General features: G+C 36.3%; 3 protein-coding genes across 6 annotated transcripts; 1 reads left to right on the forward strand and 2 right to left on the reverse strand.

The window, feature by feature from the left end:
- Positions 1 to 21,171: 21,171 nt before the first annotated feature.
- LOC105178766 (cytochrome b561 and DOMON domain-containing protein At5g35735-like) lies at positions 21,172 to 23,188 on the reverse strand. Its single transcript, XM_011102311.2, has 2 exons — positions 22,316 to 23,188; positions 21,172 to 21,999 (listed from the first exon to the last, which is right to left on the reverse strand). The coding sequence occupies exons 1-2, from the start codon at positions 22,928 to 22,930 to the stop codon at positions 21,433 to 21,435; spliced, it is 1,182 nt and encodes a 393-aa protein (XP_011100613.1). The 5' UTR covers positions 22,931 to 23,188; the 3' UTR covers positions 21,172 to 21,432.
- Positions 23,189 to 35,502: 12,314 nt separating this feature from the next.
- Positions 35,503 to 36,397, forward strand: LOC105178769 (cytochrome b561 and DOMON domain-containing protein At5g47530-like). Its single transcript, XM_011102315.2, has one exon. The coding sequence runs from the start codon at positions 35,534 to 35,536 to the stop codon at positions 36,107 to 36,109; it is 576 nt and encodes a 191-aa protein (XP_011100617.1). The 5' UTR covers positions 35,503 to 35,533; the 3' UTR covers positions 36,110 to 36,397.
- On the reverse strand, positions 35,606 to 52,496 carry LOC105178767 (N-acetyltransferase 9-like protein). 4 transcript variants are annotated; one of them, XR_002288443.1, is made up of 9 exons: positions 52,358 to 52,496; positions 51,740 to 51,928; positions 51,501 to 51,572; positions 50,917 to 51,004; positions 49,990 to 50,122; positions 44,617 to 44,655; positions 36,693 to 36,817; positions 36,042 to 36,483; positions 35,606 to 35,849 (listed from the first exon to the last, which is right to left on the reverse strand). XR_002288443.1 is itself a non-coding variant. In XM_020699438.1 (7 exons), exons 2-7 carry the CDS (start codon positions 51,912 to 51,914, stop codon positions 36,737 to 36,739), a joined length of 588 nt encoding a protein of 195 aa, XP_020555097.1. In that variant the 5' UTR covers positions 51,915 to 51,931; positions 52,358 to 52,493; the 3' UTR covers positions 36,715 to 36,736. The 4 variants fall into 4 exon arrangements, 3 of the variants coding, with proteins under 3 accessions (XP_020555097.1, XP_020555099.1, XP_020555098.1); XM_020699438.1 differs by lacking the exons at positions 35,606 to 35,849; positions 36,042 to 36,483 and having other exon boundaries at positions 36,715 to 36,817; positions 51,740 to 51,931; positions 52,358 to 52,493; XM_020699439.1 differs by lacking the exons at positions 35,606 to 35,849; positions 36,042 to 36,483; positions 36,693 to 36,817 and adding an exon at positions 41,207 to 43,040.
- Positions 52,497 to 72,089: the final 19,593 nt, after the last annotated feature.

Below are 72,089 nucleotides of genomic sequence, written 5' to 3' on the forward strand. Positions count from 1 at the left end.
ATCGCTCTAGAGAGCAATTGGTTAAGCCATTGTTGCGTTGCCCTGGCGAAGGTAGTCACGAAAACTCGACACTTGACCCCGTCTATATACCTATGCAACAAGGCAGCGTTCTCAAAAAGCGAAAGGAATTCCTGGGGGTCAGTTAACCCATCATATTCAGCTTTAGTGGGGGTACGGCAATTTGCAGGGAGATCGTCCGTCATCACAGCGTCTGTGAAGGGGACACTCTGTTGTTCTTCTCTTGGAATCCCCACTAGCTAGAGCTACACGTCTTGGAGGCCTTTTTGAAGACACTCCAAATGAGCCAGCCACTGTTGGGGGACCTCTAGTGAATTTGCTAGAGGGAACCCTTGTACCCCGATAGGGGGGGGCCCTATCACAGCGAAACCTTCACTTGGGGAAGTTTCTTTCGTTCCTCCTTGACAGGTGTCTACTTCCAGCACGGAGGCTGGACGACCAGGGACTAGTATCACCATCTGCTCTCGTACGGCCGCTGCAACTACTTGTTTGATCGGGCCTAGTAGGGTTGGGGAAAGTTCGCCTGATATAGTGTCGGAGGAGGTGCTTCACCTTGGACGATCAGCCAATGGCTCCGTCACTGTGGGAGACAGCATCGAAGTTGGGAAGGTTGGAGTGGACCCTCCTACTAGTGCTAGGAGGCCCTTGCAACAACCTGCTAACGCTGATTATTGCGAGGTACCTCCATGATTTTTTGCTTGTTAGCGGGATTGCTGGGGGGCTGTCCATGGTATCTCACGCTTTTAATTCAATTTCCCACAGACAGTGCCACTTGATGTGTGCGATTTTAGCATGGGTCAAAAGTTCTTAGATCTTGTCTTCGAATTTGGGCTAATTGAGTGAAAGTCTTGAAAAAGAGGACCTGCAAAACAAAAAGTTAGCACTATGATGCTTAAGTTAGTCCCAAATTTAAGAATAGATAAATGTAAAAATAAATCATGATGAGAAATTATGATAAAAGTGAAAATTCTGTATGCAAGAGCATGAATTAGAATAGCAAAGTAGCAGTAAGTGAAGTTCTCGAGTGTGGAAGGACAGAAATTGCCTGCCGAGGGGTACCTCCCCTATTTGTAGAGAAGGAGTTCCTCTGTAATATGAATTCTGCTAAGGGGGATTCGGATGTCTAGCGAGGAAGGCGGGATTCATTGATTAGGTTCCTCCTTATCCGTTCCTTAAGAAGCAAGTCTTTGGATGACGGGGGACTCTTTCTTCACATAGACTCTTACCTTGGAGAGTCCTCTCAGGTTGAAGAGTCCAACTCCTTGAGGGCACCTTCCCTCCTTCGGGCTAGTTTTGAAGCCTCCAAACTTGGCTTTCTTCTTACATCAAGCTTGATATAGTGGGTTTCATCCTCGAACTAACTTTGGCGTGGGGGGGCGCCTACTTGAGCTGAGCTTAGTGGGCCTCCCATTTGGGCCGAACCAAATTGTAGGGTGCCCCCTTCTTGGGTCAAGCTTGGCAACCTGGGCGGGCTGACTCTCTCTTGGGATGGCGGACTTGTGTTTGGGCCTAATATTTCTTCTTGCGGCAATCCCTTTGGGGTAATACCCATCAATTTCATATTTTTTTGATTAATTAAATTCATAAGTTTAATTAATTAAATTTATTATTTATTAAAATATATAAATTAAATAATTTATTAAAAAAATTAAATAAATAAATTAAATTATTAACATAAATTTTATTATTAAATAAAAAATTTAGAACAATTTTAGTAATTATAAAGATAATGTTACAAATCTAAAAAAAGAAACCATTCCTAAAACAAATCCAAAAACAGTTCTAAAGATGTTTTCCTAAATATACTTGACCCTTCCTATATTTCTTGCAACATAAATTAATTCAAATACAACATTGTGTTCCAGAAAAGATTCCCAAAACAGTTGCAAGAGATTGTTCCAAACCAAAAGAAAATCGTGCCCAAGAGAATTTTAAATTTAGATCACAATACAATTCTAAATACTGTTACTAAATACATCATTAGGACAAATACATACCATTCCAAAAATCAGGCGTAAGTATTTTTTTTTTCGGTAAAGGTGAATTTCATAAGACAAGAAGTACACGAGTACAGAACAATCATAAGTCATTGTGTGGCTTCACCCTGAGCAGGCCAAGGATCCGCCATAAGAGATAAAGACCACATGAGCTAACTATTAAATGGTGGTTCAGCACTAATAATCTTCTGTCGAATATCATCAAGAATAGTACTAGCAAGAGTACGTGCATCGTGGCGCACATTCTCGAACTAACATCTATTGCGCTCCATCCAAATGTGATAGACCAGAGAAGCAGGTAATACTCTATAGGTTGCATTAACGACGTGTCTCCCTCTCTATTGTGTCGAAGCCCATGTAATTTCAGTAGACCAAGAATGGTTAGGCCAAGGAACCCGCATACAACGTCAAATCTCGACCAGGCAGTGCCAGGAATAGCGGCATTTGAAAAGTATATTATGCGTCTCTAGAGAGTTATCATCGTACAAGATACAGGAGTTGCCCAAGTAAGAAAGTCACGACATGTCCAATGTGGACAGCCTGTCGAGAATAGCAAACCAAAGTACGAAAGTGTGTCCTGGAATTTTGAAGTGTTCCAAAAGTAGTGAAAACCAGCCTACCTTGGGCACTGGCGGGGATAATAGGGGACTCAATGCAGCTACAGTTGGCACGCCAGCGCCAGCACGCCACAGAATCTGATCGGAGCTAACATGCACCATTGGTAAGTGATGAAGAATCTCTAGAATCTCCATGCCCCACTTGGATGTAATGGTGACCGGCCAACACCATTGTCCATCCATGATTACTGAGTTGAGAGAAGCGCTAGGCAGCGTATTAGTAAGACTAGGCCCCTTGGGGAATAAAAGAATAAGTGGACCCAGGCTATGCCATGGATCATGAAATAGGGAAAGTGCAGCACCATCACCAATCTGATACTCAAAAAGAAGCCGTAGGAAAGGACGAAGGCGAAGAAGCTTCCTCCAATCCCATGAGCCCCTAGGTTCAGCAACTATCTATATGGAATTCTGACGTAGCCGAACATGACGAATCCACTCCACTCATATGGAAGTCCTATCACATCGAATAAGATCGCACAATCATTTGCACATTAATGCACGATTAAGAGTGGCAATATCGCGAAGCCCTTGCCCCCCTTCAATAACCGACTAACATTCATCCACCCAAGCAACTTTAGCATATCCACTAGTAGTCATTCCCTTCCATAAAAAACCCTCGACCCGTTTCTCAATTTCCCGTATGACGCCCTTTGGAAGTATGAATGCAGAAGCCCAATAAACACTCAACATCATAAGAACAGATTTGATGATCTAGAAGCGCCCGGCATATGACAACACTATGCCCTCCCAACCCTTGATACATTTCTCAATTTTCATAATCAGAGGGTAACAGTCGGCAATCGTCAAGCATGATGCTAGGAGCAGTACCCCTAAGTATTTCATCGGTAGATGCCCTTCTTGGAATGCAAGTTCCTCGAGTAGCTGATCTCAATACCCTTGCACCAAGCGGGAAATAATTAAGTGACTCTTTTGCTCACTAACTCAAAGGCCAGACAACGTGGCAAATTAGTCCAATCCTTGCTTAAATACACCAACAGAGGCCACATCCTCTTTACAAAATAATAAATGGTCATCACCAAAGCCCAACTAAAATAATCGTAAGGATTCACATTTCCAATGAAATGTAAATCTCATGTCCTACTCAAATTAGTTGGTGAAGGAGCAAATTGAGCACCTCCATGACCAATACGAATAAATAAAGGGATAGTGGATCACCCTGATGCAAGCCCCTTGCTTCTGTGAAGAACCCGTGTTGTTGACCATTAAGTACCAAACAAAAAGTTATGGTGGTGAGACACTCATCAATCCATTGAATAAAGAGGGGAGGAAACCGAACATCCGCAGCACAGCTAATAAAAAATCCCATTTAATAGTGTCGTATGCCTTACGTAGATCCACCTCCAGTGCACACCTTGGTGGAATCCGCTACTGATTATAGCCAGTGAAAAGTTCCTAGGCTATCAGAATCTCTTCACTGGCTATCAGAATATTGTCCCCAATAGAACGGCCAGGAACAAAAGCACTCTGGGAGGGGCTAATGATCTTATCCAACACCCTATTTAGTAACTGCACAAGAATTTTTGTGATAGCCTTGTAGAGAACATTACAGTACGAAATTGGGCGAAAATCAACAACTTCCTTGCCCACAGTGGGGTTGTGTAATTTGGGGATGAGGGCAAGAACCGTAGCATTCACTTGCTTCAAGAGTTTTCCCGTGGCAAAGAACTGAAGAATCGCCTGAATAACTTCCTTGCCCACAACAGACCATGCCACTTTGAAAAAACTTGAGGAATAACCATCTGGATCTAGCGCCTTATCCTCATCAATATCAAACATAGCCATTTTAACTTCATCAGGAGTCACCGGCTTGGTGAGCTTGCGACCATTCTCCTCAGTAACCAAATATTTTGTCCACCGATGGAGATAACCGAGATCCATGTGTCGTATATCCCGTTCCCCTCCTAGGAGAGTCGTGTAATAGGAGACAAATTCCTGAACCACTCCTCTTGGTTCATATATGTATGCCCATGTGCATCTTTGATCTGAAAAATACGCCTGGCGACACGGCGTTAGGCTTTCTTGCAAAAGAAAACCCGGGAACATCAATCCTCTCCTTTGAGCCATTAAAGTTTAGCTCGCTGCTGCAGCATGACTTGCTCTTGTAAAGTTGCTTTTGCTAGGACCATCGTGCAACAGTGTTCAAGCAACAATAAGTGGCTATTATGTCTAGCCATGCTAACCAACCTCTGAGCAGTAGCAACGAACTCCTTTGCAAGCTTGACATTAAGTGACAAGTCCCCCTTATTACTCCTTTGTTGGCGAAAGATAGGCTTAAACTGCTTTCAGCTGTCGCGTGACTGCAAACATAGGTACACCAACAATATTATGCCGCCAGACACTTTGTACACTAGGAAAAAAATCTAGTCAGAGCGTAGGGCAATTATCAAATCGGAACATACCTCCAAAGGCTGTTGAGTATCTCCTCTCACAACTAGAGGTGAATGATCAGATGTCCAAGGAGACAGGCTATAGTAGAATGATTGTGGCCATCGCTCAATCCACTTATCATTCACGAGCATTCGGTCTGGGCGCTTCCATAAACCCCGTGCATCGGTATAGCAATTATGCCAGGTAAACCACTCCCCCTGCATAGGAAGGGAGAGAAGGCCTGTATTCGTGATGCACTCATTATATTCCTCCATGACCAAGTGAATATCCCTAGAAACACCGCAAACCTCACTTAGGTCACGTACCGTATTAAAGTTCCCGCCCACAAGCTGACATTCATCAACACAGTGCGCAGCTAGTAGGCACAACACTTGCCATAACTCACGTCGGGTGCTAATGTCGTTAGCACCATATGCCACAGTGACATAAATAGTCTCCAACAACGAACGTATAAGCACTCGACAATGGATATATTGAACTCCCACATCCACAATAGAAACCTGCAGGAAAATTCTCATCCCAAGAAATCCAAATGCGATTGCTTGAGCTTGCATTATCCACAAACCACTTCCATCTAGGTAACAAAGATAATTGGATACATGCAGTATTATTAATTTGAACATGTGTTTGTATGAGACCCAATAGATGTAACCTGAACTCTGCAACTAGATCCGTAACCGCTAGTTGATGGTCCCGTCTATTTAGGCCACGTACACTCCAAAGCGCCATATCACGTCACCAAGTTATGGGAGCTGCATGGCTTAGGGCCCCGTGTGGAACACTCTTCATCATCAATGTCAGTGCATAGGAGATCAAAAGAGTTAAACAGGACCAACTCCTTACCCTTATCCTTCGATAGCCATGGCAGTGTGGCCTCCCATTGAGGTTGAGGTGGATCAGCAGTAGTAACTGCCGTAGAGCGCTTGGGTTCCTCTGCCTTGCGTTGTACATACACCGCAACATGTGGTTTAGTGGGTGGTTTTGAACTTGGACACGCCGTTGTTTTGTGACCTAAGCTATGCATGTATTGCACTTGGGCGAAACCCATTCATATTCCACATCTACACGACAAGGTTGCTCACCACCTCTCGTAGGCATCATTAGAACAATATGATCAGGTAGGCAAGAAGAGATATCGAGCATGACACATACACGAGCGAAATCTAGTCTTATGCATGCTTTTGTAATAGCATCCTGGTATAGCGGCCTGCCAATGCCACTGGCTACCACACTAAGCCCCTCGGTCGTCCAAAACTCCACTAGTAAATGTCGAAACTTGATCCAAATCGGCACCTACGTATGTTTGTGCTTACATAACGCCATTCCAGGTTCGCAGTGCTGTAGAACAATCGGCTGCCCATGGAATAGCCACAGACCACTTTCTATTACTTCTTCCATCGCTGCTTCCGTCTTAAAGCAAAACAAAATAGAACCTATTGGATATGGTGATCACCTCACGAACCGCCGCCCACACCGAACTAACATAAGCTTCAAGGTGATGAAAGTAAGGTTTCCTACCAAGAAAATATCCAACCACAGTCGCCTTCCAACAACGGCAAACATCATTAGTTATGTCCAACGAAGGATGGACAATAATTTTACCATTTTGTGTTTTCGGGACAACATATGATAGTGTTTTTCGAGTAGAATTAAGGAATCCATCAACAAATTTATCATCTGGAGCAAACGTAGTAGTAGTCGTTAGAAGAATGTTACCAATAAACAGTCCCATAGGAGCTCTTTGCACAGAAACAGGATCCAAGGGTGTTATCTGCGTTGGCCGGCTAGCAAAGCTCATGGGATTCATGATGCCGAGCGTCAACCTCGGCGACTGCCCCTCCACCCATGAGTGTGTTCGTGGTTCGGGGCTAGGGTTTGGAGAAACCATAGCCATGGGCGATGGCTCCACCTCCATCACCGCCACCAGTAATGCCAGCTGAAGTTCGCCATTTACATGCGTCTCTTCCAACGCACCATCCTACCCCGTCGCCACTTGGAACCCCATCGTCGAGCATGCACCATCACCAGCCACCTCTGTGACGACGATAGAATCAGAATCGTCCTTACTGTTGTCTACCAACGACCGGCACCAAGAACGTAACCGCCTTCGTTCTTAGCTCAGCGCGGGTCGTATGCGAACCGGCATGGCTAGTCCCGATAACCATTGGCGCCACGGAAAAGGCTCGTCCAAAGACGCACCATCTCCAAATTTTTGTATCCAATGAGTTTTGAGTTCCAATAGTGCATCCATGGAGGCACGGTCTCCTTCATCAATGACTTTCATTGCTAGATCAAAAAATTATGTTAGATTGAAATTCGATTGGATATAAGCTTGTAGTTCATCCTCCCCAACCATCCGTTCACGTCCATATCAAGCGATGGGTTTCCCTCTCCCCAACGATCGCCAATGTCCGTTGCGTCATCACCATCTTCCGTTGCGGCCTCCATGAATCTGCCACCTATTCCGCCATGGGGAGAGTCCTCACGGGTTGAAGTGTGTGATATGGGAGGTGTAGTAGTGTGTGTAGGAGACTCCATCTTTTCGGTAGTTTTGCCTCTCTCTATTGTTGCTCAATCTCCCTCTCTTTCTCTCTCTGTTGTCGGTTGTGCTCTCTTCATGAGCTATAGGAGCAAGATTTATAAATAACTTAAGTATTACCATTACCATTTCAAATATACCCTGAATTAAAAAATATATCTTCTTACATTCGATTTCAGAAATAGGAACTGTCATTATCAATGTTTTACAATATTCGTTCCAATTGGGAACAGTCCTTCACCAACCGTTCCTAAAATTTTGTAATGATGTCCATAACGACAGATCGTCCACTGTTCCAAAATTCAATTCAAAATAATTTTTTTAATTTATGACCGTGCCAAAATCCAAAAAAGTCATTCCTGCACCCGCCCTAAATCTCATATTTTTTTGTAGTGATTTAATTAAAAATATATATAATTGAATTTGAAAATATATATATATATATATGTAAATATATCTAGAAATATATATATGTATGTATGCTTATGTAATAATATATATATATTTAAATATATTCAAAATATTTATATATGTATATATATATATATAGAGAGAGAGAGAGAAGGAAAGATGGTGCTGGCGGGAGGAGGGGAACAACAGCGGTGGGTTGGGGGGAAGGCGAAGGGGCAGCGGGGTTAGGGAGGAGGGAAGATCTGGGCGGCAAGACTAGGGAAGGGGGCGGATTTGGGCGTGGGGAGGGGCAAGGGGCGAATCTGGGTACGCAGCGTGAGCGAGGCTGGGGCTGGATGTGTGGGCAGCGTGAGGGCCTGGGGAGTGGAGAAAGTGATGCGGCTGGCGGTGGAGTAAGATGAAGAAGAAGAAGGTGGTTATATGTATATATACATATATTATTTTTATAGATAATATGCATATTAATATATATAAAATCTAGAAAATAATATTGATTGACTAAAAATTATCCCCAAACTTGGGGAGGCGTGTGTTGATCTGAAGGCAGAAATTACAGATCTGAAGAGAAATCAAAGGAGAACGGTGAGTCATCAAAATCCAGACAAGAGCGAATCAGGGACGCCCTTGAAATAGTACCTCTTCTACACCAGAAGGGGAAGGCCACGAAGATTCCAAAGCTGAAATCCAGAGAAGATATGATCATCGCATCTATCAGATCTATAAAATAATGGAGGTAACAAGAGCGGATTTATTAGATCTACAAGAATTGGCGAAATTCTTTTCCCAACATGGAATTGTGGATTTATTCAATATCCTAACAAATGAAATCACTACAACACTACCACCGTCGGAGGGAAGTATATGTTCTAATGATTCTCCATAGGATCAACTGATGAGAGAAAGGGCAAATTTTCACACTAATGTCACTCCAACGTTTGTGAGAACCAGGCTAAAGGAGAATCCAGAAAGAAATTCAAAAAGAGTGCCTGAAAATACACATTGGTCAATGACCATGCTCCAGCCCTTGCATCCATATGGCGCTATACTGAATAGGATATAATCATTTTTTGAAATACCAAAAAATTGATAGACGAATGGGTTGCAGCCATCAAGATAGCAGCAACCACCCTAGAGCTCGACAAGGAAAACTTCATAAAACTTGTGAAGTTGAGCTTGATGGATCTGTGAAGATCGGATGAGATAATACACCAGAAGATACCAAAGCTAGCATCCGTGCCGAAGATTCAAAATACGCAATTGCAAACCAGCTAGGAAGACTTATCAAGATACACTTCATTAAAGATGGATACTTTGAAAGAAGTAGAGCAGAAAAGGCTAGAGAATATGCACAAACTCTCTTCGGTCTTTAACTAAGAAGTATTTGCGCAATAGATAAATATATCTATTGGTTTCACAAGTATTTCTTCCAGAGTGGAGTAGCAACAGTGGTAGCAGCTCCAATGTTCTTCGCAAAGATATGCAGTCCATGTAGGAGGGAAATATTAATCCAGTCATACAAAGTACCCGAAGGACAGCTAGATTTAGTTGCAAAGAGAATGTCTTTCCTTAAAGACAAAGTGAAGGTTTGGTGTTATCAAGCATCCATCCAAATGAACATGAAAAGACTGGAGGTAAAATCGAACGAACTCTTCTCTGTTGTGATAACAATGATTTTCGAACTATTATAAGAGAATCAAGCAAGTCAAGGAAAAGGATGAAGCAAAATACTGACTCCTACCCTAGGAGTTCCAGGAGAACCTTTCCCCGACGAAAATCATGATGGTCCAAGTCAAAGGCCAGATCGTACAAATCTTGGCAAAAAACAGGACCAACAACTGCTTCATCCAAAGGATCTAGACGAACAGATGCAAGATCCATTGGAAGAACCCCTACAAGAAGAACTTTCAGACGGGCCCATACCCGAACCAATGAAAGTTTTCAAAACTGCAATTGCTGGACCTGCAGAGCAAGAGGACATATATCTCCGACTGCCCACAAAAACATGGTGAATTATGAAAATGTGACATACGCTGGATTTCAAAATTGGAGGAATTGGGAAAGTCCTGAACCAGATAGGATTGAACCAAAGAAAGCATCATATAATCTACAAAGTAAGTTCAGGTGAGTTTGCTATACCTATAGAACTTACTGGTCATGTGATGGAGATGCAGTTAATTCATAAAGAGGAGATTTTTGAAGAATTAAGTAAGCTTAGAGAAGAAGTAGTTGTTACTATGAAATGGATCCACATAGGAACTATTGAAGTAGTAATAAAACTAACTTTTAAAGAATAAATTGATTAAGAAATACATTTATCTATAATGGATAGAAGAATTAATAACCTAAAAGATGGTTGTCTTGGAAAAATGATAGTTAATTTGTATGTAGAAAAACTAATGTTTGACATTCATCCTCGGATTGCATAAAACCTAGCAGACCAAGATTTCAGTAGAGTCTTAACCCTTCATCAAGATTTTAAAAGAAAAGATCTAATGAAAGAAGGAAATAGACCGTATTATATAACTTATAGAATTGCATATGCCCTTTCAAATATACATCATTCAGATTTGTTTCTTAAGAAAGAGTATATTGATATTCTCATAATTTTCAAGGAATTTGCCAAGGTAATGACACCAGATCCTATTAGGATACCCAGAATAGGTGGTGTTGCTATCATCATAAAAGATTACCCAGTTTTAGATAGAACACTTAGCTCTAGAATTGAGTTTGGTAGTCGAATGTCCTTTTCGAAAGATAGGATTGCAGGAAAGGAGAAAGAGTTATTAAACACTTTAACTCCTCAGAGAGATTAGGATAGATAACGTAAAACATAGATGCCCTGAAGGATGAAAGGAACTACAAGTAATATTTGACATCATCAAGAAAGAAATTGTTTTCCCTTGTGATGACTTATATCATTTGCAGCAATCTGTTGTTAGAAAATATGAAGGCATGTTAGAAATAGCTGGCTATGAAATTCTAGTTGCAGGTGTTGCAGGACGAGAAAATGGGTGTATGACTTTGGGGTTAAGTTTCCTCGAAGATCATAAACCATGGGGAAGAAAAGGTAACAGAAAAGATCATAAACCATAAGGATTGAATGACGAGTTCCTTTTCTATATACATATCTGTTGCTATGTTGTATGATCAATATAAGATAGAATACTTTGCAGCTTATATTGATTCAAGATCAGGAATTTGCACGGCAAAACCTGGAGCTTTTCCTAAGGAAGCAAGGGAAACCTTACCCGTTATTGCAGGAAAGGATTTTTCACAAAAAATCCTGATACTCAGTAAGGGAATAAGAGAAGCCAAGATCATGATCGGAGCATTCGGATCGCCCTGGTTTAGGATAAAAACACCTCCTATTTACTTTCATGATACAGGTGACGATATCTTGCTAGATAATAATTTCATTCAAACATTTGCAAGATATATACAAGATAATCAAAGGAATCTGTTAATCTTTACTACTAAGTGTGGTAGTGAGATACAGGTGCTGCAAAGAGAAAAGGCATTTAACAGAATAATGCCAATAAATTTTCGCAGCAAATGTGGTGATTTTGATGCCAGATTAACTCATGCAAAAATGCAGGATAAGAGGAAATTTGGCAAGGTCCTTTTGTCTTTCAGGCAACATGAACTCACAGACAGCGATAGCGTCTATAAGGAATCCGTGGAGGAAATTATGAATCTTAGAGAAGCAATACTGGAAATGAAATCGCTAGATATCAGCGAGAAAAACAGACTTTCTCTTGAGAATATCAAAAGGCTCATCCAGAGGAATTCTAGTGAAAACGCTCTGGCATGGTGGGATAGAAACAAGATCGAAGCTACTCCAAAGCTCAAAAAAGAATGAAAGTATGAGAATGTTCGATACAAACCTATCCAGATGAACATGGAAGATAAGAAAGATATGTAGATGATTATCAAAGAGCATATCAGTCTTGGACTCATCAAGTCTGGAATCTGTACCTACAGCAGCCTTGGATTTCTGGTAAGAAATCATGGTTGGATTAAGAGATATAAACCCAAGTTGGTAATTAACTATCAAGGCATTACTAAAATATTAGAGTTTGATGGTTATTACATTCCAAGTAGAGAACACTTAATTGATTGCATTAAAGGAGCAAAAGTGTTTTCTAAATTTGATTGCAAATCTGGATTTTATCATATTAAGATGGAGACTAAATAAAAAGAAATTTACTGCATTTTCCACACCATAGGGACAATATGTTTGGAATGTGCTTCCAATGGGTTTAGCTAATACATCCCATATATTTCAAAGAAAAATGGATAATCTTTTCAAAGATTATTTTTGAATTCACGTTTGTCTATATTGCATCTAAAAATATGAAAGAACATATTAAACATCTTGAAATATTTTCTGATTCATGCCATAAAGAAGGTATAGTATTTTCTGAGAAGAAAGCTACTATTGTTGTCAACTGAAATTTATCAGTATGGCTCGGGAACGAGGTGGAAGCGAAAAATTATTTAAAACAGTTCAAAAGGATGTTCCCTTTAAAATTTTCGGGCGTTCGGTGTTGCTAGACAAGTGGCTAGAGGATGAAACAAAAACATAGAACTCTAGGAGAGCACCGGTCGCTTGGAAGGAAATTTGCCATCTCAAGGAAGAAGACGGTCTCGGTATTTGGCACATTCAATCTTGGAATGTTGCGCTCCTTGCATGCATCTTATGGAACATCCACCACAAGGCAGACACATTGTCGGTGCAATGGGTCAACGGTATCTACCTTAGAGGTGCCTCAATTTGGGACTGGCAACCAAAGAAAGGAGATTCTCTACTCCTTCAACGGCTTGCTAAAATTCGCAATAGGGTAGTCACCGCTTTTGGATCACCAAAGGCAGCAATTGAACATATGAAGGGATGGGCTACCATTAAGGGTCTCCAAACATCGAAAGCATATGAGCTACAAGGGACAGACTTGGGTTCCTCCATGAGGAGGATTTGTGCTCACTTTGCATCAACACCAAGGAATCGGCTAAGCATCTTTTCTTCGAGTGTTCGTTCAGTAACTTCGTTTGGTCACATATCCACCAATGGCTTGGCATTAGCCGAAGTATGTCCACCCTGCACAGTGCGGTGAAGTGGCTCAAGAAGGAGAAAACTGGTTCCTCTGTTCAGAACAAAGCGCGACTTGGCATGCACGGTCTACACCCTTTGGAGGCATCGCAATAAAGTTATCTTTGAGGGTGCAAAACCCTGTCCCGGGCTTATTGTTTCAGTCAAGATCACATTGTATACGATCCTTTCGAAACTTTTTCCACACGGTTTGGCTATTCCTTAAACTTTGGCGTGGGTTTTTTGTATCTCTCCAGGTATGCCCGGAGTACACTATAAATATTACTGGATGAATAGAAAACTTATATTTCACCTAAAAGAAAAAAATAATAATAACCACTCCATTATTTTCATCATGGTGAGGAGTTTCAACTCCTCCTTAACTTACTCCAACCACCCTCAAATAGGCTTGGACTTCAAATATGCACCGGGCTCGATTTAATCAAATTAAATCAAGCCCAACCAAAGTTTATTGGTCAATAATTAATTAAATTAATTTTGGCCCAACTAAGTCCAAAGATTTATTTAATCCAATTAAATAAATCTAAGTCCAAACTCTAATTAATTGATCCAATCAATTAATTAAGCAAAATTAATTAAATTAATCTAATTAATTTAAAGGTGTTAAGCATAAAATTAATTAATCTAATTAATTAATTCTTGATCCATCATCAAATGAATTACTAAATAAATGATCCAATCATTTATATGTATTCTCCTTGAATTAATTTATCCAATTAAATTCATTCGTTTCTTCTCGAATTAATTCCAAATTAACTCCATCAATTCCATAGTGATTTGTGTGTGACTCTGTAGGGTCACTCTCAACTTGACTTGGGCATTATATCCAACACAAATAATTAATTAAATCTAATTCAATCAATTAAATTAACTATTAACCGAAACGCCCGTCACCATGGGTGGCCGTCTAGCAATGGTCCATGACACTAGAGACTAGGTGAATGTTGGAATTAATATTTAGGCTCTCGAGTTCCATACAGGTACAATCCTTCCGTCGACCATCTCCCGGCCTTAGTCTAAGGCATGGAATTGGGCGTCGGTTCCCATCCTGGACCAAGCAACTATGCTTAATACTTGAGATGTGTTTACTCTATTGATCGACAAAGAAAACCATTTTCTATTTGACCAATCGCTATGGCCATAGACTTAGAGAGTCTGAACCATCTCAAAGCGCATAGGAGATATATCCATCATATACTGATAGGGGACAGATTCTATATTCAAATCCACCGTCCTTAATACATAATCCGAATACACTGGAAAAGTCTTATAATGACCACATCAAAGACACAGTCATCTCTCGCCAGATCCAAAATATAGCATCATATGCATGTGACTGCCATGATTCCTCAAGTCCAAGGACTAATCTTGTACTTTCGGAGCTGGGAATTGAAGTCATACCAGCCAAGCCTCTAAGGCTTCCATATGACAACTCTCGCGAGTCAGTTCAATCAGCTAACAACCTTGTCAACTAATCCACTAAAATTGCATAGACATCCCATCTCTGTGTCCGATGAAATACAACACTCATCCAATAAATGCAATACTTAGTGTAGGTCTCTATAGGACTCTCGATGCCCAGTCTCGAGGTCCTCGACTTGAAACATTTCAGACCAACCCTCAGAAGTTGGTTTCAATAGCTATCATCCAATGCGCACCCCAACTACATGGGTTATTTAATTGGTCTCTGGGCATTTGTTAAACACCGTTCAACGTAAATAGTAAGCACAACAAATATACGGTGCCACAGATGAATGCTTACTACATTCATCAAAATAATATCATATTCATAAAGATTGCTAAATGGTTTTCAAAACCATTAATTCAATTGGCTTTTTGGTCACCATACTCAAGGACAAGAAGCACTTGCAGAGCTTCTTGGAAGTTGTTAATTTTGCAGGAATCTTCATTAAGGACCTTGCAAGATATAGGAAGAATTTCCGACCACTTCTAAAGAAATAGAAAGTTCAAAGTGGAAATGGGAAGAAATCCATATAAAAAGGGTTCGTGAGTTGAAACAAGTTTGCAGTAACCTGCCAAAGCTTGCTATACCACAAGACGGGGATGAATTGGTAGTCTACATAGACGCCAATGACTACAAATAGGCAGCAGTGCTCATGAAGAAGACAACTACAGGGGAAGAACCTAGTATCTACAGGAGGGTTGTTCTCAGAACAACAAGCCAAAGTTTGACATATTAACGAGAAAGAATTCTTTGTGCTTTGGAAGGCTTTTAAGAAATGACCTTTATTTTTACTTGCTAAAGAATTTACTTTAAAGGTTGATAATACTAATGTCAAGGCTTTCTTAAAAAATAAATTAGAATCGAAAATAGAGAAAGCTTGTATTATCAGATGACAAGCTGAATACCAATATTATTGTTAAAATATTGTCGTTATAAAATCTCATGAAAATATTCTTGCAGATTTCCTGACAAGAGATGGAGGCATCTGAAGCAAACTCCATCATGTTGAGACTCAAGCACCTCCAGAAAAACCTCGAGGAGCTTGACAGAAAGTTCGGACAGCTAGCGATGAATGCCTAAGTTGCCGGACAAATCCAAAGAGCTGATCTAGACACAATCTAGGTCGCAATAAGAAGTTCCTTATTAGCATCCACATCGCTATGGAGCGACTTACAAGAACCAATTCTGAAGGCATCACCTTCAGGAATGACTCACGAGTTGAGAGAGCATGACCCTAAACATGCCTTTAGAGTACATGGCTCTAGACCTGTAGCATCGGATTCAAGTAGTGATTGCGCATGGCCATCACCAGACTCTAGTGAAACGGCAACAATTGAGTCACAGGAAGTGCAAACTCCTGTTGATTCAAGTCAACCCAGCACCTCTAGGGTCAAAGAGGGAGAGATTAGCCTTAGGCCAATGACATGCACTTGTAAAGTTAATACTAATGAATTGATATCTTCTTCTGCTTGACAGGACTATCAACGCTTGTGGGAAAATTAATTTCTCGCAAAGGACTGAACCTAGGCAAGACCATTATCAAAACATCTAGAAAATATAACAGGGTCTGGATGTTAGAAAGGTCGAAACCAAAAGATGTCCGAGAATGGTATGATTTTTGAGTTCTTCAGTTAATACTTTGTCACCAAGTTTTCCAAAACTTCCGAAATGAATTAGTGGGGCGGTCTTTGATTCATGGCAAAACAACCACCACCTAAAAAGAGGCGATATTCTGGAGATAAAATTCGTATCAGTTGCTCCAGAAACGGCAGGAAAGGGGGCTCATCCAGCATTTCATTTCATGAAATTGCATAGGCCAGACATGGTAGCTTTCAATAAAATCAAAGTTGCCTCAAGAGAGGTTCCCCTGGTATCAACCATCAGCGAAGATAGTATCTCTACCAGGAGAGCTTGAGGATTATGGGTCTGTCTCACTGCGATATATAAAGTTAAGTATCCATTCAAAATCTTCTCCAACAAAGTGAATGGATCGTTCCTGTTAAATTCCATGATAAGAAAAAGCACTGAGTTCGCAGAAGACTTATTTGAGAAGAAGAGAATATTAATGTGGGAGAATAAGCTGACAGCGACCGAAGCTACAAGGATGAAGACGTGCAACATGTTGTATGTCGGGTAATGGCATAACCATTTATGGCCTTGCTGTGCAAAATAAGAGAAGCCCCTGTTCGGGATAAAAATTGAGGTCACACAAAATAAACCCGAACCAGACTAGGACAAAGGAAAAAGAAAAACTTTTACAAAAAAGAAGTGAAAATTAGAAAATATAAAAAAGCAAGGATAAGACTGACAGCAGAAAACGACAAAGGCCAATAGTCAGCAAAGCAAGAAAGCCAGCTAGAAATTACATAACAGACAAGCCATCATGACCAACAGCTGAAAAGGAGGAGGCAATGACGAACGCAATGACGTCATTCAAAAGAGACAAGATGATAATGAATGCAATGACGTCATCAAAAAACAAGTTTGGAGTCTGAAGTTGAAGTCCTCGAACGCCTATAAATAAAGATGCAATGAAGCAGAAGGGGATTATCAGAAAACTTCTCCTACTCTTCGAAGCATTAGTATTCTGAGTCTTTTTAATCCTTTGTAACGTTTTAATCTTTCAGTTTATAGGGTTTCCCAAATGAGTTAAGTCCTCTAATATAAGAGGCTAAATAGTTGTCTCCTCCAACGGAGGAATAATATCTATGTAATATTCTCTATATTTCTTCAATAAAAGTTAGGCTTCTGTTCAACCTGTTTGTCCAAAATTCTATTAAGTCCCTGTATTGGAGTTCTTTTTACGCCCTAAGGTAGGAAATGAAATAGGGTTGTGTTGTTTTCTTACTGAATGAGTCAGGTACCTGTGAACCATCTGCTGCGGTAGTGTGGTTGGAAGAAGTTTGTAAAATCGAGGGCTTGGAATACCCGAAAACAGAGCGATCAAAGCAAGGTATGAATTTATGGGGTCTTAATTCGAAAGCATGTTGGGCTGTTTTAAGAGCATGAAAATGAATTATTAAGCTATTTCCTTTAAAAGGATAAAATGGTGATAAAAATAGGCTGAAGGACCAGATTTACGCCAAATTGTAAATAAAGGACTAATATCAATATTGTCAAAGTTAGAGGAGCAAAATTAATCCGTGACAAAGATAAAGGACTAAAGCTTTCTTTATCCCTTTAATATTAGTGTTTAGAACGTTTTTTCCTAATATATTTGGGCCTTTTTGCTAAGCTAGCATTCGACTATATTGAATGTTATTTAATTTTTGACATTATTTTGCAATCTTTTTCTACTGATTTCTTTGCCAGTATATTGTCAATAGTAAGGTCTCTAAATAAATTTTATCTTATCTTGTTCATTTCTATATTGAGTTTATACATGTATCACAATTGTTAAAATTTTAGGGTTAAAGTTCACTACAAAACAATAACATCCATCAAATTAACTTTTCATAACACTTAACAATTTGTTAGGTCCAGTTAAATATCACATATGCCGTATATGTGAAAAGTATCACATAACCTTTAAATATCACATATATACTCAATGTAATGTTTTTCTTTTTTATAAAAGATTTGATGGAAAAATAGTTATAAATAACAAAGTGCAAAATTTCGTAAAGTTGAGATGGTAAGTTCATATCAAAAAAATTTATATACTAAAGTATAAAAATAATTATAGTTCGGATGGCAAAATATAATTAACCCTAAATATAATTATGTATAAATATACACCCCTATTAGTATTTTCTTACAATACTTGTAGGTATAACATTTTCTCCGCCCTATGGTGGACTATCATATCAGAGACGGTATGAGATTCTACTTGTGGTAGGACCCGTGGCACTATCTTGGCCCTCTTAGTGAGACATTTCAATTGGGACCGAGGCTACTCGGATTGGAGGAGTCAGCTAAACTCAGCAGGGTGATTAGTGGAGGAGAGTGGCAGTGGCCTCCTATCACAGATTTCGAGTGTTTGGAGATCACACATGTATTACCCACAATTCATGGAGGGGGGGACCGCATTGTTTGGCGATTTGATCATGGACAACCTACAGCTCAGGCTCTTTACAGGCTATTTGATCCGCCAGGATCGAAAGTAGGCTGGTCTTCACTACTTTCGGGATCAGTTAAGATTCCACGTCTTTTATTCATCCTATGGCTTGCTATTCTTGGCAAGTTGGCTACGACGGACAAACCATGGCTAGCCCACCTTGGCCCTTGTATTCTGTGTAATGAGAGAGCGACGGAGACACATGGCCACTTATTCTTTCAGTGCAGATTTAGTCGACAGTGTCTCGTAGCAATTCGGAGAATGGTACGATTTTCTTGGCCCAATAGAGAATGCATAACAAACATTGCATGGGCTTCCTAGAGATGGAGGGGTAAGCACATTGTTAACATATCTTATCGAGCACTATTAGCATCATGTGTTTACCACATTTGGAGGGAGAGAAACTTGAGACGATTCGAGCACACCGAGATGACACCAAGCACCATGGCTTTATTGATAGTTGAGGATATCAGGCAGCGAATCCATAGCATTACTTTACCCAAATCAGTCAGTACATGAGCTTTATTTAGACTATGGCATATCCCTTGGCCTGTCGAGGAGAAACCAACTGATGATCACATTGTTGTATTGTACTACTATTTTACTTAATGAAACTTACATTTACCCAAAAAAAATATTTTCTATTCTCATAATATTTATATTTATAAAATTTAAAAGTATAGTTTGTAGCTTGGTGGTATGTAGATAGACCATATGTAATTCATTTGAAAAGAAGCATAAGAAAAGAAAAGAGACATTGAGAGAATAATTATTGTTATTATTATTCTCATATAAATTAAGAGTAATAAGTCAATAAACTTAATTTTTTTTTAAATTTATAACTAGCACTTTCAAAAAACATAAAAAACTAATTTATAGCAAATAATAAAAGACAAAAATAAAAAAGTTGACTCTATAATCTTTGAAACTAAGTTAAAATTCTTGGAAAAAAGGAAAAGAAAAAAACCGAAGTTAGAAATAGGAAAAGTTTACATTTATCGTCCCTCAAGTTTGATACTCAGAACAGAAAACAAAGTATATACTACAAATAATATTGCAACAACAAAAATAATTTTATTACTAATGGGATGGACTAACAATGGATATTCCATAGCAAATTATGTATTATTTAAACTATCAAAAAAATGAGGTATGTAGGCAACAAAATGGCTATATATGTCATAATAATGTAGCTAAGGAGATGGGCTAACAATGGATATTTTCGAAGCAAATTATGTAATAAGAATATCCAGAAAAAATTAGGTAAATAGGTAACGAAATCACTACAAACATTGCAACAAAGTGTACACTAGTTGAATATTTATTGCTTACACTATTGGTTCAATCTCTATTGCTAGTACAACGACTTAGCTACAAAGTTTTGCATAAAAAATAAATTTAAAATAACATTATAGAATATTTTATTTACAAGGTGAACTACGGAATTATCGTAGTTTTGGAAACAAAACTTGCTATTTATTTGCAATGGAAACAAGAATGGCTATGAATTTTCCGTCACTATAGCAAGGAATACAGATTTGAAATGTCTATCTCTATAATGACAACATTGCTACAGAATTTTAGTAGAAAAATTGCTACAAAATTTTCACTTCCTTTGCAATAATAATGGCTACAGATTTTCAATTACTACGTGTGATACCTCGTTCCACATAAATTATGAACTAATAAGATAAACAATATATAAGCATTGGCCAAATAACTCAAGTGCATCCATCGAATATCCCTTTTTAACAAGTTGTTTATAATTGAATGTTAGGACCCATTCAAATGGGTTTAGAAGCAATTCTCTCGTCATTAGGCTTGCAAGCCCAAGACATGAAAAATGGTATCAAAATCGATGATCAAACATATTCAGGAACTAAGTGTTATGCGGGATAAAGTGCTACTTGTGTGGAAGCGGGCCTGAGCGTGGCACTATGAGTACAATAGTAGAAATTCAGTAATTAAGATTATAAAAATTATTAAATATTTGCGAAGAATGTTTCGTTATTACTACAACAAAAGTAACTACAAAACCTATTATTTAACGCGCTCCTCACGTCCCTGAAATTGGCAGAAATTGGGGGGGAAAAGGACTGATTGTGGCGTCAATTCAGAAGCAAATAATCGAAATAGGGCCAAAATAGTTGCCAATTGCTAGTAATAATGGTGAATAAATGTGGGCTGGGACGCGGTTTTGCCATCGCATTCTGCATAATTTGACTCGTAAATTAATATTCCCCACTTGCACAAGACAAAAACACGCCTACTCCATACTCAAAACCAAAGCGCTATATATACTAGTAAAAGTTTCACATTTTATATATGTGCATTAGAATATTTAAAATAAAATATTTTCTTAAATTATATTTTTTACTTTATATCAAATTAAAATTACCTAAAATATATATATATACACAATAAAAATAAATGAGTAAAAATTGAGAAGATAGAGAATAAGAAGTCATAGAAAAATGAAAATTAATAGAATAACCAAAACAAAAAAAAAAAGAAAAATTGACGGATCATAAAAAAAGTGAGACACTAAAAGAGTAATTGATAATAATAAGGTATAGATAGATAAATAATGGATATACAGAGAAGAAAAATTACAAGACATCCGTGTCTAAACACACCAATCTATATATCTACCCTTTCTAAGATGGATCACAAATGAATCATAGTGTGTGTACTAAGATCAAATATAAGGAAAGAAAAAGACTAAGAGCATAGTAAAATCTGCTGCCTCAAAAAAAAGAAAAATCAAATGATCATCATCGATCTCCTCAGCAATAAACAAGAAAAGAAGTGATTAAGCTCCATATCCATTCACCCCATTCATCCCATTTGTAGCATGCGGGTACTTATCCGACCCGGACTCCCTTTTCCTCTTCAATACAACGAACCATGTGAAGGCTTCTAGCAGAAGTGCATTGACTCCCAAGAATATGAGCACGCCGATGTAGGCTTGTTTCCACTTCTTTTCAGGGTCCAATATATCGAACCCCTCGAATATGTTGGCAATGCTCAGACTGATTACGGCGTAGCCGATCGCATGGTGGTATATGTTCCAGTAAAATCTGTATTTGTGATCCGGCTTTGGCCTCAGAAGCAGGGCGAATACCTGAAGTGTTCCGAGGGCAAAGAGGGTGATGCCAATGTTCCTGTGAGTCGTTCGCTCGACTCCTGGAGAATCGCTGCCGAGTTTTAGGCCTGTGCCCCAGCCGGCCACACCCACGATGTAGGCCGAAGCTTGGCAGGTGACGTGCAGGTAAAACCATGCTGGATTGGCTGCCTTGAACACTTTCAAATACCTTGCTGCCATCGCCCCAAGAGGCATCAATATTCCCCAACTCACCACATTCAAAACCCCATGAACCTGGAGAAAAGAACAAGGAAAACAGGATCAGTAACCACATCATAAAGCTGACGACAAATTAAGCATAATACGCGATGATCTTTGTTGGAGTGTAAACTCTGATCCCGTATATATAATTTTCTCATCAGATTCTTTTGCTATTTTTACCATACTCTACAGGAATCCTACCTAAATAGTGTGATTGTTCATTACCAGTAATTTACAACACTACTTAAGCACCCACTGATATGCCGTTCGAAGAAGCAAAATTCAACTGTTGCTACAGTTAATATTTTTTGCTTTATTGTTGAAATCTAATTATATAGAAGTAACTCACATTTCTTTTCCGTTGTCGTGATCCTTCGCCAGTGGCGCCGGTGTCGGCCGTTCTTCCAGTCGCAAAATCAATGGCCCCGTAGGAACTAAGATGTTCTCCGGTAAAGGGGTGAGCCTGAGGAGCGTCCCCGGAGAGGTCGCCGTGTTGCCATACATGAGTGAAGCTCGTCCTTCCCGGCGGGAGCTCTATGGTGGCGTATAGGATCATCTGGTTGTCAACGAATTCAGCGCGGACACTCGGGACCCGGAAGCTCAAAGTCCCCGGCCGCATCGTCGGCGAATAGCCCGTAATCGGGGAGGTGTAAGCGTAGACGAGGCCAGTCGAGTTGCGGAAAGCGATCAGGCTCTGGGCTCCGTCCATGCGACCTGTGCCGGGATTGAGCGCCCAGGCTACCCAATTGGAGGTTGTGACCCCTGTGTGCCTGTAAGCTATGTCAATTGAGTTGTTGGCTTGGTGGTAGTTCCAGTGGATGAAGGAGCTGAGAGCAGGAAGCCTGTTGCAGGCCGTGTAAACATTGTTGGAGAAGGTGTAGGCTGAGCAATCCTGGGCCTGAGATGGAGCAAAGAGCAAAAAAGATGAGATCAAGACGAGGAAAAGCTTGGAAAAGTTGTCCATTCTTGATTCTTCCCCGATGATTGATGATACGATGATCAAGAACTCTACAGCTGGTTTCAGAATTTTAGATGATGATGGGATTGAGTATTCCCTAAGGATTACTTTTCCCTTTTGTTGATTTAATGATTTTGAGGAGTTTTATAGGGAACAGGATTGTGAAGACAGAGTTCGGGAAGAAAAGTAGACGTTTCGGAAAGTTGTAGGTGAAAGACTGGAGGGATTTGTTGACTATTTCTTCTACGTAGTATGTGTTGTGTGTGCGTGTTGTGTGTGGAATGGATCTTTGGAGAAAATACTTTTTATGGAAAAATCCCAAAAGTCGAGTTCAGACAGGGAGGAGGATTGAACATGGAAGCAGCCCGGAAAGTCTGAATCTTGTTTTTTCCTTCCCTTTCCTTTTTAATGTTCATTCCTTTGTTCTCTTTACCTTTTCTTTTGTTACAAAAAATGGGAACGCGCTAATGACTTCCCACAAAAAATTTAAACAGCAGACTCAGGTTTATATAATTAAATTACAGGAAAAATACAAGCAACCCTTGTGTGATATCGTAAATGAACAAACTATCCTTTATGAAAAAATAAATAGCGATTTACCACTCTTTACTTTTTAAAATACAACAATCTATCCCCTTATGATTTTTAAAATGAAACAATTTACCTCCTTGTATAAAGAGGTAAATTGCTTCATTTTAAAAAATATAGGGGGATAAATTGCTATATTTTTTTCATAGGTGAGTAATGTGCTCATTTTCAATATTACAAGGGGATAAATTACTATTGACTTATTAATTTACTATCTCAAAAGTTTAACCAACCGAACAAATTTAAAAAATTTTAAGCAGCCAATTAGAGTTCTTATAACTGACCTACCACTATAAAGAATGAAGGTATAATCAAGTGGAATACGTTTTCGAACACATAATGAAACGTTTAAGATTTGAAACTCATATTATGAGTGTGGCAGTGTTTAAACTTTATTTGCATTAATTAATACTACTATTTATTTATTTTTTATGTACAAGTGTGTATTTGACTATTATTACTCCCTTTACTGCTTTTCTTTTCTTTGAATGAGTTGTGGGGTCTGCTGATTGGTCGGGGTCCCAACCACCTCTCCTGCTCTAAGACAAAAAGTTTGAAAGTACTCTTGGTCATAAAGGGAAGCTTACACCAGCTAAAGTATTTTGATTTGGCTTTAAGTGTACGGAGAAGAAGAGGAAGAAACACTAAAGAAATGGCTCGTCAATAAATTGTATTATATTTTGGTTGTTCAACTATTAATAAATCATGATTAATCCGTGTCATTAATAACCTTTTATTATATCAAACACAACGTAGTTTGTACGGTTTAATATTTTAGTAGGCTATATGTATAAAAGTTTTTTGTGGAAAAAATAGAAATTATTTGTATAAGGCTATCGCTATTATATTATGGTTAGAAACCACGGAGCCGGCCATAACCATAAATGGGTCGATTCAAAGCAAAGGTTTCGACTCAAATCCTCGACAATTTTGTAGTTTATATGAATTAATGCAGTTACGTGATCATCTTTTGTGTTAATTAGGGTGCGAATGAGTTAACTCAATGAAAATTTTAAAACTCAAATTCAAATTTATTTTAAAAATATCGAGTTCTAGTTGAACTAAGATATCCAAATATATGAATTAAGTATTAAATTATTATGAATACTATAATTGTTTCAATTATTTAAATATTATTATTTTATTATAATATACATGATAAATAAAAATAAAACTATATTTTAAACGAGCAAAAAAAATGGTGTTCAAATTCAATTGAAGTAAGTGAGTCGCTCGCATGGGTGTGATAGTCTCCCGAACTCTCATCGTATCTCGTCTTCCATAACCTATTCATCCGTCTTTCATATCTCCCTCCAACATTTTCTGAATCATTCCTTTGTTTTATCTTCTTCTTCTTATGCTTCAATTGCTTGTTAGTTTTCTTTTAACGAGTTCTTTGTCTTGTTCTCTCTTCTTCTTTACAGTAAAATCTCGAGAGGATTGTTGGTCACTAGGTACCTCAGTTTGGACTATTTTAATTTGCTTTGACAGGGACAGGATTCATGATGAATCATGGTATGGATCTGGGTTGCACTTATCCCTGACGGTGGCGGAGGAGGATGGAATTGTTGGGAATTTATCCCCACAGCGAGTTCAATGAAATACAATTAATACGTGGAACACAAATCAATATAACAACGGTTACAGATTAATAGGAACAGTGAGAAAAAACAGATATGATAAATAATTTCAGCTTAGGGGGCCAGATTTGATGGGGAAGCCCACAGCCACTAAGGCCAGCAACCCAACCACTGGTTGCTCAAACCCACCAAGGGATGATAGCCACTAAAGGCAAACCCACGCCACCAAGGCACACACACGGCTACCAAGGCACCATTTAACCACTCAGGTTCACTTATCTCTTTTATTTTTTCCGCACTTGTTTCTCTCTTCTTTTTCTTCCTGATGGTAGTGTATAAATAGGGAGAAGCCATTGATGATGGCGCAAAAAATCAAGAAAGATGGAAGAATACGAGGAGGTTTAATAAATTCGACCAAGAGAAAAGAATAAGAATGCAAAAGGTTTTCATTATTTAAAAATGGGAATTGGGTCGGATAATGGGTGGATTGGGTCAGACCTTCCAGGTGGTGGGTTGGGGTGGTGGGCTTGGGCCCACCGAAATTGATCCTGGGCCAATTTTCCAACAGGAATCGTGATTTCAAGCAAGACCTGGGCGCAGAAAAGTAAGGGCTCCGTAAATGAACTAATGCTTGTGGGCAAACTGCTTTCTCACAAAAGCTTTAATTTTGAGGTCCTAGAAAACATGTTGTCATCACTACTATAACCAGTAAAAGGTATGTCCATGTGGAGAATCTCGGCGAGAAGGTTTTGCATCCGTTTTAACCATAAACTTGACATGCAACATACACTAAAGGGAAGGCTATAGTCTTTTAGTAAAAATCTACTCATCCTTGAACCGGCTAGAGAACGCCAAAATCTAATAGACATATCATTGGACCGGTGCCCTTTTATGATCTTTGCTCATGACATCCTTCTGAGCCTCCAAATGAAGGAGATGGAAACATTCATAGGAAATAAACTTAGCAAATTCCTGGATACCGAAAATTAACGTAACATAGTTGGATGGTTTGCTGCATGGGAGCTAAGGTGTCTCTGAATGTCTTGACCTCACTCAAAAAGGCTTTGGGACTAAAAACAGTTTTAGGTGACGAACAACTTATCATGTTTATGTATGATTAGTTACCTAATTTTTGCTATCTATGCCGAGTTCTTGGACATATTGTGAAGTTCTGCCCCCTCCAATATGTGGATAACTTTGTTGATCTAGGATAAGTAATGCCATATAGTCTGTGGCTGCGTGCTAGTAACCAGTTCAAATATAATAACATGATCTTAGGTAGTCAGCGAAAGACTCAACAAGCAAGAGCTAGACCATATTTCAGCAAACTGAAGAACTCGTCGGAATCAGAAAGGGTCATTAACCGGTGTTGAGGTCCAAGAAGTTTCGAATATTTTGGCCCCTCTAACCTTGGTAACAAATCACCTGTCAATAGCGAAGGGAGACAATGAGTTGACTTTCTCGATTTAGATTATATCCCCTGCGGATAATTTAGATCAAGATTGTGGTGTCCTAACAACCAATTAACAAGAATATTCTCGCCCATATGACAAGATGGCTACAACATGCTTCACTACCCACCTGGTCCAAACCAAAACCTTGACCCCAGCCCTCCACCAAAATACACTTTTTTTTATTACCACCCCATCGAATCCTTATACTCATGATAATTCCTCAACTGGACCTGCATGAGAATAATATTGATCCCCTAGCTAACAATTGTGCATGCATGTATATAAACCTCTTCCCTTTAAACACTACTCTCCCAACCCTACACTCAACTTACCCTATCACCTAATAGCCCTACCTACAAATCAAAGACGATCTTACCAATCTGCTAAACGATCTCGCCATGCAGTTCCACCTAGCGTTATGAATTGTCAAACATGGAATGGTCAAGGCCTGGGGGGTCCTTGGATGACACCTTCAAGAGCTTATCCGAAAATTCAATCCCCTGATGGTCTTCTTGATGGAGACGAAATGTGACATAAAATTAGATCAAGTAAAGAAAAGTTTGGGTATGTATAGTTTCTGGGTGGAATCGAAAGGTAAAAGTGGTGGTCTTACTCTTTTGTGGGATGAACGAATACTTGTCGATCTAATCAGTTACTCCTCTAATCACATTGACGCCAGTATTATTTCAAACGAAAGTAGGGCAAATGGAGATTTACAGGTTTCTATGGAGAGCTGGACGTGAGTAAGAGAGCTACCTCATGGTCACTTTTGCGGAACCTTAGCTCAGTTTCTAAAATATCGTGGCTTTGCACTGGGGACTTCAATGCCATTACATCAAAATCAGACAGGGAGGGACTTAATCGCAGCACCACAATGGCAGTGTGAGCATTTAGAGAGGCAGTTAGGGACAATGACCTCTTCAAACTAAACTTTGTTGGCTACCCATTTACTTGGACCAATAATCGGGAGTTTCCTCTCACTGTTAGGAAACGACTAGATAGAGCTTACTCGAATACTGCCTGGAAAATTAGTTGCCAAATTCTCAGGTATCCTATTTGTAGAGACTATATTCAGATCATGCACCAATCTTGATTAGTAGAGATCATCCGAGTAAGAAAGGGGTCAATCGTGGGAATCGTCCGATTCGTCTTGAAGCCCTCTAGATGAAATCAGACCAATGTGAAACGATCGTATCAAATTGCAGTTTGGACTCGTCAAGTGCTGAATCTAATGTAAATCTATGTGAAAATCTCTAATAGTGCCGTGTTGGATTGCTTCAGTGGAGTAAAGTGGAATTTGATATCTTCGAGGAACAAAGAGCTGGAGAAAGAAATCAGCAAGGTACAATCTCTGACTATGATAGGTGAGATACCTTGAATGTCTAATATCAGTGGAGAATTCAAATGCAAGCAATGGGGTAAAGAGGTTTGGCTAACAGAAGGAGATCGGAATACGATTTTCTTTCATGGCAAGGCCTCGCAGTGTCTGAAGACAAAACCAAATTGACAGAATTAGAGATGAGTTGGGGGAATACTCGATGAACCAAAATTGATTCAATGGGTTTCTCAATACAATTTCCATAATATGTTTCCGTCTGCAAAGCCTACCAATGACGAGATTGAGGAAGTGATTAAAACAGTCCCAACTCGAGTCACTCATGAGATGAACCAACAACGTCTGGAGAGGTATACTGGAGAGGAAGTAAAACAGTCCATTACCTACATGTTCCCCTTCAAATCCCCAGGTCCTGACAGTATGCCCCCCATATTCTTTCAACGCTTTTGGCATATTATAGAGACTGAAACTAATAGATGTGCTCTTAATGTTCTTAATAATCATGACCTTGCTCTTCCTCTCAATTTTATTCATATTGTCCTTATACCTAAGTGCACCAAGCCCGAGAATATGACTCAATTTCGACCAATTAGCTAGTGTAATGTTGTTTACAAAATCATTTCCCAAAGTATTGCAAATCAGTTGAAGCCTTTCCTTGATTTAATTGTCTCTGAAAACCAATCGACATTCGTTCCAATGAGGCTTATCATTGATAATGTGTTAGTGGCTTTCGAATTGAATCACCTTTTGAAATCAAAGAGAGGGGGTCGTGAGGCCAGGTGTCGATTAATTAGATATGAGTAAAGCATATGATACGATAGAGTGGTCATTTCTTGAGATATGTTAAGTAGGTTGGGTTTTCATAGTAGAGTCGTGTCTCTGATTATGCGGTGTGTGTAAACAGTGTCCTATTTTTTTATGCTTAATGGTGCGCAATTTGGTTCACTTATATTGGGAAGAGGAAACCGTCAAGGAGACCCTCTCTCCCTTATATTTCTACATTGTGTGCTGAGGCTTTTAGTTGTTTACTTCAACATAAAGAATTGTAAGGGCTGTTAGACGGGGTAGCTATTGCACGTAATAATCCAAGGGTACCCAACCTATTTTTCACTAATGATACATTAATCTTTTGTGCAGCGTCAAAGGGGGCCATGCATTGTATTAGAGGCATGCTTGATGCATATGGGAGGGCGTCCTACCAGCTCATAAACATGCATAAATCTTCAATGGTCTTCAATCAACACCACATTGATGAAAGGAAAGCCATGGTGGATATTTTAGGTGTTCAAATAGACTCATCCCATGACAAGTTGTTAGACTCCTGAATATTGTTGGGAAGAGGAAGAAAGATGTTTTCAGCAACCTGCAAGAAAGGGTTGGGAAGAGGGCAAGTGCTTGGAAGAAGAGGTTGTTGTCACAAGCTGGAAGGGAAATCCTTATCAAATTCATTATCCAAGCCATTCCTTCCTATGGTATGATCTTCTTTAAACTCCCAGAAGGTTTAGCCGTCAGATCGAAAGTATATCTACTAATATCTTCTGGGATAGCTCGAATAAACACAGAATTCATTGGATAGCTTGGGAGAAAATGTGTTGCAGTAAGAAAGAAGGGGAATCGGCTTTCGTAGTCTCCAAGCTTTCAATCAAGCACTACTAGCGAAGCAAGGTTGGGAGAATTATGAGAAACTCGAACCTCCTACTTAGTCGCATCCTTAAAGAACGATATTTCAAGGATTGCGATTTTCTCCAGGCCAAACAGGGGTAGAAACCTTCCTTCACGTGGAGCTATCTCTTTGGGGCTAGACAAATCATTGAAGAAGGGATTAGGTGGAAAATTGGTGATGGAAAGAGGGTCAAAATATGGGGTGACAAATGAATCCCACGTCCGACTACCCTTAAACGAATTAAGCCAAATCTCAACTGGCATCGCAACACTTTGGTTCGTGAGCTCTTTAATCGGGACAGAGGAATTGGAATTGTGAGTTGATTGACAGGGAGTTCTAGGATAAGGACATAACTATAATTAAAAACATTCCCCTGAGCATATTTGACCATGAGGATTCCAAAGTGTGGCACTATACTAAGCATGATTTTTTACTATTAAATCGGCTTATTATGTTGCATGTAGAATATAGGGAAAAATCAGAGGTGTAGGAGACAATCAAGGAAGCTATCGAAGAATGAACTGGAATCTTGTTTGGAAGCCAAAAGTTCCAAACAAGGTGAAGGTCTAGAAAGGATGCTATTCCCACGACGGTAAATTTGATTCGAAGAATGTGTGAGATTGGACCTGGCTGCTTAACCTGCAAGGAGCTACACGAGGACTCAAAACATCTTTTTCTTGGGTGCTTTTTTGCTCGTGAAACATGGGCGCTTTCTCAACTTCTGTGGAAATTTCTTGAAAGATGGAATGAGGACTCGGCAGACTGGATTCAAGGTGTGAGGGGCTGGATCATGAACAGTTTAAATTCTTTTACTATGATTTGCTATTTGTTGTGAAGAAGACGCAACAAGTTCGTGATGGAAAACATAAACAGTGCGCCTATGATATGGTTATGTCGGTTTGGAATCTACTTAGGAATTCCAACACTAGAGCAGGAGCATCAAAGTTAGGAACAAGCTTTGCTTAGCAAGTGGGAGCCTCCACTAGAGTGCTCCATCAAAGTGAATTTTGATGCCGCAGTTTCGTTGGCGTCTAAAGGAATTGTGGCTGGGGTGATCGCTCGGGACTGGAAGGGAAGATGTATAGCATGGCGGACAGAGGGCCTCAATGTAGTCAAGGATGCAGAGCATGGAATCGGCAGTGGAGCTTTGCCTTCAGATTGGGTTGGGGAAAGTACATTATTTAAGGGATTTTCTCTCAGTTATTCAATGACTTAAGTCGAATGAGGAACTTTTCGGTATTGGTTTAATCATATTAGAAACTAAAAGGCTTCTGAAAAATACCAGAGTAGTTAGTTTCACATTTGTCAGTAAAGCTGCAAATGAAACAGCTCATCGTTTAGCTCAATCTATTTGTGCAATCGCAGAGGGTGTGGAGCCTCCAAACTCTTTGTGTGACATTATTTTGGTGAAAACCAATACTTAATCAATGATATTTGTTTTCCCTTGCAAAAAAGGAGGGGGGGAGGGTCCAATTGAAGTAGAAAGTAGTGAAACAAACTGCTAGAAATTAAAAGAGTGGAAATGAATGAAATCGAGAATTTTTATTCTTGGTTTTTGTTTATAAGGGAGAGATTAACATTCAAGGAAAACTCTCAGTAGGAAACTAAAGTTGTTCTTACGCTAGAATTGTAGCATAAAGGTAAAACTTGTACTATCAAGCTCTAGTTGTCTTCTCCCACTGGGAGAGCTTTCAATTTATAGGCAACCATCAATGAGTTAGAGAAGATCGAATTTTTCTTTTACAAATTTGATTGAAAGTTATCTCCCAGCGATTATGGGATCTACCATCCTCGGGGGCGGTTGGAACCCGCTGTGGATGCGGGCACCTTGGGAAATAAGGATTTTTTTCGAATTTCAGTGAGATTGTTGAGAAGATGCCTTCCCCCAACTGTAGTCCAATATTTTAGGGTTTAAGGGTTACTTTCAGTTGGGGATGCAACATGTCCCTTAGGAGACAATTGGTCCTTATGTGATTCTTTGGGTGCCTTCAGTGGTCCTACTATGTAGATGTCACCTAAGCTACCCATGCACAACAAGTGATACGGGCATTGACTTCGATTGGGGTTATCTAAGTCACTGAGCTTCCTTGTTGGCCTCTAAGGCCCTCTTAGATTTGGCCCTTTCTGAATTTGGGTCGATTGAGCTTCTTTTGACCAATTTGTTTTCTAGGAGCACCTCTGGCCAAACTACTCTAGCCAAACTATTTGGGGTTTTTATACTAAAACTGGGTTTCCTAGGGCAGCCTGAGCCGTTATCCTAACTAGACTCTTGGGGGGTATCTTAGACCTTGCATTTTTTTAGACTCTTGAAATCTCTATTTGGACCTCTTTGGGCCAACATTTTTATGGGCGTTAATATTTACTATATTATATGATTATTAAATTAAAATATAATTTTTTTCTAATAATTTCATATTATAATCTTCACCAATATTGCTATTATCACTGTCACTATATTGTTAATAGGATTTTCTTTTGTTATAATGTTACATTATAAATAAAATGAAAATCATACTTAATAATATTTATTACAATGGCATGGCATGGCATGGCATGGTGTAGTGATTAAATGTTAATGAAACTAAAAATACTAATGATACCTAGAGTATCCTTTTTGTAACCACATAGGAAAATTCCAGCCTAATTAATTTGAGTGGAAACTTAATTGAGGCAAAATCAATAGGCCACAGTACGTGAAGCTCATTGTGCCACATACCACTTCTAGTCCAGCTAAAACCAGCTAGCGAAACTGATAGCTATGCCAGGGTCAATTCCAATCAGTTAATAGCACAACTAGCTGAGCTGACTCGCCAGCAGCATTCCACACCTCAAATGACACGTAGTAATGATAAGCTAACCAGCTGGATCAACAAGTGGTTACTTCTATTAGAATAGGTGATCAAGAAGCCAACTGAATTTGCATCTATTCATCAATCTTTACCAAAAAAATATAATGATGAAAAAAGTAAGTATTTGTCAATGGCTCATATGCTTGTTGTGCTTACCACTTATATTGAACGGCATTTCAATGTCACAACAAATACCAACAGTCTGAAAGGTTACACTTGTAGAATTAGACTGCATATAGGTTGGCAGAAATAAAACCATCTTCTAAAGTTCGGTCTGAAATGTTTCAAGTTGAGGATCTTGAGATAGGACATTGAGAATCTTATAGAGACTTATGCTAAGTATTACAGTGCGATGTTTCATCGGCATAGTAGGTCATTTACATAATTTAGTAAGTTAGTTGGCAAGGTAGGTGACTAACTGAGCTGACACAGGAATCGCTATATGAAAACCTTGATGGCTTGGTCAATACTGAAATTCTCAATTTTGATAGTACAGGATTAATCCTCGTACTTGAGGAATCATGATAGTCGCATACATAGGAAGACTTTATCATGGATCTGACGAGTGGTGACTGTGTCGCAAGACATGATCATCATAAGTCTTGTTCAGTACAGTTGAGTATGTAGCAAGGACGATGGCTTTCAAGAAAGGAACTGTCCCTGTTAGTCTATGATAGTGAGATGTCTTATGCGCTTAGAGATGGTTTAGACTTTCAAAGTCTTTGGCCAAAGCGATTGATCGACTAAAGATGTGTTTCCTCGATTAGATCAGAATGAAAAACGCATCTCCAGTATCAAGTATAGTTGCCTAGTCAAGGATGGGAACCGACGCCAAATTCCATATCCTAAACTAAGACTAGAAGATGGTTGACAGTAGAACCGTACCCTTATGAAAGGGTACAACTCTTTGATTCGGTATTATACCATTATCTTTTAATTTATCATTTTTCACGCTTCCATTGCATTCCCAAGTTGATCTGCTCCCTTTCAACTTTCCCCTAAATAGACTTTCCTTCTGATATGATATATTGTGTTCATGCCCGCTCAAAACACGGATAATATAACATGCAACCAGACTAACCATATCTCATTAAAATAAACATCCCCAAGAAATGTGGGGATATTCAAATCAGGCTCAACCGTCTCCTCATTTTTTAGCTTGCTCGTATAACTATAATCTAAAAGTAGGTCAAAGGAAATGACTTCATTTTGAACTTTATATTTTGGCTCTTGTACATGCATCCAACTCACTTATCCACATTCTTCTACAAAACTCACTATCTTCAAAACATTCGCGTTCTTTACGTATCCACCTTATCATTAATCTTTTCGATTCTCATATCTTTCTAAGTGTTCTTACTTTATTTTTTCACTAATGTAATTATTAAAGTGATAATCTTGATTTTACAGATTAATCCTCCAATAATCTTAAAAATATCGAAGAACCTTCAACTTTATATGATGCAACTAAACCCCAATACACATCAATCAATAATTATATAAATAAACTAAAATTGAAGATTAAAAGAAGCCTGCAAGCATGTTCAAAAGCTTGAACATGTATGTTTTGGCTCAAACTCATCAAGCTCAATAATTTTGAGTTGGAGCCAGCTCAATTTATCTTGCACCCTTAGATTCTACAAATTTAGGACCAAATCTATGGCCTAAAATCTCACCAGATAATAATATATTAAGATGAAAATGTTAGGGGTTGAAATTAAATTTTTCCCAACTAGCATATATATGATATTTTAGGCAAAAGAACAAAATTTTTCAATGTCAATAACCACTCTTGCCAAGTCCCACACCCCTTTGACATGTTCAGATCTTTATTACCAATAATTCATTGTTTCCACAATAAATGAATATCTGACTAATTTTGGCACTTGAAACAGTCAAGTATGTAAATGCACACATCATGGACATGGAGAGATTGCGTGCCAGACCGGGCCTCCAACAGCAACCAATACTGGTAGCATGTCAAACATCATAATGTGGGGGTGATATGAATAGAGTGGGAAAAAGTATGGGGCAACAAATTGATTTTGAAGATTAAAATTATATTCATATACGAAAAAACGCAAGCAATCCCTTGTGATATAAGTAAGAAAATTACTCCCTTATGAAAAAATAAATGGCGATTTACGTTCCTATATTTTTTAAAATACAATAATTTATCTCTTTATGATTTTTAAAATGATACAATTTACCTCCCTTTATAAGAAAGTAAATTACTTTATTTTAAAAATTACAGGAGAATAAATTACTATATTTTTTCATAAAGATGTAATATACTTATTTTCAGTATCACAAAAATGAATCGCTATTCATCCTATTCATATATGTTGTTGGGTGGGTGGTGTTGTAGAAGAGCGTGTTGACACATGCATTTGACAAATATAAACAAACCTTTTTTCTAATAGGGGAGGAGTGAACCACATATGATTATATGTAATCATTTTTCCAATAACATGTATCAAAGTACAAACAATTTTCTAATGATAGTACAAAAACGTAAATGCATGAATGATTATGGTATCTGGATCTTTCATTCAGTATATCATATATATTTTTTAAATAAGAATTACGTCATTGCAACCTCACTAATATTTTTATACTATTATTATTATTTATTATTATTCTTCCTCGTGACAACAAAAGATGGAAAGAAACAAAGCATAAGTCTTCCTACAAATACTAATTTTACCAAGTCTTGTTTATTTAGTCGGATGTTAGGTGGGAAAATTTGGGGTTGGAGAACAAGAGGAAATCCATGACATTTGACCAATCAAAACACAAATAATATGCCCTACTTGTAACCCCAGAAAATAATACTAAACACTCTCAACCAATGCAAAACCTAATTCACCATCACTCATCACAAATCTCCTACCCCCCTGCCCATCTGATTTCTTCCAAAACCCAATTTTCCTGCTTATAAAGCCAAGTACATTTTATAATCAATCATGTAACAACACCCCATCCTGCTTTTCGACGACTTTATTTCAAAATCAGGCCTTTCCTGCGCACCAATATATTGAGAATTCCACAGAGATTCCTAAAGTAGATTCTTGATTATCAAAAGCAGAACTTCCGCTATTTGTTTCCACCAAGACTACTGTCTCAAAGATACAAATATATGCAACCCATGGCTTCATTTTTCAAAGTCAATCTCCTACTAAAGGTTCTTGTTTCTGTTTTTGTCGCTTCCTCTGCGGAAACCTGCTCCAACAGCACTTTCTCACTTAACAGGGTCTATAATTCCTGCAGCGATCTCCCGTATTTTGGAGCTCATCTTCACTGGAATTACATTCCATCCCTCAGAAAAGTCTCAATTGCATACAGGGCAAGGCAAATTTCAACGGGTTGGATTGCTTGGGCAATCAACCCCACTGGCACAGGCATGGTTGGATCACAAGCTCTCGTTGCTTTTCGTAATGACAATGGTAGCATGACTGTTTACCCAACATCAATAACCAGCTACAATCCATCAATGCTACCAGGGGAACTCAGTTTTCAAGTTTCAAATATCTCAGCAGAATATAAACACAATGAGATGACAATATATGCTATAGTTGGACCACTAGAAAATGGAACCATCGTGAATCACGTTTGGCAAGCTGGGAATTCAGTTTCAAGCAACATACCTCAAATTCATTCGATGTCATCTTCACATCTTCAATCAATGGGCAAAATTGACTTCCAGAAAGCTTGAAAACAAACATTAAATATGTGGGTACTTATGTCTGGTATTGAGTGAGGCATGCAGTTGATGGAATGTAAACTTGTTTAGAATAGTTGACATGATAACTTACTATAGGTAGCTCCTTATATCTTCTGGTAGCACATTTAAACATACCAAACTAAGGACACTAAACTTTACCATATTGACAAGTTTCATTTTTAGGATACTAAAAGGTGCATAATAAATTGAACAGGCTTCCAATGTCTACAAAGTCTACGGGAAGAATGCAATGGAACTGCAGACCAAGGTTGCTCGTAGCAATGAGTGAAAAGTTTAACATGGAGCTAATGAATGCAGCCATTCAGAATACAAGTAGTCCACGAAGCTTCCTGGAGAAATACGATCTGAAAAATAAATTTAAAAAAGAATAACATAATAAGTTAGTTTTTATGCTAAATTTTTTATAACTCTTGCACTCCTATCCATGCAAGGACAAATTACTCAAGTTAGAAGAATAAGTATAAGAATCTAAATTGTTCTTTAGTTACTAGTTAGTAGAAGAAAATGGTGGTTTATCGTAAACTTAAAGTAAAATATTCATAAATGAGATCACCTTTTCCACTTGGAACTTCCAAACTACAAGAATATACTTCTTGGTCATGAATGTGTTACAGTATTACGAATCAATTGATGCAGTTCCTCGCTCTTGGATTCCGTTATTGGTAATTCTACTGTTACCTGTGCAAGCATTCATCATGGTGACAAGTTACAACAAAATTAGCTTTCCCTCAACTCTGCGCAATAAGATAAATGACATTGCAGCTTCAAAGATTACAAAATTTACCACATGGAATTGTACGTTTCTGCATGTGGTTAAGCACCTCTCCTCATGTTAGAAATTATCAAATCTCAAAGTAAGAAAAAACTCAAACAAGCTTCAGAACCAAGTCTCTATACAATTATGGACTCATTTTGATGATTAATGGCAAAATCCTAACAAATGTGTTTTGGCATCATGTAATAACGCAAAAGAACCAGTCATATGTTAAGATGGTAAAAGATGAAGTCCTCCTTTTTATGCCTTTCATCAAACCTTATTGTAAAAATTATTTGCTAATTCTATTAACTAGTAAAGAGTACGGGTATTACCCGTGAGGCATATTTCATAATGATATAAACTTAACTTAAAAATACAAGGGAGAATATTCCATGTGTCAAAACTGATAACAAGAACCAAGTGACAACAGCAGCAACTGTATAACAGCTATGGAAGAGACTCTGTCAACGAAAGGGATGAAGAACTATTTCCCACCTCTGTAACTTAGAGTCGCTAGCTTCCTTACTAAGTCGCATTTCTAGAAATGCGACTTCTTATATACGTTTGCAGCAGTTAATTAGTTGTCAGGTTAGTTAGGTAGTTTTATTCGTTTCTCTACCTTTCTTGAAGTATATATATCTCCTAACAGAGATGTGTACTGTAAGTTTTCATTTTTGAGAAATAGCTATGGAATTCTTGCTTCCCTGTGCATTTTTCTTGTTCGTCAACATGGCATCAAAGCAGTTAAGACTCTAATTCTGCCATTTCTTCTTCCAATTTTTTAATCTCTGTCCTCCTTCATCCTGCAAAACATCACAGACATGGAGCCAACTCTCATGGTCTCTGAGAACCTCAAAATTCAAGGCAGTGATCACCCTGGAATGGGTTTGGTTACAGCACCTCTCACTGGAAACAATTACCCCACCTGGGCACGATCAATTCAATTTGCATTAGGAGCAAAGCAAAAATTGGGATTCATTGACGGTACCTACGAGAAAAGCAAAGGAGGGAGGCCTTGGCCTTAAGGATGTGGGAACTCTTAATCGTGCATTGATGTGCAAAAAACTCTGTGAAGTCATCCGATGTGATAGGACTTCTATCTGGGTCGAGTGGCTGCGGCATGGCAGACTACGAGATGATTCGATATGGACTATCCCGGAGAATCGTGGACCATGGGGATGGAGAAAAATGTTGAGGTTGAAAGGCTGGTTACGCTCAGTGGTGGAATATCGCATTGGTGATGGAAGTAATTTTTTCTTATGGAAGGATCCCTGGCATCACCTGGGGCCTTCCTTGACAGATTTCCGCGGGGACCCAACAGTCTGGGATTGCATGAGTCTACCATGCTAAGCTCGGTTATCTGTGACGGTCATTAGCACTGGCCATTGATCACGGACATGGAATGCGTGGAGATTACACACGTGCTGCCTCGGATCCATGGGGGTACAGATCGTATTATATGGAAAGGTTCGAGTGGGAAACCCACTACCCAGGAGTTCTATCGGGCTATGATACCAGCAGGACTGAAAGTAGGTTGGATTTCACTACTTTCGGGTTCTTTAAAGATCCCGCGACATTTGTTTATTCTTTGGCTAGCTATCCTGGAGAAGCTCGCAACGACGGATAAACCATGGCTTTCCCATCTTGGGTGCTGCGCTGCGTGCTGTGAAGACATGGTGGAGTCACATAACCACCTGTTTTTCCACTGCAGATTTAGTAGAAGATGCCTCAGTAGTATTCGGCGCATTGTACGATTCCAGTGGCCTAATCGGGATTGGGTCAGTGATGTTGAATGGGGTGCAAGAAAATGGCGTGGGAAGCACATCATCAATATATCCTACCGATGCCTGCTTGGATCGTGTGTATACTATATTTGGAGGGAGAGAAATCTGAGACGTTTTGAGCACGAGGAGAGGCCCCCGAGTGTAGTGGCCAACTTGATAGTAGAAGATGTTCGGCAACTATACTCAGTATTAAGCTTTCTAGCTCTATTAGCACATGTGCCTTGTATAGACTGTGGCGTATCCCTTGGCCTGTCGAGGGAAGCGCCTAATGAGGGACACTGTTGTACTATACTTTCTTTTTAATGAAAATTACACTTACCCAAAAAAGAAAACTGCAATAGAACAATGGCAAAGAAATGACTTTATGGTAGTCTGTTGGATCGTAACTTCCATAGCCAAGGATATAGCTGAAGCCTTCCTATATGCAAAGTCTGCTAGGGAGTTATGGCTGGAGTTAGAATCAAGATTCGGAGAAAGCAACGACCCTCTATTATACCAGATTCAGAGAGACATAGCTTCAAGCTCACAAGGAAACACGTCTATTGCTGTATATTTCACAAAATTAAAGAGACTCTGGGATGAGTTGCAGAGCCTTGACCCACTACCAACGTGTGACTGTGGAGCCAGCAAGAAGATTGCTGAGAAAACTGCATCAAGCCAGTTAATGCAGTTCCTTATGGGATTAAGCAACGTCTACGACCATGTTAGAAATCAAATACTTCCAATGGATCCTCTTCCCACTGTGGGAAAGGCCTACTCTATGGTGCAACGTGTTGAAAAGCAGTGGGAGGTACACTTAGGTATAACAGCAGTCCACAAAGAAGGGATCATGAACGTACAAACTGAAATAAAGAGGGGCACCTTTAACAAAGGACCTCTCAAGAAAGGAAATCTTGATAAAAGAAGTCTATTCTGTGAACATTGCAAGAAGAATGGTCATACAAAACAAGGCTGCTTCGAGATCAATGGTTTCCCAGATTGGTATAAACTTCTTGCAGAGCAGAAAAAGAAAGGGAATAAGCCACCAAACACAAGGGCCTTGAATGTCAATCTGAGGAATGGAGAAAGTAGCTTTCAGGAAACCATATCTGAAATTGTGAAAACAGAGTTCAAGAAAGCTCTGCAAAGTGAAGAATCAAGCCAATACTTCTCAAATTATGCAGAATCAGAGGAATTTGCAGGCATGGGCCTGAAACCCACTATTTTTATGAATAAAACTGAGAATACATGGGTTATTGACAGCGGAGCATCTGCACATATGTGTGCAAATGCTGCCTTGTTTGAATTCTTGAAACCCCTTGATGATGAGACATCAATCAAACTCCGTAATGGCATAGTACAAAAGGTTAAGCTTGCTCGAAATATACGAGTAACCAAGAACATCATTCGGATAGAAGTTTTGTATGTTCCTGATTTCAAACACAACTTGTTATCTGTAAATAGATTGTGTAGAGATAATTCCTTTAAGGTCACATTTACAAAAGATAATTGTACTGTGCAGGACCTTCAGACTAGCCGTGTGATGGCAGTGGGTAGGCAAGAGAACAGACTCTACATCTTAGGCATGGACAAAAATAAGGACACTGACTTAACAAACAATGCTGAAGATATCACTAAGGCAGGCAATAGGGAAACACATATACTGAAGGTTGTAGCTATTGGAAATCTTTGGCATAGCAGACTAGGACATGCAGGGATGGATGTAATAAAAAAATTACATTTGTATGATGATAATAAAACTGATCACATAAAATGTATAGTGTGTCCTTTAGCAAAGCAGCACAGGACTACTTTTCCTACTAGTGATTCTAAAACTGAGAATGCATTTGATCTTGTGCATGTTGATGTATGGGGGCCGTATAAGGAGTATTCTATTTCACATTGTCATTACATGTTAACTCTTGTTGATGATTACACTAGGGCAACTTGGACATACATGATGATTCATAAATCACAAGCCCAAGAAAAACTAGAACAATTCTACAATTTGGTACACACTCAATTTGATTGTAAGATTAAATAAATTAGAACTGATAATGGCACTGAGTTCACTAATGAAAATTGCCAAAATTTCTTTAAGAATAGAGGCATTATACATCAAAAATCATGTGCATACACCCCTCAACAAAACGGCAAAGTTGAAAGGAAACATAAACATCTCCTTGAAGTAGCTAGATCATTAATGTTCCAAGCTAGCATGCCACAAAAATTCTGGACTGAGGCTTTGTTAACTGCTACCTACATTATAAATAGGCTCCCACAGACCTTAAACTGGAAAACTCCTTATGAACTATTGTATAAGAGAGCCCCTAGTTATGAACATATGAAAAATTTTTCATGTTTATGTTTTGCCACAAATGTACTTCCTTTTAAAAGGAAATTTGAACCTAGAGCAATAAAATGTGTTTTTCTAGGCTATGTTCATGGCATGAAAGGCTATAAAATAATAGACTTAGAGGATAGAAAAATGTATATCACAAAGGATGTGACATTTTATGAAACTGTTTTCCCTTTTTCACAATTGTCTAATACTGATACTACTTGCCCTCTCCCTAACATCATTCCTGAAGAGAATCATGAGGAAACTGAAACTGGACAAGAGGAGCAGGATGCAGAAATTAGTAACATAGACAGCCCTATTGTCCTTAGAAGGTCTACTAGGACCTCAACCAAACCAACTTGGATGAAGGACTTCATATGCAACAATTGAGAGGGTGTAACCTCTGCATCTAGTTTGACACCAACACATAAACAAACATACTTGGTAGAAAATCTGTGTTCTATGCAGGAGCCAAAGGACTACAAAGAAGCACTAGGTAAACTAGAGTGGTAAGAAACAATACCTGGGAAGTTTCCACATTGCCTCCAGGTAAGAATTGTGTGGGATGTAAGTGGATTTACAAATTAAAACTCAAACCTGATGGCACTCTAGAGAGATACAAGGCCAGACTTGTAGCTAAAGGCTACAGTCAAAAGGAAGGTGAGGACTATGGTGACTGCTTTGCCCCTGTGGCAAAGGCAGTCACTGTAAGAACCTTTCTAAGGGTTGCAGCTGCAAGAAAATGGCATTTGCATCATCTAGATGTCAATAATGCTTTCTTGCATGGGACATTAGATGAAGAAATTTACATGGAACCACCAAATGGTTATGAAATTCCCATTGGTAAGGTATGCAAGCTTAAGAAGCCTTTATATGGCTTGAAGCAAGCCTCAAGGCAATGGAACCAACAATTCACTGATAAAATTAGTGAATTTGGTTTTATTCAATGTGCTCATGATCATTGTTTATTCATCAAACACACCAAATCTCATTTGATTGCATTACTAGTATATGTTGATGATATACTTGTTACTGCACCTAGTAATGATCTTATTATGGAAGTGAAAGGATATTTGAATGAACTTTTCGCCATTAAAGACCTGGGAGTTGCCACATATTTTCTGGGACTGGAAATTATGCATTCTGCACAAGGAATACTTATTTCACAAAACAAATATACATTGGACATTATTAGAGATAGAGGACACTTGAGGAGCAAAGCCACCACTGCACCATTGCCAGCAGGTTGCAAACTTTCCATGAATGCAGGTGCAACATTACAAGATCCATCCAAATATAGGAGGCTCATTGGCAGACTTTTGTACCTTGGATTCACACGACCTGATATCTGCTATGCAGCTCAACAGCTAAGCCAGCATATACAGCACCCATGTCAACACCATTGGGAAGCTGCAATGCACCTCATCAAGTATTTGAAGGGAAATCCTTCAGCAGGTTTGTTCTTTTCTAGAGATTGTGAACTTGAACTAAAGGCCTTTTGTGATGCACATTGGGTCTCTTGCCTAGATTCAAGAAAGTCCCTAACTGGCTATTGCATATTGTTAGGAGGGAGTCCTATATCCTGGAGAACTAAGAAGCAAACTACAGTGGCTAGATCTTCAGCCGAAGCCGAATACAGGAGCATAGCTGCTACAACGTGTGAAATAAGCTGGGTTATGTATCTTCTGGCACACTTAAGAGTTTTAGTTCACACCCCCATTCCTTTTTATTGTGACAAGAAAGTTGCATTGCACATTACTGCGAACCCACTGTTTCATGAACAAACGAAACACCTCGAAATTGATTGTCACGTGGTTAGGAACAAATATAAAGAAGGAATTAACCAACCCAGCAACATCATGTCTAAACAACAAGTTGCAGATTTATTTACAAAGGTCCTGACTGGAAATGTCTTCCTCCATTTAAGATCCAAGTTAGGCATGATCACAACGTACCCATGTCTAACTTGCGAGGGGAGTGTCAAAACTTATCAGCATCAGCAACAAGAACCAAGTGACAACAGCAGCCACTGTATAACAGCTATGGAAGAGACTCTGTCAACGAAAGGGATGAAGAACTACTTCCCACCTCTGTAACTTAGAGTTGCTAGCTTACTTACTAGAAATGCGACTTCTTATATACATTTGCAGCAGTTAATTAGTTGTCAGGTTAGTCAAGTAGTTTTATTCGTTTCTCTACCTTTCTTGATGTATATATATCTCCTAACAGAGATGTGTACTGTAAGTTTTCATTTTTGAGAAATAGCTATGGAATTCTTGCTTCCCTGTGCATTTTTCTTGTTCGTCAACACCATATTTTATCTTTATAATAAAAGAGTCAGTTATAAACAACTTAATTTTATCATAAGAAATTATTATATAGGTTGATAAATTATGGTCAAATAACTCCAAAAATTATATCATTATTTCATCTCCATTTAGCATGTAGGCTCCCATATTAAAATTTTTGTTTTATTTATTTCTATTATAAATACATCTTTCTTTTTTCTCTAAATTATAGTATAAATAGCATAAATAGTCTGAAAGTTAAATATATATACATATATACTATATACTAGAGGAGAGCACCTCTTCGGTGTCTCTCCTTTTGGTCTGTTTCTTTTTTAATTTTTTTATTTTATTTTATTCATCGAACTTCCTATTGCCCGACTATCTTTGATAGAAACTTCTTTTGTTTATGCATCTCTTTTTGACATAATCCTTTTGTAACTTTAATATTAATATTATTTTGCATATACTTTATTAAATAAGAAATATTTTATTTTAAATAGTAATATAGAATTTGTACACACATAGAGTGTGCCATAAATTACTAATTATATATTATTGGAGAGGGCCCTTTTGAGGTCTAAAATAATTTTGGTATGGCATTTTTAAAAAAAAATTAAATAATTTAATTATTTTTAGCTTCTTCACTCATCATAATCTTCCATAACTACCTTTTGGTAAGTTTTTTCCCTCATGCATTTTTTTCTAATATATATTATCTTATTTTATCTTATATATATTTTAGGTAATTTTTAACTTTACAAAAAAAATAAATAATATAATTTATAAAAGTATTTTATTTTAAATATTTTTAAAAGATTATGTACATAGATAAAAGGTGCCACTTACTAATATATATTATAAAATATGTTGTTATATAAAGTAGTATACCTTAACAACCATAACTTTGTTGTACGAACATTTTTAATATTCCCAATTGTTAAAAAGCTCTTGAAAGTTTGAACCAAATTTTGAAAATTCAAATTGTTGGAAGAGTTATGATTATAAAGGAAAAAGCGTACGACCAAATTTGGAAAAGAGTTTGGAATAGAAAAGGATTCTTGAAAATATTTACAATAATACTACGAAAAATTAGTAAAGTCTTATTTTTATGATGACAAATAATTTATAGCCTCATCTTTTGCGGTATGATAATTTCTAAAAACAGTATTATAGGTATATCAAAAACTTCAAGAAACTTTTACATTTTTATAATAGAAGAGATAAACAGGTAGCAGTCCTCCTAACTTCCCGCCTATGCACTAGTGGCTTTATTATATATTTAAAAGAAAGAGTGAGAGAGAGAGAGTAAAATATGAAGTGCTCACTTCTTTGAAGATCTCGCTGCGAGAAGTCTCCTTGAATCCCTGGAAGAAAACACAAACTGTTTAGTAATCTTTTTCTCCTCCACCAATATATGGGAAATATCCTGTGAATTATAAATAAGATAAAAACAAAAATCTCTTATGAACTAGGGTAGTTAAGTGAGAGAATGGGGTGGGAAATACAGAAGATTTGAGAGGGATGAGGAGAGAAGAAGAATTGACGGAGAAAATAAAATCTTTCATTCCCTTTTCAACAAATAAACACTACCATGTACTTGTTGAAACCCAACATCCACAAAATTTAGAGAAATACACAACAAATGCGACACTTTCAACTTCACACTTACAAGATTTTTACTGCCTTGCCCTTGTTTTCTTTTCTAACTTCCAATTTGATCCGTTGTTGATACACTGTGCAGACTTGAGAGTTTTTGAAATAAAAGTTAGTATTGTATTTGGAAGTGCTTGATAATGGTCGTTCGTCTGCAAGTAATAATTCATGTTGGTGGCAAAAATTCATGATGGTAGCGATGTTGAAACTGATAATGGCCGCCGTTCTCCTAAGTGGATGTGAGACAAATTTTTCTTTTTAATTTGATTCTTCTCATTTTTCTTTTAAACTTTAGAATTTTAACTTGCATGAAAATTTAGAATACAATAGCGGATGTTACAACAGTCTTTTTTTACGAAATTTACAATAACAATTTTTTTATGAAATTGGACTAAAATTCTTAAGCAGCCACCTTCATTTCATACGTTAGGTTGACATAAATGAGGAATCCTCTTCGTCAATTTGATGGTCTTCGAGAATTTTTTCCATTTTCTTCTTTGTTGTAGCTTGGGCCAACCTTGCAGCTAGATTCTATTTTTCAATTAAAAATTGTTGGTTTTAGGAATTATTTTCGTCTCTTAAACTGGTGGAGGTCTTGCAGTTGTTAAATAGGAAGAAGAGAAAGGATTGATTTCATTTAAGAGCTTATATAGTGTTAGGACTAGAGAGAATTACAAATAAGGTAAATATGATTGATCTACTTACCAAGAATAGCAAACTATAAATATGCAAATATACACAAAAATTCCTAATCAATCTTCTAACGACAGTATTTTGGATTTTGCTAAAACCATTCAAGAAATGATATTTACTCAAAATTAATAGTACTCATATAGTCCTTCCATTTGAGAAACATTTCTTTCCAAGAGAGAAAATATGGGTATCTCATCAATTCATAAGGATTTGACTTCAGGTTCAATTTTGAATATCCATGTGACATTAAATTGGATATAGAATTTGAGAAGATGGGAAGGTATCATCCTGGAAAAAGAATTAGCTTGTAGATATTCAGGGAAAAATTTGAAGGATTCTTGTACTAGTTTTGGAAAAATCTTTGGTTCAAGACAAAAATAATGCTACCATGTGATGAACCAACTTGAAATTTCGGCAAGTTAAACTACAGTTTCGAAAAAGAGTAGAACATGATATTTTTCTCATTTTGTTTGAGGAAGAAATGATGGAAAGCTTTCATGTAATCCCAATACGAGACTAGAAGATAATTTGTATTTTGAATATTTTTTAAATCATAAGGGTTGCCTCCCGATTCTAACAAAGATAGAATTTATGAACATTTTTTTTATAGCTAATTCGTGAGGAGTTGGTTGGGGTTCCTTTTGGCCATATTTTGTAGGACCCTACTACCAATTAGTACCAAGATATCATAATCAAGATTAAATCAAATATAAGAACTATTATAATAGTTCTATTACCATTTTAGCACCAAAAGAGCCCCAACTAACTCCTCACAAGTTGGATATAGAAAAATCTTATCAAATTCTATCTTTTCCTTCTCAAACAGGGAGGTAACCCTTATGATTTCAAAAATATTCTCAATAAAAATTTAGCATTAATCTCGTATTTGGTATTACAGTAAAGCCTTTCAACATTCCCTCTCAAACAAAATGAGAAAACTTACCATTTCTTCTACTTCCTTTTAGAACCAAAATTTCACCTATCAAACTTTCAAATTGGTTCATCATATAGTGACATTGTTTTGGCCGTGAACCACAAATTTTGCCAAAACTAGTACGAAAATCCTTCAAATTTTCTCTAAGATTCTATAAGCCAATTCTTTTCCAGGAGAATACCATCTCAATCTCCTCAAATTTTGTATCCTATTCAATCTCACATGGACACTCAAAGTCAAACCTCAATTCAAGTCCTTATAAATTGATGAGGATACCCAAATTTTCTCCATTGGAAACAAATATTGTGTCAAATGGTGTGACAAAATGAATCTTGTTAATCTTGAGCAACTAACAGTTCTTGAATAGTTCCAACAAAATCCCAAATACTGCGGGACCTCCACCATTTTTGGAAAAAAAATAATTCACAACAACAATAATTTTTAACCAAAACAAACCTGGCTGCAAGATTGGCCTAAGCCACAACCAAAGTGAAAATGGAATAAAATCTCAAAACCACCGAATTGACAAAGTAGATTCCTCATAGCAGATGAAATGAAGACGACTGCTTCAGAATTTTCAGTCAAATTCCATAAAGAAAATTGTTATTGTTGTAAATTTCATAAAAAATGACTATTATGGCATCTACTTCTGAATTATGAATTTTCGTGTAAGTAAGAATTCCAACTTAAAAAGAAAAATGAGAATAATGAAATAAAAAAGAAAAATCCAGTTGACATTCACTAAGAAGGAATGATGGTCATTATTTGCTTTAACATCTCTGCCATCATGAATTAGCCCCACCAACACCCATTATTGCCTACAGACTAAAAGCTTATTATCAAGCATTTCCAAAGGTAATAACTCGGATTTCAAAAACCTTCAAGTCTACATAGTGCATCAAGATCTCTCTATAAATAGGAACAAATGGAAGAGGACGGGCAGAACTCACCTTCAAGCATCTCACACGCTCCTTTTCACTACTTTCAACAATTCTCTTCTAGCAATTTTTGTTATATTTTTAGCATACATAAAACAAGAATGTCTTTGATTGTTCATATCTCTGAACATCCCTCATTCTTTTTGTAAAAATTCATGTATTTTTCCCAAGTCCAGAATTATGTTGAGTAAGTCTCCATTTCACTCTTCTCATTCTGAGTCCTTGTTTAATTTCTTTTCAATTATTCTATTTCAAGATTTCTTTTGTAAAAATTTTGGAATAAGTCTTCTATCTTACAAACAATTCCTCATTGTTTCCGCATAGGTTCTTATATTCAATTTATTCTAGGTTACGATATCCTCATACTAAATGGTATCAGAGCCATGTAACTCTTAAATATATTCATGCATAGATTCGTACTTTGTGAGTAGGACTTCGAAACTTAAAGCGGTTTACTTGACTTCACTTGCCGCAATGAATAGTTGTCTGGTCCAAAAGAACAAAACATGAATGTCCAACAATATAGATAAATTCTTCAGAAGCATTGTGGATCCTCTAACCAAGAAATTTCAAATATCACCACAGTTGAAATACTGTGGGAAGACAAGGATCTAATTGATTGAAAGCTTCCAAAGAACAATACGAAAGAAATCTATGGAAAGTCATTTATAGATTTAATCTGCATCCACTATAAAGATTGAAGAAGAAGTTTTATGACTAGTCTCAGATCGACAAACTTTTATTTTCAAAACTTCAATTATTAAGCATATTAAGAATGGGTACGAATTTTGTATATTGGTCTTGTCTCAAATAGTCATTAAGCCCTTAACAAGAGGACTTTATACCAGTGTCTTTCTTGCCTTAAGAGATTTTAGACATCTGATTTCCACGACTCTCTACTTGGGCATGTTGAAACAAATCTTTGCAGTGGTCCCATATATTTTAATTCGTTTCCACAGTTTACCATTTTCCTCACTAGGCCCAATACTATTAATGTCCTTACTTTAAATGTCAAAATTACAATCATAAAATAAGGTTTAAGTCTCATATTTATGAGATATTTTATAGGTTCCATAACAAAATTACAAATACTAGTCTAGCTATTCATGTCATATCCTATATCAAATCTCCAGGTCATTCAGTGTTCTTGTAAACATATCGAGCCAAATCCAACCTTATGGTTCCCAAAACAATTGAATGGAAAAATGTCACTTCACCTAGAACGTGGGACCTACCTCTCGGTTCTATACCCCCATCTCAACTCATAGAAACTGCATAAAACCTTTTCTTTCAAAGTTTCTGATTACATACCAAAACTAAATCAAGAAAAATCCATTCTCCGGGAATCCAAGAAAGTTTGAAAGATTTAGGTAAAGAAAAAGTATAATACAATCAAACAAAAATCTTAATCCTTGTGATAATAACAAACCCCATATTCACGTTAGCCTTATCCAATACATACAACCCTATAAGAGTTACCATAAATCCACTCCTTTTTTATCTAAAAAGTCGAATAAGTCCGAAATTTTAGGTCTACTTTTGGTAGTTTAATTTAAGAATGGAATTTATACACCTTATCTGAATATCAAATCTTTAGTCTTTATACGTAAATGGTTATTGCTTCAAATACTTTATAAAGAAAGAGCTAGTATTTTTTAAGCACACTCCCCAACACACTCAAGCGCCCACCCATGTTTGAACTCAAGACTTCCCACAGGAAACTTGAGCCCAAGCAGCTGGGTTTTCCCTTAGGGGCAGAAAAGAAAGAGCTAGTTAAATCGATAAAGATTCTGTAAAGAATCATATTTTAGAATTTAATGGCCCACTAAAAGGATGGTGGGATAAATGATAACCATTACTTCTGAAGCCAAAACCGAAATCCTCTCATGTTTCAAGAGAGACGTAGAAGGGAACATCATGAATAATGAAACCTCAACTGCTGTATCCTCTTCAAATATACTATTATTAGTCATTTCATTGGAAATCCCTAAATATATTAAGAAAGAAACCGAGAGTTACTACAAAATTTAAAATGTCTCCCCATGATTTCCATTGATATAGAGATGTTTTTCCTATAAAAAATTATGAAAAAGTGATGCGGACAATTACCTATGGAAAGAAAACTTGTTCCTAGTTTACCAAAATCTTCTGCAGAAAATAAAAAAACATAATATATGAAAATATTTGTCTATTTCTTATCGAGAAATTATAAATCATGTCAATCTTGTGCGTTTACAATTGTGCAACCATTTTACTTTAAGAGCTTAATTGAAAAAGCAAACTCTCACTACTTGAGAAGAATTAGAAAATTGGTGCAAATAGTTTGGATTGCAAAAAGTATGTTTTAATTATTCAAAATCAAATTCCAAACACCATAACACACACAAACCCAACTCTCATATAATATATATATATATGTGTGTTTGTGTGAATGTGTGCGTGTGTGTGTGTGAACATCAAAGAAAGACGGAAGGACCCACCAATTTCTGGAATAGATTAAGAGAAGCTTCATTCGACTCTCCTATTTTTGCACGAAAGAGGTGGATGCCAAAACTCTCAATTGCAAACGCCATCATCAGGAGGATTGACTCTTTTGCAAGCCCTTTGCCTCGACTGTGAAAGAAGAGTAAGAAGAAATTCAACTAAAATGCTGAATGACATGAGAATGACTGTATAGATTGGCAAGCTACAAAAATCAATGATAAAGAGAATACATAAAACCTACAGACTATAGCCTTAGTAGTTCAAAAATCTACAAAAGGGAGCCCTATCATGAAAAAACACAGCAACTAAGCTTAAAGCTCACTGAATGTGACAACTAGGTACCGTTTATTTTCACTAGAAACCACTATTTTAATCAATGTCTATGGCAATATCTTACCTTCTATCTGACATAAGGCAAGTTCAATAATATATTCCGAAAGCATCAAATCAAAATCATTCAAAGTAAGTGTTGTTAAGCCATAGGTGAGAGGTTGTGCAGCATGACAAAAAAAGAACTGTAATGAATTTGATGATAATTAATAGTAAGCAATTCAATTCCTTCTTGCTCCCATCATTTATCGCACCCAATGAAAACTTTCAATAAAATAACGGTAAAATTGGTCTTGGAGAATGTCCATGCTAATGTTACTGGGTAGAAGTCTATGAATATGAGGCAGTGCCTGAGGATATAAGGACTAACCACTCAGAGGCGATATGCACAAATATAATAGAAAACCACACTTCTTTTGTAGTGACTTTTGTGAACAATTCTCCACATCTGTGATTATCTATCATGGACCTAAACTTAGAAATAGAGTAATGCTAGTGGGATTATCATTTTAAAATTTGAAAAATAAAATGAAAATGAGCAAACTGGGATAACAAGTAATGAACCAAAATGTCAAATGTTCACAGGCAGATACCTTTTTTGTTCAGCAATCATAATCTCGACCTCTGCCATTTGAGGATCATCCAGGTCATTCATAAATATATTTACATCACCAACCATGGCTGAAGAGTAGCACTGGGAAAGGTAAGTATGCCATATTCTGCAGTATAGAAGGATTAAAAAAAAGTACTAAAGCACTTTTTGTTTGTCTATCCCACTCTTAATAGAACCCCCATGAGTACTCCTCTGAAGGTATACAATATAAATTTAGTCCATCATTAAGTTCCTTTCCATCCCATATATAATGAAAACTGCCCCTTTGTTCCACAGAAATCATAGCAAATGAAGACATTATCTCAGACACACAAAAGAGTAAATCAAGTAAAGAAAATTCAGTTTCTGCCCCAACATCAGATATTCATCATTCTTCGCTGAACAGCCATTGAAGAAACAAAAAGAATCTACCATTTTCCTAGTGCTATGGGAAATGTATACCTATGCAAAGAATATTATAATAAGTTACTCACAACAATAAAACAGGAAAAGAGGGAACAAAGCGAAAAAAGAAGATGACAAGGATTAAAATGACGCTTCGAAAAACATAGAAAGTATAATGACCTTCAGTATGGGGCTCCCCATGAATGAATTCTCCAACCACTAATTTTTTGTCCAGCACTATAAAAGTCTGCTCTGTGAAACAGGATCCAAAATCCGTATATCATCATTCTGAACTGTTGTAAATTTCAATCAAAAATAAGGCACACTCTATTTAACAAACCAAATAGCAGACAAATCTATATGCATACATAGAAATGATTAAAGCACTTATATAGTTAAAAGGATGGAGTGATGCATACTGAGGGGATCCTGAATCCAAGAAAGCTGCATCTCGTATTCTTGGTCGAGAGTGAGTGGTTCAGACGCAGTGGCTTGGAGGATGGACGGGTCTTGCATCCAGACATGGTACTTGGGCACATGCTCTTTCATATAAGGCACTAGTATCACCTTTTCACCTTCCAGGCTCACCTTCATTCTTTTCGTATTTCCTGCTTCAGAGAATAATAATAATGCACTTCACCATTGATCCAGCCAAATTTCATGGAATCAATCACTACAATGTATCATATACACCCTCAAGCTCAAGAAATACACGGAACTGCATTTGGAGCAGGAACCGAACCAGAAAGTTCGTCTGTGCATCCAGTTGCAGAGAACCTTCCATGGCACTTTTGGTTGAGAATGCATTTTCAATCTATGGACAAAACTTGAAAAGATTTTGAGCTCAAGAATGAGCTTGAATAACTCAAAGGCAGAATTGTAGTTTGATTGAGGCATAATATCAAACAACTCATATGCAATACCCAACGCAACAATTAAAGAAAGATTGAACTCTTTTTCCATGATGAACAAAACATATAAAAAGGGAAACAGATATGTGCCACTCTCGTTTGTCAATGAATTGATGATGGTGCTACCTTCAGTGGCGGCAATTTAGGCGAGAGAGGCAAAGATAATTGGTGGTGCTGTTGTTGGCCTCTGCTTTGTTTTCAAGCAAACGATTTGGCAATACCATTGTGAATTTGGGAGAAAATTGTAATATTAGTCCCAAAGTACGCTTTGGATTACGAGTTTCGTCATCTGCTTTTGATAATAAGCAATTCTAAGTTTATAATTTTATTTTTATTGTATAAAATTGGTCCATCATTAATCGTAGGGTGGCAGATGAGTCAAGCCGACTCGCGAGCTCGATTTTAAGCTCGAGTCGAGCGAGCTCGAGCTCAATTATGGTTGTTCACCAGCTCGCCAGCCTGGTGAATATTTTTTTTATTTTTTTATATATATTTTTATTTTTGAATTTTTTATATATTTAATTTTATATTAATATTTAATCAATTTTATAATCAAAATTGACCATATATTATAATTATTAATCAATATCATACATTTTATTTTGGATAATAATAAATTATGGTACTTTTATTTATACATTTAATCTTTATACAAAAATAAATTTAGTCAACAACTTAGTAAATTATAATATTTTTTATAATTAAAATTATTATTAAATATGATATATATAAATTTTATGTTATATTTTAGTATATATTTGTATTATGTTACACCTTTTTTAAATTGACAAGTAATTCACTTATGATTTTTATTATTTATAAATTTATGTCAAAATTTATTAATTTCTATGAATTAATCTAAAAATAATAATAATAATAATGATGATGATGATAATGGTTGAACAATTCTAATTATTATTTTATTATATATATAATGAGATTAAAAAATTTAATCAATAATTAAGATATATTAAAATTCGGGCACTCGATTCATACAAAATTTAAATATATATAAGACTATGTCATTAGATCATATCAGACGGTATTATTTAAAATCACATGGTCTCATTCAACGATACATCATTTTGAATGATCACTCTTATGTTCCAAGTACGATATATCGACATCTATATATATCCAATAGGAATAAAACTTTACCAAATGTATTTTTCTGTAAGTTTTATCATATCTAACGATCTAATTTGAATTTTGATGGATCGATTAACCCATATTGTTCAACAATATAAGATGATAGTTACATTAATTTTATACTAACATTTATAAATATACAAATTTTGCATATTGTGAACATATATTAATTTCAAAATAATTTTTTTTTGTACAATTTATTAATTATATTACTACTAAACTAATCAGTAGTTTATATTTATAACAATAAATTAGAATTTCATACTATATTTTGGTATATTTATAATATAATATACATTATACAATCTATTTTATTACTTATAAATTTATGTAAAAAATTGGTGATTCCCATTATTTAATCTAATAATAATAATAATAATAACAATAATATAGTATGCATTATATAATTTATTTTATTACTTATAAATTTATGTAAAAAATTGGTGATTTTCATAATTTATAATAATAATAATAAACAAAAAAACAAAAAAAATAAAAAAAAAATAGTTTGAACTCGAGCTCAATCTCGAGCTCGAGTTCGAGCTCGAGCTCCAGCTCGAAATTCCAGAAGCGAGCAAAAATAGTCGAGCTCTACTCGTTGCCACCCCTAATTAATCATCTAACGGGACGTCAATATGAGCGGCTACATAGGGGAACTTTAGATAATAGTCAATTTTAATTTTATAATTTTATTTTTATTGTTCAAAATTAGTAGGAGAATTATAATATTGGTCCCTATACTTAATGACTTATTTCATTTTTGGTTCTCATACTATTGCCCTTGATAGTTTAGCCGTCAAACTTACCATTTTTAATGCTTTTTGTCCTTACCGTTAGTTGGGTCGTTAAAATATACGAAGAGCCTCACTTGATATACACGTGCTGCTGAAAAAAAAAAGGAAGGAAAACAACACTATGTTTGGTTTTATTTTTGGACAATCTCCAAAACAAGATAAACACACATTATGTTTGCCTCTTTATTTTCGCACCTTATTTGTGTGTTTTTTTATTTTTGAACTTTCTATGTATAATAGATATATACACTCTTATATATATAAATATAATATAAAAAATATATAATTTGACAGTGAACAGTAATTTTTATCTTCAAAAAGTACAACATTAAACATACACTATATATATATATAAAAGAGATATGATTTGACAATGAGCAGTGATTTTTGTCTCTCAAATCCCAAAAAAAAACATACACCACTTATCTTAGAATATTTTAAATTACCTTAAAAAATAAATTTAAACATACACTCTATCTTCAACACACTTATTTATCTCTATTTTTCTGTCTCTATCTCCAAAATATAAAACAGAAAACTTCAAAAACAAAATCAAACATAATGCAAGGCTGTGTTTGGATTTATATTTTGGCCCATTCCCGAGATGGGCCAAAATAATAGCAATGTTTGGTTTTAGTTTTTACACCTTGATTGGGTGTAAAAAATCAAGGTGTAAAAACTGAAATTGTCCTACTAACCTATTTTTTTTTAATTTTATAGGCCCATAGCCCATAACAAAAATCTATTTTTTTTTAAAATGTAAAATTACAATTCCTCTTCTCAATCGTCTTCAGCCTTCTCTCCCCATCGTAAAAACTCCGTCGATCGAACTGACCACAGCCCCAGCGCCGCCATCACCAGCGTCAGACCGACCACGGCATAGTTAGACGAACTCCATCGACAGCACAACCCCAGCGCCGCTATCACCTGCGTCCTCCCACCACGACGGATTTTACGATGACCAAGCCACAAACTTCGTTGGAGTCCGCCGCCACTCGCCATTCACGTCAAAGGTGTGCCGCCGGCTGTTGGAATCGGTATCTCAGGCGCCACCTAGTCCTCATTCCACACACCGCGTCAATCAAGCGAAAAGGCGGATTTGAGTCTGTTAAGTTTGCCGAAATTTTTTTGTTCTTTTACTTTAATTGCACGATTTCTTCCATTTAATTTTTGATTTATGAATTTTCTGAATATTTGAGAGTTGGGTTTGGATGTATTATACTGAAAAGTATGTACGGTTCAACAGTAGATGGCTTCAATAAATTATTGTCTACGATGATTCCTGATTTCTTTGATCTTTCACATGTGCACAGTGATTTCTTCTTTAAATTATTATTCGATTTTCACATTTTCCTGCGGTTTCTGTTGATTCACACATTGCACAGTGAAACAATTTTGCATCTACAATAATCTGAAAATGGTTGTCTGTCTATATATACCATATATAGTGTGATATAAACACTACATTGAAGCTTTCATAGTTCATATTGCTAAATCAGAGCGTTATAAGATTCAGATCCCATTTTTATAAGGTTTTGAAGCTGCCAGTAAAAGCAAAACCTCAGTACCTTTCCCGGTGAGTAAAAATGAATGCCTTTTGTATTCAAGGATGTGTTGTTATTGCCTTCATAACAATCTGATGTCTGTGATCTGTAGTAATGATTTATTTTTGTTAATGCAGTTATCACTTGGTTAAGTTACTTTCTATGTTAGTTCTGTCTTGTGATATTTTTCAATTTTTATAGGTGTTGAACATATTTACTGTTTATGATAGTAGATATTCTTCATTTCTTTTTTTCTATGTTATTAATCGGGGAATTAGTTATGGAGTGAGTCCAGCATTTCCCTGTCGATATATCTTTTAGTTGAGTACTGGGTTGTTTAGGTAACTAACATCTCTAACACTCATTGTGTCAAGTAATTGCCCACCTTTCTCAATATCCATGTAACTCATATAAAGAGGTATTTTTAGTGTTGTCAGAGGAATGAATTAGGGAGAAGTACAATGAAATTAAAGTGACTAGGCACCATTATTTCATAACTTTGTAGTTATATTAGCTTAAGTTTGTATCAAGTAATCTCTGTGTGCCCTTTAAGGTGCCCTTGTACAGGATAGATCATTATGAGAGGAACTTGCAGAGTATGACGATTGATGGTCCTGAACATAAACAAAATGATCAAAAGAACAAGTCTTATATAAAAATAGAACTCCAAGAATGTTATGACACTATCAAAACAATCCCATGGGAGAAGAAACAGAAAAGCTCACGTTAAATTGATCTAGTGGCATGTGAGAAAACTTTCTACCTAAAACCAGAGGATTGTATTATACCCGAGCTAGGTGGAGGGAGGGAGGAAGACTGGCACAAAACACTAATACCATTTGTGAATGTAGTAGAAGTAGCTGCATTGTGACTCCTTTAGAGCCCGATCCGAAAAGTCTTTCCTTTGTCTAGGGGTTAGTTACTTTGTTACAATAGAATAATTTTTATATAAGTTAGATTCTAAAGGACTTGAGTATGTTCTCATGGATCAACAGTTAGAAACCAATTTAGTATTTAATGTTAAATTGTATTTAATGCCCTTGACAAATTATTCGAGGAAGACCTCTCTTTATCAACAAGAAAGTGAAAAATATTTATATATGATTAAGAGGTGTTACCCAAAATTTTGAAGTTAGTAGTATTCAATCGGGCTGTTATCTTTCATGTTACAACAGCATTTTTGGAATAGTATATAGTATATTTGCTTACTTTGTTCTAAACGTTCTCATGTTTTTTTCAAGATAGTATTTCATTAAAATATGTTGACGCATTAGCACATCAAATAAAAACATGTAGTTATATATATAACTTTCTGTTATAAATATAAGGAATTGGAACCTATAACTAAACAAAATTTGTCTTGTTTTATTCTTTTTGTGGTAATGCAAATGTTATCAGTAAATGTATATTCTATGTATGTTAATTTAAATTAAAAAAAATTGCTACTTTTTACTTGTTTCACACCAAAAAAGTATAAGGGCCAGGTGGTTGTTTTCCAATTTAATTAATGATAAATGTTGAGTCCGGGGAGTTGTTTCTTTTTTAACAAAAAGGTGTTATGTGCATCTTTTAAAATCAGCAATTGAGTCAAAATTATTGAATTTTGATCGAAATATTTCTTTCAAATATATATATAAATAGAATAGATATAGTGAGATACTAATGTTGATTTAACATATAAATATAAGTTCAACGTTAGAATGAATAATTCATGCATTCTAAAATTAATTTTCATAGCATTTTCATGGTCTAGTTGTTTTAAACCATAATTTTATAATTTACGTAACAAATTAATATTTCGTGTTTTAAAATGAGAAAAAATCAAAATTTTCATTATTGAAGCTGGTAAAATTCCAGCAAAAATATAGTTATTGCAATTATTATAAATTATTATAATTGGTGAATATCAATATTTTTTATATAACAAAAATGTAGCTTGCCTGTTAAAAGTGAAATTTTAAGAACAATGTTAGTCAATTTGCGCATTTGTACTACGAAGGTGGTAAAAAAACTCCCTTTCTATTTAATAGTAAGTGTTGTTTTTAATATATAATAAGTATTGGTGAAATTTAATAGTAGATGGGCATTTTTTTTATACGATCTTTACCTATACTATATATAATTGAAAAGCGGTAAATTGGCGTCTCAATTGTTTTGATATGCTAATTTTAATATTTAATTTGAATAGTTTATTTGTTTATTAAATTTTCACTCATTTACTATCTTTCAATAGTTATTTCTTTTTTTTTTAATTTTCATTCATTTTTTTTCACTATATTTTTTATAGTTTTAAGAACTAACTTATTATTTTATATATACTTTATTAAATAATAAAAAAGTATAAATATTGTACTTTAATAGAAATAATAATACATGGTTTTATGTTCAACTAACTCATTAGCGAGATAATGATTGTTTGTTTATAATTCCAACACTTTGTGACGTGCGGTCATTTTTTTTCTTATGGATATATAAATTATTGTACTTAATTGTTATGACACTTTGATATATAAGACAACCCACAAAGATGCAACACCCAAATGACGTTGATTCCTCCCACTCATCTCGGTATGATAAAGTGTTATGGAACACAAAAATAGAACGCGTGTTCATTGAGTTAATGCACGAGGAGTTAATCACACACCGACTCCAATCATCCACATTTCCACCGTCAGTCTGGGCTCGTGTAACCGAGCGAATGAACTCGGTTATGAGTCAGGGTTGTCTTCTTACGATGGTACAGCTTAAGGGCAAACTTAACAGGTTGCGTCATGCTTGGCGTTTGTTAAACGAAATTTTGAATAGGGGGACTAGGTGGGGATGGGATTCAGAAAGGAATACCATAACAGACGATGCAGGACGCTTGAAGGAGTTGTATCGGGTAAACATCTAGTCGTGCTGCCTTCTTGATTGCAGTGTCCTTACAGATTCACAAACTAATTACATATTTTGATAATGTAAATGAATGCAGGAAAATTCGAAATATAAAAAAATAGTTGAGTATGGGCTTCAACGCTTTAACCTATGCACTGAAATATTTTCAAGGAACACCGGATCTGGTAGGCTCGTGCGTTCGTCATCATTACAACGTCGGACAATCCACAACACCAACCACATAGATGATGAACAGATGGATGGCACTCAATCGGGCAGCCGTCGATCATGAGATGAGTACGAAGATACAACATTCTCTCAATCTGTTTTCATGACATCCCCAGATGAATACTTTTCTTCCCCGAGACCATCGCTGGCTTCCGCTGGTCCATCTAGAAGCGGGCGTAGGTTCCGACGAGTAGCTAGTGAGTTGCAAGCTAAGAAGTGTGAGACAATGGATAGGTTGAATGAATCACTTCAAGGGAAGATTGACTGAACCGGGCCCAAAACTACTGAATCCATTGAGCGGTGCGTAGACGAGTTGACAAAGTTTAACGATCTGCCAGACATCATCTTCACCACCGCATTGGAGCGTTTTCACAGTCACAGAACGCGCAATCTTCTTGCGTCTTAATGACGAGAATAAACTCCGTTGGTTGTACTCTTTGGGCAAGTGACTGTATTGCTTGATTGTTAGAAAATTGGAAAAAACTGATTTCGTTATGTGTATTCGTGCATGTATGTCATACCGATTTACTTAGATTGCACTCATACCAAGTATCCATGCTCGTTAAGTATTTTCATGTCCCCAGCCAACGGACATCTACTGCATGTAACTTAAACACTAATTTATCTTGTTTATGTTTAGCAATACAACAACGATCCGATATATTGCAAGCTCGAGAGTTGGTGGAGGTTTAGACTCGAACTCCACAAGCGAGAGTCCGGGGACCACAGGGACTCCAGGAAGTAACGAATCTGATGTTTCCAGAGAAATTTTACGCATTCAGAGATTTAATATGCCCAGAATTATTTAGGAAAAATGTGCCACGTAACACATCTACACTACAAGGAGCAGGATGAGTTGTGGAGATTATGACGACCCCACACCAAGGAAGGTTTTTGGACAACATTCGCATGACCAAACCATGTTTTTATGCTTTGGTTGATACATTGACTAGTAGAGGTTTACTTCCTCACGGTCAGACGTCCAGAGTTACCTCAATTGAGGAGGTTGCACTCTTCATGCAAACGGTCGGCATGCATAAAAGGCACCGCGATAATATGGAGCGATTTCAACACTCATTGGAGACTATTAATCATAGATTCCACCAAGTGCTTTCTGCCTTGTGCGCAATAGCCCCAGAACTAATAACTCATCCGAATTTTACAAACACACATCCGAGAGTGGCAAATAACCTAGATTTCTACCCATACTTCAAGGTACGTACCACATCTATCATTGTCTTAACGCTATCTCATAGTCTTCACAATCGCGTAATTAATGCAAGCTAGTTCAACATACTATTTCATGCACCTAACTATGCATAATTGTTGACATCGATGTAGGATTGCGTTGGAGTGATGGACGGAACGTTGGTACTTTGCCAGGTCTCCTAAGTTGACCAAAATCGATAGAGGTCGCGAAAAGGCCACCTAGCACAGAATGTACTAGCAATATGTGATTTCGATATGAATTTCACTTATGTGTATGTTGGGTGGGAAGGAAGTGCGGCCGATGCCCATGTCTGGACCATGTAGTTTTACAGGATCGAAATTTTCCTTTTTCCTCCGATCGGTGAGCATTGTAATATATAAATTAGATTCCACCAACCATCTTGTTTAAGGGTAAACGTGGCACTAGCGGTTCTCTTTATGATGATGCCTTGTGACAATGCAGGTAAGTATTATTTGGTAAACGCGATTTCGCAAACTACCAATATTTCCTGGCTCCTTATCGAGGAACAAGGTATCACCTACCTGAGTGGAGGGGACAAGGCCGTTGATATCATACCCTACATGACATGTTTAACCATGCACATTCAAGGTTGAGAAATTTAATTGAACAATGCTTCGGTGTACTGAAGAAACATTTTTCAATACTACAGTTGGGATGCCGAGCTACCTTCAGAACCACCAAGTCGATATAGTAATTGCATGTTGCGCCCTTCATAACTTCATCCGTAAGTTTAGCAACGATTACATCATATTGAACGAACCAGATGAAGACATTCAGACTGATATGGATTCATTCTACCATAGGGGACATCCAACCACTTATGAGATAGAAGCCCAACGCAACCTTTGAGATAGCATAGCGATGTAAATGTGGGCAGCCAACCATCGAAACTAGCAAGGAACGTAGTGGACAATCTTGATTCATATGTAAACTATTAAAACTACTATCCAAATGTAACTTTATCTTGGAATGTTACGCTATAAGATCATTTAGTAGTATTTGCATGAAGAATTATAGTGTGTGCTTAATTCTTCATAATTGTAAAACTATTTAGATAGTAATTAAAGCAAAATTGATATTTTTGTACATTTTTCAACCGTACACGTGGTGCAATGTTGCACAATAATTATTTTGTTGACCGTAATTCTTTGCAGCTATAGCATACCGCAGATATCTAGAGATTGCTGGATTTCCACAGGACGATCATTGGAGTTTAAATATTGAGCAGTGCTTCATGTGGATGATACTTGGCGACAACACTCGAGCACCTATGAGAGACGATGCACTTGCGGAGGCGCAGGTGGGTCACTGGGCACGTGGATTACGAAGGCATTTTGGATATCCTTACACCCGAGACCAAGTCCATGATAAATTCTACGAGTTTAAAAATCAATTTCGATAGTTCCACGGAATCACTAAGATACCAGGGATTTATTATGATATTGAAACATTTGTTATGGTGTTTCCAGTAGAGCTACGACCACGTGCGTCAAGGGCACGTCATGTTATTTTCAATGTGATGAAATCTACTTAACAATCATCATTTGAAATTATTATTGTAATTTGCAAAGTCAACAAATTATTAATTGGACCCTTTTTGCAGCGTTTTTCATTGGCTAGACGGTACTATCAGTGCCCAGAGCCACATTATCCCAGCATGCTAGAGGTATGTGGCCCCATCAGGTTGCATGGTGCTCTTGTTGAGGCCCAAAACGAAGCAGAAAATGACTACAGTGGTAACACCGTGCGTAATCTGGTGAGAGGAAGCGTGGATGACCTATTGTCATATCGGATTCTACTGCTCCATCGTTACATTCACATACACACATTGCTAGTTGGGATGCAGTGGAATATGTAGCTCGTGGAGATGGTGGCCCAGCGCTAGCACGCAGTACCTCAGTAGCTGCACGACACAGTCTCGACATGGGATCGAAAGTGGGGGGGGGGATTGGATCGTGGACTGACTACATTTTTTGATTTGGCGTGCAGTCTGATCGGGGTGCCCAAACGTATAGTGAGGGAGACAGCACAGCGCACTCACCGCGACCACAGGGATTCTCACCATGGCGTCATGACGGTCCTTAGGCATACAATGCCCTACTGAAAAACTTCCAAGTCAAATATTGATTTAATCAGTAAAAAGAAAACAACTACTCGAGCAGTTTGTGAGTGTCAAATGCATTCATTTCTTATATATCGTGCAGTTATGTAATTACAAATTGATAATTTCCTAGAAATTAACAGCCTTATATGTTATGAGTAAAAATATTTTAACTGTTCAATTTTTAACTAATCAATGTTAATTGATTCAACTTTGATTATTTAGATATTTTGGACTCAATATAATTTTTTATTTGAACGAAATATTTTTTAAATAATGTTTGGACACTGTATCATTACTGCATGCGTAATGCAAAGTACTTATTATTTGATTTATCAATTAAATATTTTTACCGCGAATATAAAGGCGGACGAAATCATTTTCAACATAATACTGTGTTGCATGTAATTATTTATTCAATTTTTACTTATTATTTAATATAAATAAATAAACTCCATACCAAAGCAGATGAGATATAGTGAATTTTTCTAAATTTAATGTATATTATATATTATTTAATGTATATGCTATATGTTAAATCTAAGCAACAATTATATAAAAATAATTTTTAACTTACAAAAACATTGATATTAAAAATATTTACTATTAATGCTACTGACTAAAAATATGTAAAAGTTTTCTACCTCAATAAATACTTAGTTTTGTATACTGAGGATAATACACGAGTACTATATACGAAATTCATATTTTTTATTACTTCAATTATCAATTATAATTAATCAAATCGAATATAAAGTCTAACGAATGTATTTTTATCACATTACTATACTTCAATTTACTATATATTAATTACAATTTTTTTCAACTTACACTATTTAAATATTTTGAACTCAAAATTTTTAATACTTTTGTGAAATATTTGAGAAATTTAAAAATTGAGGACAATATACCAATAATACATACTTAATTAAAAATATTTATATATTATATTTTTCCAGTCCAAATATAAAGTGTAAAAAGATCATTTTGGAGACAATACTACAGTGCAGTTAATTATTCATTTTATTTGTAATTATTATTTAAAATGTTAAAAAAAAGTATTTAACAAAGAAAATTACTTAATTTAAATATATATACTATATTTCACTAACAAACAAATACTATATACATACACAATTATATTAATAAATATATATAAAAAGGACATGATTTGACAATAAACAGAAACTTGTCTCTTATATCCCAACATCAAACATACACCACTTATTTTAAACTATTTTATATTATATCAAAACATAATATCAAACACATACTTATTTATCTCCAAATCACAAAACCAAAACACCCAAATTACAAATCAATACGCAATGCAAGAGTCTGCAACAGAAACCCCGGTTTCTTCTCTCGAATGATTTTCCCCAAATGTCTCTTTCTTCACAAAAAAAAACCATAGCATAATTTCACTCATCTTGCCCCAGTTCCACCGATTATTTTATGCTATTTTAGTAATTAAACACTTCTCTCTCATTTTTTTTGCAAAGCCCATTGAATATCATATATTTTTCAGCCAAATCCCACAAACGCGAAAGTGAAAAACCTAAAAATCGATTGTTTGAAAAAGTGTCATCTGAAGTCGCATTTGAGGAGTGCAAAACAGAATTTTGGAGTTGGGGAGCAACAATGGTGAGAAGGAGCAAACATGCCCTCGATACTACGCCTAATTACGGTTAGTGATTTTATGATTTTTTCATGAAAATTACGAATCTTGTGAATAAATTATGATTTCTTTATGAAATTGAGAATTTTGTGTATGAAATTATGAATATTGTGTACGGAATTAGATTTCTGTAGGAAATCAGGTTTTTACTCAAAATTGTGGATTTCTCTATTAATTGCTTTTTATGTTGAATTGTGGATATAATTATTGTTCTCTTGTATGAAATTGCTGATTTATTTGTGAATTTTTTATGACTGTATGGATTGGTTTAATTGCGGTGAGCATGGTCTGGTAGATTTTTTGTTTTTCTTTTATTGTTCTAATTTTAATTAATAACTAGTAAAAATTAATAATAATAGTGAGTATGGGGGAACCTACATGTTTTAGTTTGAAAATGTATTATGGAGGAGTTATGAAGCATGTTCCACATAGAGAGTATGTGTGGGGGAGTGTGGAGTTCTTTGACTTTGTAGATATAAATCAAATAGGCATAATATATCTATGGGATCATGCCGCATAGTTGGGTTTTAATGAGCATTAGATTTTGAGTTAAGTATCGAAAGAGTTTTGATAGATATTTCAAGTGCACAGAGTATTATGCACAGGTTTATGGTTTGAAAAAATACATACTTAATAATTTTGAGGTTGAAATGTATTTAGAACATCTCGATGTTGTGGGTAGTGTTTCTCATGTTGGGTTAGTGAATGAATCTAAAATGGTTGATGCTTTGGATGCGATGGAGAGGATTGAGGAGAGAGATGGTGTTGAGGGAAATGAGAGTGATGGGGATGATGTATCTGTGATAGTGATTATAACATGTCACATAAAGATAGGTTGTTTGAAAAATATGTTGATCATGAGGCTAAAAAGGGTATGCATGACGGTGAATGGGTTTCTGATAATTTGTTGAACAGGCTACAGGCTGAAAATGTAGAGCATGGATGTTGTGTTGAGAATGGGGATGAATTTGGTAGCAATTATGGGTCTAATGAGGAGGGAAACATAATTACTAATTAATTAATTTTTGAACCATCCATCAAATGGATTATTAAATAAATGATCCAATTATTTATATATTCTCCTTAAATTAATTTAATTCAATTAAATTAATTTATTTCTTCTCGAATTAATTCTAAATTAATTTCACCAACCATATTGATTTGTGTGTGACTCTTTAGGTTCAAACTCAGCTAGAGTTAGGCATTGTATTCAACACAAATAATTAATTAAATCTAATTTAATTATTTATTCCAATTAACTATTAATCTGAAACGCTCGTCACCACGGGTGGCTGTCTAGCAACGGTTCATGGCACTAGAACTTAGAATGTTGGCGTGAACATTTAGACTCTCGAGTTCCATACAGGTACGGTCCTTCCATCGACCATCTTCGAGCCTTAGTCTAAGGCATGAAATTGGATGACGGTTCTCATCTTGGACCAGGCAACTATGCTGAGTACTTGAGATGCGTTTACTCTATTGATCGACAAAGAAAATCATTTCTTATTTGACCAATTGTTATGACCATAGACTTAAAGAGTTTAAACCATCTCAAAGCGCATAAGAGATATATCAATCATATACTGATAGGGGACGAATTCTATTTTGAAGTCCACTGTCCTTACTATATACTCAGACTACACTGGAGAAAGCATATAACGACCATATCGACGACACAACCATCTCTCGCCAGATCCAAAATATAACCAGCATGCGACTACTATGATTCCTCAAGTCCAAGGGCTAATTCTATATTATCGGAGCTGGGAATTCAAGTCATACTGACCAAGCCTCCAAGGCTTCAATATGACAATTCCCGCAAGTCAATTAGTTAACAACCTTATCAACTAATCCACTAAAATTGCATAGACATCCCATGTCTGTCGCCAATGAAAACAACACTCATACAATGAATGTAATATCTAGTGCAAGTCTCTAGGACTCTCGATGCTCAGTCTTGAGGTCCTCGACTTGAAACGTTTCAAACCAACCCTTAGAAGTTGGTTTCATAGCTGCCATCCAATGTGCAGCCCAACTGCATGGGTCATTCAATTGGTCCGTGGGCATTTATTATAACGTTAAAACACTGTCAACGTAAATTGTAAGAACAACAAATACATGGTGCCACAAATTAGTACTTACTACATTCATCAAGATAATACCACATTCATAAAGATTGCTAAATGGTTCTGAAAATCGCCAAATTGGCTTTATGGTCGCCTATTCTAACATTTAGTCCCCTTACTCCCTAGGTAAGCTCTCTCTTTCTTTTCTTGCTTTCTCTATGGCCATTGAGGGAATAGTAGGGGAGTTGTTAATGGATCTGGTGAGCTCATCTGGTTACAGAGAGGATAAATCTGCTGCCTCTAACTCCGACCCTCGTCAGAGTGAGGGCGAGGAGGAGATGAGTAGTAAGAAAAAAATTAGCTAGTAAGGAAGAAAATAGAGAGAAAGAAAACTAAAGACAGAGTAGTGGCCTTGGTGTAGAGCCTTTTAGGGCCCGTTTGGTTGTGTTTTCATTTTCATTTTTAGTTTTCAACATTTGGAAATGGGTAGAAATACTTTATTGATTTTCGTGCGAAAACTGAGAATATGTTTGGATTAGTTGTTTCCAAATGTAGGTATATAGGTGTGAGAATGTTGAATATATGTATATATACTTCTGATGTGACAGAAATTAGTTATGAGGGTTGACCTAATTGATTGAATATTTGTCTCCTTTTTTATTCATATTTAGTTAATTTAACTAATTATACATTGAGAATTTTCTTTTATGTCATTGATCACTTTAATTGAATTATGTATAATTATACGATAAATATAGTTCAATATTCATGTGGGTTAATTTGAATTAGAGAATCTAGTAACAAGGAATTTCCAGTTTCCGTAAGCATAGGCCAAAATGACATATTCCTCATATTACCTAATATATATGTATAGATATATACTTATATATTGTGAATGCTAAACAAAAATGTGAAGAATATACTTTATTTCTATAAGTAAGGCCTAAATTAAATAAATAATTAATATGACCAAAACATCAACAATATAATCTATTTTATTATTTTAAATTCTAAATATTATTTCATCAATTTGAATAGAAAAATAAAGAGTAAATTAATTATCATGAATAATAAACTAAATAATTATAAAATAAATTAAAATAATTAAGTAGTCATGAAAGAATAGACCACTTTCATCGGTGCAAATAAATCCCAAAATAAAGATGAAAAAAAGAATCAATTGAACAAAAAATAAATCAACAATTGTAACAACAAGTATTTATCAAAATGCATTCTTTAAAATTTTTAATACATTAAAAAAAAAGATTACAAGCGAAAAGAAAAATTATAATAATAAAAAAATAAATTAAGCAAAAATTTGGAATACAAAATAGATAGAAATGTATAAGTAAACAATAATTATTATTTTATTTTTTATACAAAATTAACAAAATATATAAAAAATCTATAATGCATGTAAAAGTAGAAGATGTATATTATTATAATAAAATATATTTTTTATAAATAGAAAAACGATGTGAAAAGTAATATATTAAATATATAAATCATAAATTTAACAATAGAAGATGCATGTAAAAGATAAACAAATTTTATTATTAGACAGAAATATATGAGTAAGAGATAGAGATTAACATAACTTGGCCTTGTTATATTATTAATTCAATTTTGTACATAATTTTATTTTTTGAATGTATAATTATAAAGAAGTTGAGAAGATGGCGACACTGGTCCAGAAGGTGGTGTGCGGTGACGGAGGAGTATCCTCAAGACATGATGAATGGGTAAAAAACAACTAACTAAAATGTTTGAGATAACTAGACATGCATGTGAATGAGAGAGGAAAATAGCAATTGTCAAGACTATTAAGTGCAAAAGGAAGGGTCTTTCATAAATAAGGCATCAAGGGCTTACATAAAAATCATCCTTCAAATTAACAAAAACTTTACAATCATTTTCCATTAGTAGGGGGTTCCTCCGGCGGCGCCACATTGGACGAGCTTGCACCATCGTCTTTTGGCGCCTTTGGGACGTTTAAGTCCGTGCCATCTTCGTCGTCCGAGCTCGACGATGCATCCATGCAAATAGGATAAAAAATGACAGTAGCAGTCTCGTTATGTTGAAGGGGGGCTGCCATATCTGGAATATTCGGGAAAAGATCAGCATCGTCTTCTTCTTCCTCGTCGGGTACCGAAATGCCGAGGTTCTCATCCTCATCGAAGAGCTCGCACAACTCTTCCCACTTTGGCTCGTACGCATTCTGGTAGCATCGAGCCAATCGATTCTTCTATTCATTAGCATTCAACAATTATTTTAATTTTTATTGTTAATAAAAAAGAAATTTGCAATATCAAAACATAACGAAACATACCCGGCAAATGGCTTGCCACACAGCGTCGTCCACCTTTAATCTCCTTTCGTCGTGATTCCATGTAATGCCCGGGTGATTTTCCACCCATTGCAGCGTATAAAAACGATCTCGCAGTTGGTCAACCCTTGTATAGGCTTACGTGTAAGTTAATCGCGTGCGGAACTCCTTATTCACGTCGAATAGGGCGAAACAGATGGCTTGCATGTTGTGGTGGTTTGGGCGAAAGATACCGAGCCTTTTGCAGTAGATGAGAGATTGGACGAATAGGTTCTCCATTTCCCTTGTCCATCGTTCACAATAAAAACGACGGACTGAAATATATAACCGCTTACAACCATGTTTATGTTTTTATGAATAAGAAGAAAAAATTCAAATTCACGTATTGTGAAATAGGAAATTCACAGAATGTTATAACTCAATTCACTCCACTAAGCAGTGACTAATGCCTCAATCCACTAGTAAAATTGGTTTGCCAAGTGATTGAATATTATCGAAAAATGACGGTAAACGAAGCTAAACCAGCAGTAGATAGCAAAAAACAGAAAGCAGTAGATAGCAAAATGATGTAAAGATATTATGGATGAAGAAGGTAAAGTGAGGTGGTGCATGGATTGGATTTATAGGCAAAGTAAATTGGAAGGTTGCATGGGAATTACACTAAATAATAGGGACATACTAGTAATATTGATGCAAAATGTATCATTAGAAAAAACAACTTTGCTGCAAAATTCTTGGATAATTCATTGCTTCATTCCACAAGCAAGCTTATTTGACATTTGATTTGATGTATATAAAATTTATATAAAATTAAATTTTTTTAATAATGAATATCATTTTTACATTTACATATTTTAATATAAACAATACATTTGACTTATTTTGATATTTTTATACCGTATTGAATATATATAAAAAGTGATCTATATTTAATAAAATATCATAATTTAAAAATCGGGTCAAATTCAATAAAAAATTTCGATACATATTAAAAATATCGAACTAAAATATCGATTATGTATCCCTTAATTAATTTTAGCGAATTTTTTCATTTTGATATCAGTATATCGATAGTATAATAAAATGTCCAATCAATAGACACTTCACTGCCACTTTGAAAAATGGAATGTTGAAAAAATTTTGCTGAAGATTTGTTTTTGTGTAGTAACTCACGCCAAATTCACATGCTGCAAGATTACAAGCAAATGACAATAATTTTTTATTACAAGATAATATTGTATATTATTATTTATTTAATATATATATATATAGATATAGATAGATAGATAGATATAGATATATACATATATATATTATGAATTGCTGGCAGCTATGAATATAAATGCATAATAAGGCTAGACTTTATACATGTATAGATGTATAATAAAATATATAGATGTATAATAAACTATTTAACTGTAAATCCAACACACAAAATACTAGCAATATATTTTTCTTCGTGGAGTACTTTTTCTTCTTCTTTCTCATTCAGTAAACCATCACACAATTTACATAATTTATACTCCTTAATCACGGAACCAGCAAATGACAACAATTTTTAATTCCAAGATAACATTATATTTTATTATTTATTTAATATATATATAGATAGATATAGATGGATACATATATATATATGTATTGCGCGTTGCTATGAATACAGATGCATAATAAGGCTAGACTTTATAGATGTATAGATGTATAATAAAATATATAGATGTATAATAAAATATTTGAACTGTAAATCCAACACACAAAATACTAGCAATATATTTTGTTAATGAAACTACTTCAGTTTGGTCAATTTTAATCGATCGCAAATACAATAATTCAATTAACATTGTTGTTATCGGTCCCTCGATCATTCCACAAATGGGCGGCCATTGCATCACAGAATGCTGCTTGTGTATCAATATCTTCTTTCGATTGTTGAGGCAAACGACGAAACTGATCGTTTGCTTCATTGTCAGGATTTTCAAACTCTCCTCGTTCCGCACGTTCAAAAATTAGTCATCTATGCCAAATTTTCGTATAAAGTTGTGGATGACAGAACATGCGATAACAACATCCCGCTGACGATCTAAGTTGTATGACAGCATAGGTCCTTTCAGAAAAGGGAATCTGTTCTTTAGCACACCAAATGTCCGCTCAATGACATTATGCAACTGTGAGTGGCGCTGGTTAAATAATTCTTTGGGTGAATGAGCTTGCCGGTTGTTACCTTTAAACGAGTTGATGTGATAACGATCTTGACGGTACAGCGCCAAGAATCTAGAAAAATTGGGATAAGCGGAATCCACTAAGTAATATTTACCTGAAATAACAAGAGATGTTTATCATCAATGAAGACTGTCAAATTAGCGGTTACAAATTTTGGATAATGAATTTAATACTATTTGGTGGCCAAGGAAAATTCTGATCATTTTTTAGGCAGTCCATGAACACACGGGGCATCATTTGCGCTACCCTCCCATCCAGCCATGACATACGTAAATATCAAGTCAAAATCACAAACAACCATAACATTTTGTGATATATCACCGTGATGTGAACGGTATGCATTTTGCATGGACACCGGAACACTTGTTGCTATAAGTGTTCCATCAATTGCACCGAAACAATCCTAATAATAAATAATTTGAAATGTTATGAGAAGAAAAATAAAAATTATTATTTCGGTGATTAATGAATGCAGTATATATTACCTTAAAATATGGAAAGAAGTGTGTATTGTAATGGATTATGGAAAGAAATCCTGTATATAAACAAAAATATAATTAATTATTTATTTTACACACCTCGCTTGCTTATAATTTAATGAGAATGACAATTTTGCGTTACAATTATTATATTAAAAAACAGTTCAATTAATTATTTATTTTACTCACCAGAACTAATTTGTCTTCCAAATTTCAATCATATTCATCCCAGAATCCATTACAATACACACTTCTTTCCATATTTTAAGGTAATATATACTGCATTCATTAATCACCGAAATAATAATTTTTATTTTCCTTCTCATAACATTTTAAATTATTTATTATTAGGATTGTGTCGGCGCAATTGACGGAACATTTATAGCAGCAAGTGTTCCGGTGTCCATGCAAAATGCATACCGTTCACGTCACGGTGATATATAACAAAATATTATGGCTGTTTGTGATTTTGACTTGATGTTTACGTATGTCATGGTTGGATGGGAGGGTAGCGCAAATGATGCCCGTATGTTCATGGACTGCCTAAAAAATGATCAGAATTTTCCTTGGCCACCAAATGATATTAAATTTACATTATCCAAAATTTGTAACCTCTAATTTAACAGTCTTCATTCATGATAAACATATCTTGTTATTTGAGGTAAATATTACTTAGTGGATTCCGCTTATCCCAATTTTCCTGGATTCTTGGCGCTGTACCGTCAAGATCGTTATCACATCAAGTTGTTTAGAGGTAACAACCGGCAAGCCCATTCACCCAAGAATTATTTAACCAGCATCACTCACAGTTGCGTAATGTCATTGAGTGGGCATTTGGTGTGCTAAAGAACAGATTCCCTTTTCTGAAAGGACCTATGCTGTCATACAACTTAGATCGTCAGCGGGATGTTGTAATCGCATGTTCTGTCATCCATAACTTTATACGAAAATTTGCAATAGATGACCAATTTTTTGAATGTGGGGAACAAGGAGAGTTTGACAATCCTAACAATGAAGCAAACGATCAGTTTCGTCGTTTGTCTCAACAATCATAAGAAGATATTGATACGCAAGCAACATTCCGTGATGCAATGATCGCCTATTTGTGGAATGATCGAGGGATCAATAACAACAATGTTGATTGAATTATTGTATCTGCGATCGCTTA

The sequence above is a fragment of the Sesamum indicum genome, unplaced genomic scaffold (genome assembly GCF_000512975.1).
Source record: "Sesamum indicum cultivar Zhongzhi No. 13 unplaced genomic scaffold, S_indicum_v1.0 scaffold00057, whole genome shotgun sequence".
NCBI lineage: Eukaryota > Viridiplantae > Streptophyta > Magnoliopsida > Lamiales > Pedaliaceae > Sesamum > Sesamum indicum.

Bases quoted from the DNA above. Each gene is read 5' to 3' on its own strand.
- LOC105178766 (XM_011102311.2), bottom strand. From the start codon at position 22,930: ATGGACAACTTTTCCAAGCTTTTCCTCGTCTTGATCTCATCTTTTTTG. The intron at 22,000-22,315 runs GTGAGTTACTTC...TCTTTTCTCCAG, and splicing joins CACGACAACGGAAAAGAAAT to GTTCATGGGGTTTTGAATGT.
- LOC105178769 (XM_011102315.2), top strand. From the start codon at position 35,534: ATGCAACCCATGGCTTCATTTTTCAAAGTCAATCTCCTACTAAAGGTT.
- LOC105178767 (XM_020699438.1), bottom strand. From the start codon at position 51,914: ATGAAGGTGAGCCTGGAAGGTGAAAAGGTGATACTAGTGCCTTATATG. The intron at 51,005-51,500 runs GTCATTATACTT...GCTACTCTTCAG, and splicing joins TGGGGAGCCCCATACTGAAG to CCATGGTTGGTGATGTAAAT. The intron at 36,818-44,616 runs GTGAGCACTTCA...ATGCTTGCACAG, and splicing joins GCAGCGAGATCTTCAAAGAA to GTAACAGTAGAATTACCAAT.